This window comes from Pipistrellus hanaki, assembly GCF_964339955.1.
Source record: "Pipistrellus hanaki genome assembly, chromosome: 13".
Lineage (NCBI taxonomy): Eukaryota > Metazoa > Chordata > Mammalia > Chiroptera > Vespertilionidae > Pipistrellus > Pipistrellus hanaki.
The window spans coordinates 55,644,447-55,714,274 of record NC_140515.1 but is presented as its reverse complement, the minus strand read 5'-3'; the positions used below and the strand labels follow the sequence as shown (position 1 = coordinate 55,714,274).

Sequence of the window (69,828 nt, the reverse complement as noted above, 5' to 3'; positions counted from 1 at the left end):
TTCTAGTTTATAACTCAGGGGCAGGGTGTGGTTGGTCTAGGGTGGTCCCCAGCAATCACTGAAAGAATTCTTACTATCTCATTTCATAGCCCAAAGGACAGCAGCGTGAGGCTCTGAGGTCCACCTAACAATGTGGTACCTGAGGGGAGGGGCGGGGAGGAAGCACTGCTGATGATGCTTCTTGACCAGCTTTGGCCTGAGGTGCAGACAGCTGCACCAGCGTCCATCTGCCAGGCCCCTGGAGATTAAGACTTGTTCTTCTGTCATCCAAACTGCGGCTCGCCAGCCACATGCGGCTCTTTGGCCCCTTGAGTGTGGCTCTTCCACAAAATACCACGGCCTGGGCGAGTCTATGTTGAAGAAGTGGCGTTAGAAGAAGTTTAAGTTTAAAAAATGTGGCTCTCCAAAGAAATGTCAATCGTTGCACTGTTGATGTTTGGCTCTGTGGACTAATGAGTTTGCCGACCGCTGTCCAAGGGTATCGAGCCGTGGCGGTTGTCAAGAAATCAAATGCTGGCCTCACCTGGAATTCTCTGAAAGGCAAGAAGTCCTGCCACACCGCTGTGGGCAGGACTGCGGGCTGGAACATCCCCGTGGGTCTGCTGGTCAACCAGACAGGCTCCTGCAAATTTGGTAAGGAGTGCGGAGGGAGGAGGGCGGGCCACCCCGGGGTGGGCGTGGCAGGTTCCACGGGAGCCTCAGGGAAGGAGCCGGTGGGGATTTGCAGGCCCACAGCCTCTATGGGTGTCAGCAATTTCTCCAGTGGCCGCCTCGCAGTCCTGATGCGTTGAATGGTTCTCTGCACATCTGCCCCGCCCACCCCACTCCGAGGTAACACACTGGCCTCTCAGTCCGTTTCTCTGCACATGGCCAAGTGCAGTCCCCAGCTCGAGGTTGTGGCCATGGGACCCTCTGTGGGTCCCATCATAGACTCGTCCCCAGCCCCAGGCAGGTTTCCTGCCAATGCCTGCAGTCTGAAGGCTGTCCCAACTTCCGGTGGGCCCTGGATTGGTGGTGACACGTCACTGCTTGTGACAGCGGCCGTGCCCTCTCTGTCCCGGGCAATAGAATGAGGCTGACCCGGGCGGCATCCCCTGCGAGGTGAAGGCGTGGGCGTGAAGTCAGGTAGGAAGAGCTGACGTCCCGGGTGCCTTCCCGCAGATGAGTTCTTCAGTCAGAGCTGTGCCCCCGGGGCCGACCCGAGCTCCAACCTCTGTGCTTTGTGCGTTGGCGACGACGGGGGCCAGAACAAGTGTGCCCCCAACAGCAACGAGAGATACTTCGGCTACGCTGGGGCTTTCCGGTGAGTGCCCCCAGGAGAGAGGCCTGTGCCTCATCCTCCAGCGTCTGGGCACTGCGTTCTAAGGGGCCAGACATGGCCTGTCACAGCAGAGACAGGGGCTACCGTGGGGTCTGCTGATGGGCTTTCCCCCCCCCCACACACACACACACACACTCACCACCCCGGAAGTGCAGGCTGGCACTGGGCTGCGTGGCCTCAGCTCTGCAGGGCTCCTCCTTGTGGCCTGGAGCCAACGTCAACCTCGGTGGCCCTCAGTGGCCTCATCCTCAAAGCCAAATGGGTAGAGCCCGGGGGATCTTACATCCTATCTACAGTTCGGGTTTGTGGGAAAGGGTCATCTTTCATAGCCACCACTCTCTCCCCCACGCTAGGTCCTCAGGTTTCCCATTTCACTTTTCTCTTTGATTTCGGCCTGAGAGATGGCAAAGAGCAAAAGCAGCATTGCAGCGCTATTCTCCACTAGTGACGTGGAAAATAACAAAAAAAATAGGTTTTCAGAATGATAACCAATTAGTTGTTTATTGATGATCCACAACCCACCGTTTGTAATCCCATTCATGAGGATTCTCAGTGGCGCTTACTATATTAGGGGTTTGGAGGGCACAGAGTCCTTCTCTCCATTCTCCAATAATATATTTCACCAGCAGGTGGCATCACGCATCTGCGAGCCACACGGGGCAATAGGTGGTCTTGGAACATTTTAGTATAAATTCAGTAGCCTTCTCTCCAAGGACGGGAGGACATAAAAGTATCGTTTACTGTATTGTCTCCATACCCTCCGGTGTCATTGCATTGGTCTCCATATCTCCTGACATTTCTCCAAATCGGCAGTGCTCTCTGGCTGCTTAAGAGAGAAGCGCCAGAGCTGATTGTTAGCTCTGCATCAGCTGCCACATGTTGGCGAGTGTGGGCCTCACTGTAGGGCATTGCCCTGTGGGGCATCTAAGTATCAGATCCTACGGGCCTCTTCTTTGAGGTGATCGGATTTTGCTTGGGAGCCTGGGAGAGGTACGCGGCTCCGAATGAACCTTCCAAGACATAGTTCTCACTCCACTCCTCGATTTCAGCGTTGGGCCTCTGACCTCAACTGGGTTTGGTTCTCTAGTCCATAACGTTGTTCAGGTTCAATGTCCCTGTGAACAAACCTTCTCCTGCCAGGGTGAGGAGGAGCTGCCAGGGTGAGGAGGGCAGGCTCTCTCCGCTCCTGTTCTCAGTCGCGTTCAATGGTGTTTCTAGTTGTTGAGTCTTTCTGGAGTTCGCCGTGCACACCAGCTTTTTTTCCTGGGCTTCTACCACGTCCAACTTAGGTGACAGCTGTTTACTGCTCTGCTGGGTCAACTACTGCTCAGCCGCTTGCTCTCTAACTCCCAACTGTTCTCATGATCTTCTCTCTTTCTCTCCTTGTGCTCCTCTCTCTCCTGTAAGCTTAAAACTTTAAAAAGAATCTCTCAAATATCATTTTATTGGAACTTTAGGAAGTGGGAAGCTACACATATGTGTTCAATCAAAACACAAAATTCCTGGAAATACTTGTCTTTATCTTGTCTGTGTTTACTTCAGTGTTTCAGACTTGGAAATGTATATAGCAAATATTTATGAAAACTGATAGTTTCTCTTCTCCGGCAATGAGTTTCTTTTCTGGACCCTGGTAGGTGCATGGCGGAGAATGCGGGGGACGTTGCATTTGTGAAAGATGCCACTGTCCTGGAGAACACTGATGGTAAGCAGTTTCCCTTTCCCCTTTGGAGCATCACAGCGCCTCCTACTGGTCATATTTGCAACTGGGAAGATGTACAGGTTTTTAGACTTTTGATTAACTTTGAAATTTTGTACTATGGTATGCAACATGGTAATGTCTATAGGTGTCACATTGATTTTTAACCCCCCAATTCTTTCTGTCTATCCCCCCCCCCCTCTCTTTTACACACACACACACACACACACCACCAATGCTCAGTAGCAAATGTCTCCTGGCTTTGTGTAGACATCCACAGAAACACACCATCTGCCTGTTCCAGCCTATGGAAACTGAATGTTGATAATACTAAAACATACACACACACACGTGCGCGCGCACACACACACACACACACACACACAAAAAAAAAAAGAAAGAAAGAAAGAAAGAAAGAAAGAAAAGGAAAAAAAAAACCACATTGCAAATAAAATTTCCCTTCATACAAGGAAACAAGGCCCTTCATTCAGCCCCATATGAGTCACTGTCTGGAAATTCCTTGGGAGTAAATGGGAACAAAATCATAGGCAGATGCAGATACCAGAAGAGAATCTATCAGATGATGTTGAATAATCACTCTCCTGACCTTGAGATGAAAAGCATAATGACCATTTTCCAGACTGCACCCCATCTCCTCAGTCCCACTCAGCTTCCCACCCTTCCCGCTCAGCAGGTGCCCTGCCATTTCGCCCCCTGAGAAAGAGCTGCCCAGCTTTCTGCCCTCCTCCTTCTCAGACATCAACAGTCACAGCCACTCCTTCCTCCTCACATCCCCTGGGAGAGGGGTCAAGGCCGGACATGTAAACTTGGAATGACCCAGCATCAAATGGACCAAGACAAGAGCACGGATGGAGTGTTTTCTTGAGGGGGATGGCAAGAGAGTAGCAGAGGCCTGAACAATGAACCCACATTTGCATGTACACAAGACATGCATGAGATTCTATTTAGAATTTATGAACCATTCATCTAAGTGGTCTCCAGGGATCAGATGTCAGATTTAATTTTAAACTGTAGGGTTTTACAACTGTGTTTTATTGGAACTGACTAAATGCATTTGAGAAACCCTTAGACGAGCATTTGAATATGAAAGGAAAGAGGAAACAATTTGTTCTTGAACAAAAACCAGCTGTTCTTTTTCTGGGACTCACTGGAAAATATGGCACAGATAGGTGGTTTTCTTCTTAGAAACTAAAAAATTAAATTATTAAATTAAATTAAATTAAAAATTTAACAGCTTTGCCCGGCCAGCATGGCTCAGTGGTTGAGTGTTGACCTTTGAACCAGCAGATCACAGTTCGATTCCCAGTCAGGTCATATGCCCGGTTGCAGACTCTATCCCCAGTAGGGGACATGCAGGAGGCAGCCAATTGATAATTCTCTCTCATTATTGATGTTTCTATCTCTCTCTCCCTACCTCTCTGAAATCAATAGACAATATTTTAAAACAATATTTAACAGCTTTATTGACATACAATTCACATACTATAAACCCACCCGTTCAGAGTGGACAGGTCAGTGGTCTCCAGTGCAGTCACTTCCGCCCTCTCTCTCAGAGCTGGCAGCACCCATCCACGTTCTGGCTCCCTAGATTGGCTTATTCTGGACATTTCACATAGATCTCATCCTACAATATGTGGCCTTTTGTGACCGGCTACTTTCAAGGCTCACCCATGTTGTGATGTGTACCCGTACTTCCCGCCTTTTCATGGCTGATACACAGCATTAATACATGTTTGACAACGCTTTCTTCTCTCCCCTTCACATCACCACAACCCCAGCGGGTACATTTCAAGAGGCCAGTGGATGGTGACACCCACCTAGAAGCCCCCTTGGACTGATGCCACCTTGTTCTTTCCCCAGGAAAGGGCACTGAAGATTGGGCTAAGAATTTGAGGCTGGAGGACTTTGAGCTCCTGTGCCTCGATGGCACCCGCAAGCCTGTGACTGAGGCGAGGAGCTGCTTCCTGGCCCAAGCCCCAAATCATGCTGTGGTATCTCGCAGAGAGAAGGTGGAACACGTGGAGCAGGTGCTGCTCAGCCAGCAGGTAGGCACCCCCAGGGCCCCTGCCCTCTCCCAGCCGCATGGGCTCTGTCAGGTGGGGTAACCGCAGAGCTGGGTCCACCCGCCCATGCCAAGCCCCTCTCTCCAGTCCCCCTGCCCGAAGCTGGTGGGGACAGTATTTGCTTCAGGCCACGGGGCTGCCCAGAGTCTCAGTGAGAACTGTCCCGGGACCTCTGGGACCGATCTAACTTCTGCCCTCAGTCTCCTGCCCCTGGCCTTGAGCTCACTGCCCGCCCGGCTCAGTCCCTTCTTCAGTTCTTCAGGCAAAGCGGTGGCTGCTGAGCCTTCCTCCCACAATTGGTAGAGTGGCTTACTCGACGCTCCCCGAGTCTGGGCCAACTGAGCAATGTCTAGACCAGGCCACTGCATTTGTCATCTCCAAAAACGGCTCACCCAGAACTTGGGTAGCTTTAAGGCCGTCTCTGAGAGTGGTGTGAAGGAAATCCTACCACGTCCTTAGAGTCTGCCATCTCTATTAGAACTCCTAGTTTTTGTATTAAAACATGGTGCCTAGCCGGTGTGGCTCAGTGGTTGGGTGTTGACCTATGAACCAAGAGGTCATGGTTTGATTCCGGGTCAGGGCACATGGCCAGGTTGCAGTCTCGATCCCCAGTGGGAGGTGTGCAGGAGGCAGCCAATCAATGATTCTCTCTCATTGTTGATGTTTGTATCTCACTCTCTCCCTCTCCCTTTCTCTCTGAAATCAGTAAAAATACAAAAACAAACAAACAAACAAACAACAACAAAAAAAAAAACCCATCGCATCTCCAGGTGCGCTTTAAAGATAGGGGCCCTGAAATGGTGCCCAGAGGCACAATGAGAGGCACTATGGAGCCCTCATGGTGCTGGTCAGAGGTCTGCGGTGGATGAGGTGCTCGGTGTCCCAGCTCAGCCCCGTGGGAGGTCTGGGCGTGGAGGAGAAACTGTGGCCCAGGGAGGCCAAGTGCCCTGCCACAGCAATGCCCTGGGGGGGGGCAATGATGTCCAGTGCAGACTGCCTCTCTGGGAGAGCTGGCCGGTTAGAATGCTGCCAGATCCCCCAAACCCTCAGCTGTCACTTAGTCACCCCTCACAAGTTCTAGGAAAAGAGGCCACAGATCAGGAAGGAAGGAGAGATGGCGGGAGGCGAGATCAGAGAGGCCGAAGGCCTGGGAGCTGCCCTGGGTGCATCTGTCGCCTGGGGCCTGGGCAGCAGGAAGACGTGGGACAGGGGACACGTGGGCCAAGGCAGTGGACGAATCCAGAATTCGGCTCCTTTTGGCCATCTTTGTCCCAGGCCTGATCCTGGCGGGAAGGGTGCTCTTGGTCTCCCTCATGCAGATACTCACGCAGCTCCTCACGTGCTGTCTGCCCTTTGACACAGGCTAAGTTTGGAAGAAATGGACCTGACTGTCCAGGCACGTTTTGCTTGTTCCAGTCGGAAACCAAAAACCTTCTGTTCAATGACAACACCGAGTGTCTGGCCAAACTTCAAGGCAAAACGACGTATGAGAAATATTTGGGAGAGGAGTACGTCACGGCCGTTGGGAACCTGAGACAGTGCTCCAGCTCCCGTAAGTGGGCCCTCGGGGGCACCTCCCAGAAACCAGCGTGGGGGAAGGACCCTCGGAGGGGAGATGGGTATACAAACGTTAAGGCAATGGAATGTCTCCGTGCGTCAGGAAATCACAATCTCATCCATGAGGTGAAAGAAATGGAGTCTAAAATAAAGCAGGCAATGATATGCTAAATTTTATCATTCTGAGAGTGCCATGCAGTTTTAGAAACTGAGCATGTTATTCAGAAAAATGAAATGGGTGTGTATGTATGTATATATGTATGTATATAATACATATGTATGTATATAGACACATATGTATTGAGAAAGGACAAATTCTGGTGTCTAGACAGTTACCACAAATACCAACAATAGAGAATACAAATGCTCAAAATAACATTTAGCCAGAAATATGTGCTGACAATAACCCAATCCTTTAAAGACATTAAGAAGACACCGCAGAGCACTGTGAGGCTCTGGGGAATGGTTCTGAGACTCTGTGGCCCCAGGTCATCCAGAATCAGAGGCATCTGATGGGGTGGGTGGGGGTGGGGGTCCATGGGTGGGGATAGGACCAAGAATCTCTGTATCAGTGACTCTCAACTTGAGAAATTTTGCCCTTGAGGGGACACTTGGTAATGCCTGGAGGTATTTTTAATTCTCATAACTGAGGGGCCGCTGCTGGTACCTGTGGGTAGAAGCCAGGGATGCTAAGAGCATAGGACAACCCTCACCACAGAAGTCCCGGCTGCAAATCTGGTGCCAAGGAGGAGACCCTGCTCTCTAACAGCCGAGGTCGGGGAACTGTGCTGCAGGTGTTTCTAGGCAGCATTCAGAGAAACACAGCAAGAGGGCCGTTCATGCAAGCAGCGGGCTCACAGTGGCATAGTCTGCACCCCCCCCCCCCCCCGAGGGCAGGGCCTGTCTGTCCAGGCTGAACCTCGGCACTTAGCACAGTGACTCATGAATGAGTGCATGAGTGACTGAGTAGTTCATACAGAGGATGCACATCCCTGCAGTCAGGGAACCGTCTATGTCGGTTAGAGACAAGGTGGTGGTGGGGGGGGAGTCATGTCAATCAGGCCAGAGCAGGGAATGGCCCAGGCTCATGAGGCCTCAGCTGCCACGGGCTGCCTTGGGCCGTGGGGAAATGTGAGCAGAGCAAGCATGACTGACAGGGGTGGGAAAGGGCGGGAGAAAGCCTCTGTTTTAGCACCTGCCTTGACTGATGTCTTGATGACAAATCAGTGTCTGAATTTCCTGCCTTGTTGTGTCCACAGCACTTCTGGAAGCCTGTGCTTTCCTGAGGAGGTAAAACCCAAGACAGTGGCTCAGTCCCGCAGAGAGCCTCGGCTCAAGCAGCCCTCGCTGCCCCCGCCCCCTCCCCGGCCCAACCCCTGACCCCCGGGGCCTCTTCTTCCTTCCCCAGGGGCAGTGTGCTAGTCACACCTATTTCCGCAATTCGCTGTGGTCTCCTTCGCAAACAATAAAACCAGAAATGCTGTTGATTTCCATTCCTTATTAAGCATCGTTCATCTTTTTTGGGATTTTGTGCTGAGCCTCAGGCACCGAGCCTCCTCTCTCCTGCAGCTTTGGGTGTGAGGCCAGATGGCCTGGGATCTCAGGCCAGACCAGAAGCTGTCCTCCCCACGGACGTGTGGCTGGACATTGACTCGGCCGTCTCAGTGTGTGTGTGCAGGCGTGAGAGTGTGTGCACGTGTGTGCGCGTGTGTGCGCGTGTGAGTGGAGTGAGTACATGTGTGTGTCTCTAGAGCAGGGAGAGAGAGTAGCGAATAGGAATCCAGGGTTCAGCGGAAGAAGCTGGTTATCAAGAAGACTGGTGAGTATCTGGTATTCTAAGGAAATAGCAGCAGATATAGTAAATGTACAAGTCTAGGCATCATGGGAAAGGTGGGATACTTCTAACCCTTGGCCTTGCTGGCCCTCCTTCTCCGGTTAATCTCTAGCCACTAATCCTCCCACCCCTTCCCCCAGCCAACCTCTTCAAACTGGTCTGAGCGGCCGGCCGCCTTCACTGTCCTCCGTGGGGTGGGCGGGCCGCTCCTGCCTTCTCTCTTCACCTCGCTGTGCTTCTATTTTAACCTGTTCCCTCTCCTGCCTGCTCTGGAAAAGGCCTCCCCTGCCCCCAGCCCAGCCCAGCCCAGGCGCCTTTCCATCTCCCCTCTGAGCGCTTCTCTGTTTCTGATCCTGTTGACCACCAGCTCCTTCTTCTTTCTTTTAAAGAATATTTTTATTGATTTCAGAGAGGAAGGGGGAGAGAGAGAAACATCAGTGATGAGAGAGAATCATTGATTGGCTGCTTTCTGCACACCCCCTCCTGGGGTGGAGCCTGAAACCCGGGCATGTGCCCTGCTGGGAACTGAACTGCGATCTCATGGTTCATAGGTCAACTGTCAACTCTGAGCCACCCGCTCCTTCTTGAAACCCTGTTCCCTCGGCTTCCATGCCTCCTCCTACCTCGCCTCCTTTTCTGCATTTTGGGGGTCCTGTAAGTGTGCCCTCCATGACTTTCTTCTCCAGAGTTTTGTTCTGACCCCCTGTCCTGGTGCCACAGAGGGAATTAGGGGAGAGCCAAATGTTTGGGTTTTGGCTACAGAGTCCCCTCACTGGGGGCGTGGGGTCCAGTGGGTCCAGGAAGCTGCTCCCTCAGGTTAGTCACCAGGTCGGCCACCCTCAGACAGACTGCCAGGGCAGGTTTGCATGGTGGGAGGTGTAGGGAGGGAGGGAGGAAAGGGAGGCAGTGATCAGTACGTGGCAGTAGCTTGGACGTGGTTGTGAACTGTCCTGGGGAGGGAAGGCTGAGCCCATGGGATTCCAAGGAAGATCCTGAGCCATGGGCAGCACAGGAGATCTGTGCTGGGGCGTGCTATTTGAATTTTAAAGGAGAAAGAGGACATGGAGACTCTTGGGTAAGGCAGGGAGAGATGGAGAAGAAGGGGAAATGCATTTCCTCAGCTTCAGCTTCCCCAGGATCAACAGTGAAAGTTCCCAGCCATTGGAGGGCCCAGCCTGTGGGCGTGGTTTAGCAGGAGAGGGGTTGCTCAGAAAGGCTGCTGAGATCTGTGTCAAAGCCCAGGGGTGTGTGTGTGGAGGGGAGGGGGTACTAGACACCACATTCCCAGTGACAGCTCTCAGTTGAGTTCATATTCCTGCGAAGGTTGGAAATGTGGGTGCGGAGCCCTTAAGCCACTCAGATGCTTCTGTCTCCAGCCACTCCCTGCCCAGGCCAGGAAGTTCAAAGCCCTGACCCCCCCACCAGGCCTTCCCGGCAGCCTTTCCTTCTCACGCTAAGCTGAGTGCAGGCTGCGCTCTCGCATCTGCAACCCCAAGTTCCTTACCGACTGCAAGGGGAGCGCGTGCCTGCATTCCACGCAGTAGCAGTCCGCTCCCATCTCCTCTCCTTCTCTGCCCGGGCAGGGCCATAGACACCCCAGACCACCCACACCTTCCCCCTGCAGCTCCCCTGCCAGGGGTGGTTCTGGGAGGTTCTGCCTCCTCCATCGGAGGAGGGACCACCGACAGAGCCAGGAATGTAATCTGACCTTCTGGATGTTGGCCCTTCGGCCTCCCAAGCCCAGAATGAAATGCGCTCTGGGCCGATGTTCTGCTCCAGGCCCTTTGTCTGCGATGTTGAATTTTCTAGAGGCTGGCTGTGCTGCTTTAATGCGAAGTTCAGAAACAAACAAAACCAAAATCCAATAAACAGCCTGAACTTCCTGTTTCCTCCTCTCTGAGTCGGGAGAGAGCCTGAGGGGGCCATTTCCTGGTCATACCCCATCCTCTACTGCCAGAGAGTGGGGGCAGGAAGACCAGGCAAAACAGATATGACCTCCAGGCGAGACCACTCGTGTCCCAGCAGGCTTTGCTCCAAGGGAAGCAAACACAGGGCGGGATCAGCCTCTCTCTCACTGCCCTTCTCGCCACCTCCGCCTCCAGGGAGGGTGGCCTACCCTGCTGTACAGAACCGAGAACATGGGGTAGAGGCGCCCCCTCTTTTCTGAGTCTGACCTGGTCAGGGAGGATGACACCTTCCTCATCCTCCCTGAGGTGGAATTGACCTTCCATACAGGTCAAGAGCCTTCAGACAAACTGACCCACTGAGAATCCCACACAGGACGCCCATGCAGGACCGGGGAGGGTGGTGGAGCTGGGGAAAGGTGTTAGGAGAAGCGGCTGCAAAGCCCTTCGGGGTGGCTGGTCCAAGAGCAGCCAGAGGGCAGCCCTGCCAGCCCATAGAGGCCTCTGGGCGAAGTCCAAAGGAGGCGCCCCTTTCCCGGGTGTGCACAGCCCCTCCCAGGGATGGCGGCCTGCTGAGCTTGTGGGTTGGATTTCGGTCCCTGGATGCCCCTCATCTGGATGCCGTAGGCAGGGCTCCACCTGCACAGCTGCACGGCCACCACAGAGACACACACTGACTGGCGACAGGGTAGCCCGGCCCCTCCTATGCTCTCCCAATGACTTCTGCATATTTCACAACTTCTCTCACATCGGTGCCACTTCCCCATCCACAGAACCACGCGGCGGCTTCACCACAGGGCTCCCTGGGGAGTCATTCACGTTCATCTCAGACACCCCCCGTCAGGCCCCACAGCTTTCTATTTAAAAGAGGAAATGTGGGTGCGGAGCACTGCTGGAGGAGGGGAGAGGGAGAGAGAGAGACAGACAGAAACATCAGTGATGAGAGAGAATCATTGATCGGCTGCCTCCTGCATGCCACACAGTGGGAATCCAGCCCTCAACCCAGGCATGTGTCACACATAGGTCAACACTCAACCACTGAGCCACACTGGCTGGGCCATGACTTTACCTTGAACCACCAATAACTCGCCCTGGCCCAGCAATGACTTCATGCCCGGGCTCCAGGCCATGTCTCTAGGACTGGTTTGGGTGCATGTCCTTATCATTCTTCTATCTGTCTAACGGGAACTCCAAGTGGTATGGGCATAACAATGCTGAAACCTCTGATGGTGGGTAGGATCGAGAACATGAGTAAATGTGTTGATGTTTCTGGGACTCAGAGTAACTGAGAGAAGGAAGGAGGATGGAAGTATGTAATGGGGAAAGCAAGGCAGAACCTATGGGCTGGACTGCTGTAGGAATATTAGTGTAGACTCATGATCCGAGTACAATTTTTTTATTTTGTTTTGGTAATGCAGGTCAACTAATGAGAAGAATGAAATTCTTCTTTGGAGGGTAAAATTTTGCTTAATTGGAGTTCAAAATGAGTATTCTTGATTATTAAAATTGATTGCAAATGTTCATTGATTAATATTGATCTGTGGATGCCCCTCATCTGGATGCCGTTGTATGAATGAAATTGTACATGTTTCATTCTTGAAGATGACTTTTCTGATAGGTGCTGCCCAATACTGATATCAGTCTGCAAGCATATGATTTTAATTATGCATATGACTTAATTTTATTGCCTGAAAGAAATTTACTGCATTGCCTTTCCAGTGGTCGGCAAACTCATTAGTCAACAGAGCCAAATATCAATAGTACAACGATTAAAATTTCTTTTGAGAGCCACATTTTTAAAACTTAAACTTCTCCTAAAACCACTTCTTCAAAATAGACTCGCCCAGGCCGTGATATTTTGTGGAAGAGCCACATGTGGCTCGCAAGTCATAGTTTGCCAACCACGGCATTAGGCCCTTCTCTCGCGATGTTTACCTCTGAGCTGCCATGCCATTTGATGGCACACGGCTTCCAACTGGAGACTAGATGGATGCGCTTCAGGTGCACAAACTGACTTTGAGATATGGCAATCTCTATAGGCCTTGCACTGAGGTCTGCAAAACACCGGGCCAGTAGTTTGAGCTCTGAACTTTTATTGAACCGGAAGTGTGGCCTGACATTTCTTGTGACTCAAGCATTAGTTGTCAAGTCGCTTTAATGCCACATCTGTTTCACACGTAGGTGCGATTTTGCCTTGTTATCTTTGGTTGAGTTGATTAAGAAACATAATACATTTCGCAGAAAAATCTAATTTTTCAGAGCCATTCAGTGTCCTGCAAGGTAGATAAGGACAGTCCTTCTTGCTAAAAAAAAAAAAAAGTCAATCCTGGCCCTGACCTCTAAAATATCATAATAAAATGGCTTCCCAGTGCTAAGCCACCAAACTGCTGTATGGTGGGGTGAGTCAGGACATTAAATTTTTATTTCTGGAAAAAAAATTCCACAGAACTGATGGTGGGTAAGGCCATGAGAGCCAATGAAGTTCATGTTGGTACTAATGGTTTGATTCCCACCATGAACTGACATACTTTCCACAAAGTACCACTAATGAAAAATCACAGACTTTAAACACCTTCCATTTTCAAAAGCTTTGTAAATGTGTCCACCTAAGTCTTTTTCTGCTTAGCACCTATTTTAACCACCATCAGTTGTAACTACATCTTTGAGGACTTCACTTCAGATTGTTCTGAATTAGTATTTTTTCAATTTCTTTGAAAATAGTTTTGCCCATAGTTACTGCATGCAGACTGTTTATGGAGGCCAATTCTCCACTCCAGACTCACCATTTGACTCAATTGACAGCATCTGTAACATCTGTCGACCCATCAAAAGCAAAGGAAAACCCCTCAAAATCACTTGCATCATTTTTTTTAAAGAACAACTATTGGTTTTGTTCTCAATGTCCTCAACTCTTCAAGCAACTGTCATCAGTGGAAAGCTTAACAGACTTACAGGAGTTTTTCTTCTCTGGACACATTTTTAAAAATTGCTTCCGTCAAACATAATTCCACCAATTCAGCAGAATTACATGGCTTTCCTTGCTTGGCCATTCAGAAACTTACTCTGCTTACAGCCTGGTGCCAGGCAAAAGGAGCTGGTAACAGAAGTCCTTACAGTATGAGAACAAGGCTATTTATATAACCTCTAAAACCATCAAAAACAACACCATGTTTTACTTGTGAGTACCTGTGGTCAACACAAAACAACGTGTGGAGACGGCCCGAGCAGGTCTGTGAGGTGCTGGCTAGTTGGATCTCGGGCCCAGAGACACAGCATGTGGGCCGCTCCTACAGCAACTGGCGTGCTGGGCCTTGCCCTGGTCCCGGAGGGGCTGCCCTCCCATCTACAGGCATTTGGTGGGGTCTGAGGCGAAGAGTGCTCTCCTTTGCCAGCTGAAAACAAACAGCTTCTGATGGTCTTTACTGGCAGGATTAGGAAAGAAAAAAAAAGAGGAAAAATAAGTCAACTGCGCACCAGGTCCAGGGGTGAAATGCTGATTTGGCCCAGCAATGAAACCACAGCTGAAACAGCCCTGCAACTAGAGCCCCACCTGGTTACGTTCACAGCGGTCCCGGGCATTCTCCAAGATCCACCCGCTCTGCACAAACCAGCTCAGCCGTTAGGATGGGGATGCCCTCCTGGATCTTCCCGGTCCCCGCGGGAGTTCCTCTGCACGTGCAGTCTTGTTTGATCGCATTTTGTCAGGAAGAGGCAGTCCCAATGGCTTCCCCCGCATGGCTGCCCTCACTCCACAGAGAATCAGTGCAGGGATTCTGTCCGTTGCTGAGGGTGTTTGTTCTGTAACTGGGGACAGAGCTATTACATGGGTTCAGGGCCCTCTGGACTCACCGTGAGACAGACCTGAGCTAAAACTCCAACCACCATCCGATCGCCAGCAGCCTTGAGAGGGCAGGGCCTTACCCCAGCTGTCTGAGGCTCGGGGAGGCCAGATGGCTTATGTTAAGTCCCACAGGAAGACACCCCCACCCTTTCCCAGCCCCCCTCCCCCCCCCCCCCCCCAGCATGGCCTCCAGGGAAGTGGCTCAAGGCCAAAGCCCAGGGCAACATCAAGGGGCTCAGAGCCTAAAATTTGGATCAAAGATTTTCTTCTGTTAGATGTGCCAGAGATAGTTCTTGGGAGAAGTTTGTTTTTCTCAGTGTCTATAAATGGGCCGCTGAGGGGAGCAGCGGTCAGAGGACCCGCCTTCCCCCAATCCTTCTGACGGTCATAAAAAACCCAGTGCGATGACATTCAGGAACTCACGGGGCCCTGCAAACATGTGAGGAAGTCCTGGGTGTGTGCTATGGGCAGGAGTGGAAAGAGAACTGATGTCAGAGAGTGACAAGCCCGGACTGTGCCATTTAAGCCTCAGTTTCCCCTTTTCTAAAATGAGGCAGATGCCGAGACTGGTTTGGCTCAATGGATAGAGCGTCGGCTTGGGGACTGAAGGGTCCCGGGTTCGATTCCGGTTAGGGGCATGTGCCTTGGTTGCGGACATGTCCCCAGTAGGGGATGTGCAGGAGGCAGCTGATCGATGACTCTCTCTCATCGATGTTTCTCACTCTCTCTACCTCTTCCTTCCTCTCTGTAAAAAATAAAAATAAATAAATAAATAAATAAATAAAATAATAAAATAAAATGAGGCAGATGACGCTCGGTTTCCTCTGAAAGACTGGTCTGTGGTGCCGATGAAATGTCTGAGAAGGCACTTTGCAGAGGCGAAGCTCTACTGAAATTCAGGCGGGGTGGGGGGTGGGGGGGAGGCTCAGGCCAGGAAAGGGTGAGCAGTTCTACCGGTAGGACCGGAGATAATGTGGGCTCATGTGACTGCATCACATTGGGGGGGGGGGGGGGGGGGAGAGACAAGATTATTTGTTGTATAATGAAAATGAAAATTTAACTGGGCATCCTGTATTTTTTTTTTTCAACTTCAAATGTTACTGCTTTTTCCGTTCACAATATTAATCCTGTTTCCTGTTTCCAAATGTGTTCCATTTGTGTCCAGTAATAAATAGAATTGAAGTGAATAGAGGGTTGTTCAGGGGATTTCAATTATCCTCCCAAATCAGAATGACCTGGACCTGGTAGGAACTTTTTTTTTTTTGCATCAGGAAATAATTTATAGTCAGAACGGAAACACTGCCAGCTTATCCTGAATACATTAGCCACCTTATCTTTTCACTGGTTGCTAGTTTTCCAATGCGGTAGCTTCTAGAGAAGCGTGTGTTATTGTTTTGTTTTTATTTGTTTGGGTTAATCCTCACTCAAGGATATTTTTTCGACTGATTTTTAGAAAGAGTGGAGGAGAGAGAGAAAGACAGAGAGAAACATCAATGTGAGAGAAGCACATCGGTTGATTGCCTCCTGCATCTGCCCTGACCAGGGCCAGGGCCAGAGAGGAGCCTGCAACCAAGGTACCTGCCCTTGATCAGCATCCAACCAGGGACCCTTTGGTCCCCAGTCCAACGCTCTATCCACCGAGCCAAACCGGCAAGGGCCACGTGCTATTTTTAGCTTTAGGATAACAGCCTGACATGGGAGGAAGATCTCACTGAATTATTAACATTCTCACTACTTATGGGTGTGGGCTGTTGCGATTGAAACATCCATCATGAAGTTCTGATTTTTAGTAACCATTTCACCCTCAGTCACTGTAAGAGAGTAGATCCCCCTTATCCTCTGTACACTCTATGTTTTCATTCTGGAAATTCCGACAGGATTTGTTCTTTGAGTTCATTGCTGCATCTGTAAACATCTGCAAATAATGTCATTTCCTCTGAATCCTGTCCTGCGTGTGATAGAAGTGGGTGGAGAGGCCAGACCCACTTGTCTAAATGTGTGGAACTGTCTCTGTCCCTTTCCTTCTCCTCTTCTTTAGCATCATAACCCTCTTTTATATCTGCTGGGACACTGTCTTCCGAGGTCTCCCTTTTGACATCTCATGGTGTTTTTATTTTGGAGTTAATGTCATTCTGGAGGAACCTTGTGCTCATCTGCTTGGGCTGCCATATGGGATACTGTGGACTGGGTGTCCTAAACCAGTGGTCGGCAAACTGCAGCTCGAGAGCCACCTGCGGCTCTTTGGCCCCTTGAGTTTTTAGCAAAGGCCAGCTTAGGAGTACCCTAATTAAGTTAATAACAATGTACCTACCTATATAGTTTAAGTTTAAAAATTTTGACTCTCAAAAGAAATTTCAATCGTTGTACTGTTGATATTTGGCTCTGTTGACGAATGAGTTTGCCGACCACTGTCTTAAATAATAGAAATTGATTTCTCACAGACCTTGAGGCTTGGAAGTCCAAGGTCAGGGTGCCAGAATGACCAGGTTCTGGTGCCAGTACTCTTCCTGGCTTGTAGATATCCACCTTCTCACTGTCACTTCACATGGTGGGAGAGTATTAGGCAGCTTTCTGGTGTCTCTTCCTATGAGGGCACTAATTCCATCTCGAGGGCCCCACCCTCATAAACTTATCTAACTGTAATGACCTCTTAAAGTTCTTACTCCCAAATAACATCACATTGGGGGTTAGGGCTGTAAAATATAAATCGGGTGGGGGGCAAAGTTCATCCATAGCCCCCCACTAAGATATGAAAGAACCAGTGCTTGCTATCAATGGTGTTCCTATGGGGTCTCCCCAAGTGTCACCTCCTCTTTCTCCCTCCTCAGTGGTGGAGGTGAAAGGTTGTGGTCCATGGGCATCTGCATTTCCTCTGCCATCTCACCTTGGTCCGTGTAACGAAAACACAGGCGCTGGATTTCCCCAGGCAATCACTTCTGATGTTTTAGTCACAGGCTGCTGAGGCCTGAGGTGTATGTTTCACCGAAAAGGACAAAACACATACCGCGTTAAATATTTCTAAACCTAATAGTACACTTACTATTGTGAAAGTGGAAAGAAGCAGTGGAAACATGGGAGGCTCACAGGTTGGTGATGCCTGGGTGCCTGGTGGGAGAGCAGCCAAGAAAACCTAGGGAATTCCCACAGAACATGTCCCTTCACCCCTATCCAGAGCCTCCAGAGAGCCATTCTTTCAATGCTCTGTGAAAAAAATGCCTTCTATAGAAATGGGTTGCTTCTCATTTGAAATGCGGTCCAATTGGTTTTAAAAGTACATATTCACTTCATGTGCTCTTGCCCAGTATTTGGAAATTTGGTATGCTGGACATAGCACAAGCTCTGGAGCAAATGACACCAAGGCTTGGGTCCCAGCCCTGCCACTCTGTAGCTGTGTGATCTGAGAGATATTTCATAGCCTCCATTTCCTCCTCAGAGAAATGAGACTATTTCCACCCACACCATGGCTGGGAAGTGAGGTGTGAAGGAGCTCACCTTTATAAAGAGCCTAGCCCAGCACCTGAGACAAATCCAATGCTCACTTCCTCCCTTTCTCCCCATATGGATTTCATAGACACACGAGTAAAATAATGAGGAAGCTCTCTGGTGTCTCTTCCTCTGAGGGCACTAATCCCATCTCGAGGGCCCCACCCTCATAACCTCATCTAACCCTAATGATCTCCCAATGCCCCTATGCACAGGGTTAGGGCCTCAACATATAAATTGGGATGGGGAGGTAGGGAGCGCACAATTCATCCATAGCCAAAACATATACAAAGCCAGGCACCCAGGACACAAAAGCGATGTTTATTTGTCCAGCTTGATGGAAGCCGGTTTACAGTTTAGTGGAGCAGTCACACTCGTCCCCTGGCATATCTTGTACAGGGTCCTCCGTGGGCGGAAGTGGGCAGCAGCAAGGGCAGAGGTGCCTCTGGAACGCCCTGTCGAGGAGCACGTAGAGGAGCAGGCTCACACAGCAGTGGGTGCTGGCGATGATGCCCGTCACCTGGACGCTCCTGTCCAGGAGGTAGCGGCTCCCGCAGTCCCGCAGGGAGAAGGAGTCCTTGAACGTAGATAGGAACAGCGCCATGTTGTAGGGTCCCCACATCAGAAGGAAAGCAACCACGACGGCGAAAACCAGCCGGAAAAGGTCAGGCTTCCTCAGCGTTTTTCCCAGCCGCACAAGGCAAACGATAAAAACCAGAAGTGGGACCAGAAGGCCCGCCACAGTCACCTTCAAGGTCAGAAAGGGCTGCCAGGCCATCCCCTGGCCCGGCAGGAAGGGAAGCCTGCTGCAGGGGCACCTGGCCCCCAGGCTGTCCCCCTGAGCCATGCACAGCAGGACCTCGGGCAGCGCCAGCAGAGCAGCCGCCAGCCAGGCCAGGCCACTGGCCAGGACACCGCAGGCCTTCCGCTTGGCTGCCGGGGACAAGCGTCTCACGTCGAAACACACCAGGTAGCTCTGCAGAGTCAGGAGGGCGTTGAACAGCGCCTGGCTGTGCAGGCCCACGGAGGACAGGGCCACGAGAACTGTGCACGTGGGGTGGCCCAGGGTGCCCCCGTGGGAGGCGGCGTGAGCCTGGATGGGCAAGGTGAGCAAGGAGCACAGATTGGACGCGGCCAAGTTCAGGAAGTAGATGTGCTCCACCTGGCGGAGCCGGTGGCATTTGGCCAGGACGGACACCATCAAGATGTTGCTCAGGAGGCCCAGCAGGAACACGGCGGTGAAGAGCTGAGGCAGCAGCTGGGCCGAGAGGACGGCGGGGTCATACGGGGGGCATTGCTCGGCACCGTCCCTTTCGAGGGTCTCATTGTCAGGCAGAGGGTCGTAGATGATGATGACGTCGTAGTCATCGTCCGTGTAGTTAGCCATCGCCGGCTGCCCTGCACGGAGAAAGCGGAGATGGTGTTATCGCAGACAGCTGCCCGGCCCTGGGGGAAACAGCAAACAGGTGAGGGGCCGCGCAGCACGCTTTGAGCCAGAGGACGTCTGCCGCCTAGGGGAAAGAAAACAGACGTTTCTCCACCCGCCCCTCCTTCCCGCGTGGGCTGCTGCACCCGAGACTGACACCCCCGGGCAAACGCAGGTAAGGACACGTCTTCTAAGAACGTCATTCATTCTCTGGGCAGAAACAGGAGCCCGCCTGCAGGCCGTGTGTAAGACAGAGAGAGACAGGAGCTCCCGTGCGGGAGAACCCAGAGCCAGGGTCCCAGCCCCCGTCTGAGAAGCTGGCTCACCCCCAGGCAGCTTCCTGTGACAGGCTGGGAGCTCCGAGTTCCTCTCTCGGAGGACCGAAGCAAATGCCTGCAAAAGCGAAAGCATCCTAGGCCCCACATGGCCTCGCTGGTGACATACACAGATGACTTACCCTTGGCCGAGCCCGCAGGGCCGGGCCTGGGACTGGAGACACGGGCTTCCTGCCAGCCCCGCGGGCGGCCCTGACCCCTAGGGGCAGGAGAAGCCACCGCGTCTCCCTGATCGCTCTGCCTCCAGGAGGGGCTCCTCTGGGAGGAGCTGAAGGAAAGCCCACGGAAGGCTCCCCGGACCCCCAGGCTGTGACTCAGCCTTCGAAGAAAACCAGGAAGTTGTCGAGTCCTCCACCTCCCCCTGGACCCGCCTCTGATTCCCCGGGCCTCCTGGCCGCCCCAGATAAGGGAACTGGGCTCGGCTGCTCGCGTGCGATACGGAGGGAGGGCTAGGAAGGCCTGTCTGGCATGTGTCACTGAGCGGGGACCAGCTGCAGCCAAGTGTCCCAGCGGCGCCTGCAGCGGCTCCTTAGCATCTGCACAGCCCGCACCTGGCATCCATCCGGGGCTTCCGGAACTTGTAGTGAGAACCCCAGGGACTGCGCTGGGTGTTTCTAGTCACTTTTGACTGAGGGGGTGGGGTCTCAAGAGAGGATTTCCCTCGCAGTGGCAGCCACAGGGATGTATCCCTCCGGAAGGGGGTGCAGACGTGGGGTGGGGTGTCAGTGCAGGGAGCGTGGGCTGCTCTGAGCACCGACAGCCCCATGGAGTTAGGCGAGCCGTGAGGAGCTGACCCTGCGCCCCGAGGGAGAACCCAGCGCAGGAACATTCCAAGGTGAGGACGCGGAGGCAGAGAATGTCAGGATGAAGCGCTCAACCCCAGACGGGGCAGGGGGGAGGTGAGGCTTGTGGCCAGGAGAGAGGAAGGTGGTGGGCGGTCGGCGCGGAGGAAGGGAGGGCGGGGAGGGCTGGGAAGAAAGCTGAACTGGGAAGAGGAACTTGATTGAAAGGGCTGAGCAGTCTGTCTGAACGCCCAGGTCCAGTGTTGGTACCTGTGATCGGCCTCCGCGGGGGGGACCCTTAGCATCTACGTTGCTGATCAGATGGCATCCTGTTAACGCCACGGAGGTGTTCGGGGTAGCATTCCACCCAGAACGTGGACCTGTTAACACAGAAATAAGGAAAGCATTAGAAGAAAGGAAAAACAAACACCAGAAGGACCCAGACGAACATGTGACCGAGCATTAAATTTAACTCAAAGGGCGATGCAGGGTGCTCCTCCCTAAGCAGGGGTGGGTGGCTGGTGGGAACCGGGGCTGTGACTGTTTCCCAGCCAGTCCTCCTGCCGGCCCCCCCTCTCACCCTCCTCCCCAATGGGCTCCTCTGAGGGAGGGTCACTGTGCCCTGGGAAGCTCTGGTCAGTGGTGGCAGCTGTGGCCCTGGGACCAGCAGAGGTCACTCTTCCTTCAGGGGCTCTACCTCCTGTGGCCAGGCTATTTGAAAGCACACCAGCCCCCCACCTGCCCCCCACCTATTCCCCACCTGCCTCCCACCTGCCCCCCACCTCCCCAGAACCTGGAGTGAGTAGGTGATGGCAGCTCTTGATACTCTATTGCCTGATGCCGACTGGTTGATCGCAGGCCAGGGGATGAGGGTCAAGTCCAATGTTGAGACTTGGAAAACCTCATGAATACACACTATGCATGTGATATAGTTAAGTGGAGGGAAATTGCAGGCAGGCACCTCGAATGTATCACGGGATTATGAGAAATTGGAAGTTTCCCAAGAAAAACCACTGTGTGTACATTCAGGAACATCCTACTTCCTGGAATTAGCATGGCCTTCGCTTTCAGTATTGTTTTGTTTTGGCTTGATTTCTAGCATTCTGCTTGTCCACTGGTCCGTTCCCTAACCTCCCTGGAAGCCCCAGTAAAACCAACCCACCAACCCACTTCTCCCCTCCATGCTTTGTTTGAGTGAGTATTTCTAAGACCAGCTAGGTAACACCATTTAGCCACGAAGACAAGATCCATCGCTAACTTACGGTCTCCTGTCTCAACTAGCTTCCAGACACGTTTCTAGGGAAACAAAGGAAAGCCCTGACTGGTTTGGCTTTGGATAGAACATCGCCTGCAGACTAAAGGGTCCCAGGTTCGATTCCAGTCAAGGCCATGTACCTTGGTTGCGGGCACATCCCCAGTAGGGGGTGTGCAGGAGGCAGTTGATCAATGTTTCTCTCTCATCGATGTTTTTAACGCTCTATCCCTCTCCCTTCCTCTCTGTAAAAAATCAATAAAATATATTTTTAGAAAAGAAAAACACATACTGAGTAAAAACTCCCATATCCTGAAGGGTTTCTAGGACTTTTCAGATTCTAAGACAAAGTGCTGACTTAGGGCAATACAACAAGCCCACAAGAATGGAATGGACCCTTGTCCAATGAATCGGTTCTGCTATTAATATTTTGCTCCCTTTTTAAAGGATCTTGATTCCTTATAAAATGTTTAATCAAATCATGATTTAATCAAACCAGTCAGGTTTTAACTGTGGTTTGTGAAGCCTACCAACTATCTCTCATGATGATCCATTTCCTTGGATATTTGCGGTCTCCATGTGAGTTCAAATTTATTGGGGATTATTTTCTCTGCATCAGCTTTGCGTGGCCTGAAGGGGGAACACTCCCTTCTGGGGGGAGTTTTGCATTTGTTTCAGCCAGAAGCACCTGGGGCATCACTGGCCTGAGATGAGTTTTCTTGGTCTGCTGTTGTGGTCTCCTGTGTTGAGGGTGTTGTGGAATGGAACCTCGTATTTGCACGAGGCACGGATTTTGGATTCCCAGAGGAGACTCTTCCCTCTACTGCTTAGAGCCTAGGCAAGGACTGGTCCGCTGTCTCATTGTCTTCTGCCTGTGGGTGCATTTCTTCTAGTCCACCTTTCCCTAGCTTTATGCCAGGCCATCTCGGTTCCAGCTCCCCATCTCATGTAGCCCCAGGCTTCGCTGTCTTCCCCATGTTGGAGTCACAGTTCGTGGCCTTTGAATGCATGTGGCCTTTGATTTGTCTACACCAGTGGTGAGCAACAGGATAAATACCCACTGAGTAGTGTTTCAATGAGCGTTTGTTGAAAAGTAACATTCGTTTATTCATTTCACAGGTATTTTGTGCCTACTGTCCTGTAACCCTTCCTTTCCCCCTCTCTGTACACTCTCCGTTATCCTGCTTTATGTCCAGAGAGACTGAACTTATTACTAGTAATAGCAGATCCCCTTCAGCCTATGATTTTCCGCCGGGTTTGGCCAATGGGAGTTTCAGGTAGGAGATTGGAGGCTCTCTCCTGGTTGGATGTCCTTGTTGGTGGGGCAGTTCTTGCCAGACAGCACCCTCCTCTTGGCCTGTGGTGGGAAAGGCGGCCACGCTCACCAGCACTGAGTCCTGCAGTATGTGCTGAGTTCCCTGTCCCCGTCTCAAGCTTTGTAAAGAGCCCTCCAACCAGACTCCCTCAGCTGCCCCACTGGAGTGTGCCACATGTTTCCTAGCAAGACTGTGGACACATCTCCCGAGTGCCAGGAGCTTTGCCCAGGGAGAAAATGATGAGCAAACTAAACCCATTCCCTGCCCTCATGGCATTGACGTGACCATCTAGAGCAGTGGTTCTCAACCTTCCTAATGCCTCGACCCTTTAATACAGTTCCTCATTTTGTGGTGACCCCCAACCATAACATTATTCTTGTTGCTACTTCATTATGTAATCCATACTGTAATTTTGCTACTGCCATGAATTGTAATGTAAATATCTGTGTTTTCCAATGGTCTTAGGTGACCCTGCTAGCGGTTCTCAACCTGGTAAGTTAAAGTCCAAGAAGAAAATATTACAGGATAGTAGTCACATAATAAGCTCAAGAACCACAGGCTGAGAACCACTGATCTAGAGGGATATGGTCAGATACATAACTGATTATAACCCAGGGAGTCACGTGATAGGCTGGGAAGCACATGGGCGCTGTGGGGCAGTCAGCAGGGGCACGTGCCCAGCCCAGAGGGCTCAGGGGAGGTGTCCCAGGATAGCTGTCATCTAAGCTGAAAGCCTGAGTGGGAGTTAGCCAGGCTAGGAGTGCATAGGTCTCTTCTCCTTCCTTTTCCTCCCGATGTCTTCCTTTTTCAGATCCTGGAGGGACCATTTACTTGTATCGCAGAGATGGGACAAGGGAAGTGAAAGGAACACAAACCAGGGTGGAGATACTTTATTGGTCACTGGCGCCTGTGACTGAGTATTGGAGGAAAAGAAAGTTGGAGCCAGGCACTTGGCTATTTGAGACCGCGCTCGCAGGAATGCAGACCTCTCAGCCAGGGCGTTGCAGGCAGAGGTCCTGTTGATCTTAAGGGCTCCCAGGAGACAGCCTGAAAGGGACCCAGCGGAGGCGGGACCCAGCAGAGGGGCAAGCTGACCGCAAGGGAGCTCCAGCGGAGGCCTCAGCTGATCTCAGAGGAGCTCTGGCGCTGGGCTGGCCCTGCAGCGCTGTCCCAACTGAGGGACGGGGCATAGCCTGGCAGGCAGGTCCCAGCAGCTGACGGTGGTTCCCCGTGACGTTTGCAGCTGCCCCAGCCCCAGCAGCTGGGCGAGTGGGTGCATTGACCCTGAAGAGGGCATCAGGGCAAAACCCACAGTGCCTACTGCACATGCTGAGGGTGCCGGGTTTCCTGCACATTTTATTTACCCTAAGAAAAGAAACAGAAACTGAAGTGTCAAAACTACCCTGTCATAAGACCATGCTGTGGTTGTGTAGGAGTCACATGCCTGTTGGCCACTTATCCCTCTTAAAAAAAAAAAAAAAAAAAAAAATATATATATATATATATATATATATATATATATATATATATATATTTTTTTTTTTTTTTTTTTTTTTTTCCAGAGAGTAAGAGAGGGATAGAGAGTTAGAAACATTGATCAGCTTCCTTCTGCACACCTCCTATTAGGGATGTGCCCACAACCAAGGTACATGCCCTTGACCAGAATCAAACCTGGGACCTTTCAGCCAAACCAGTTAGGGCTCCACTAATCCCTCTTGATGACTCACTGGGTCATCGGGGCTCGCAGAGTGTGAGAACTGAAACTTCCCCGCCCCCACGCCACCCTCCAGTTTTCCTTTCTCCTCTTTCTCCTGCTTATTTCACCGGCCACGCTCTACTTTGGAGTAAGCATTCCAAACTCAAAGGCTAACATGGACCAAATAAACAAGGTTTAAGTTCATGTGGGCCACAAAAAACCAAAAGCTTCCATTTTCACAGAAACGTAGGTTTTTTTCAATACAGACATGCTGAATGCAAAGGGCTGAATAAATGAGTAATCGTTAACATAAAATAATAGAACATTTTAATCAAAATTAATACTTTTTCTTGAACTTTAACTTACCGACACTGAATAACTGCACAAATTAATAAGCGTGACACAAATAAAACTATTTTTTTTTTGTTCTCCAAAAGCGAAATATTTCCGTTGCCCACACCAAACAAGTCAGTCCAAGACTAATGGCATGGCAATCGGCTGCTAAAATATTCGCTGCTGCCAAAAGTGGTTTGGCTCAGTGGTAGAGCGTCGGTCTGCGGACTGAAAGGTCCCAGGTTCGATTCCGGTCAGGGGCATGTACGTTGGTTGATTGCACATCCCTGGTAGGGGGTGTGCAAGAGGCAGTTGGTTGACGTTTCTCTCTCATCGACGTTTCTAGTTCTCTATCTCTCTCCCTTCCTCTCTGTAAAAAATCAATAAAATATATTGAAAAAAATAAAAAAATATTCGCTGCTAGTATTAGTGGAGAGAAATGGTGCGCCTGTGCATAAGGCGTGTAAGGAAAATGAATGGAACACAATTATAATAATCAGTCATTAGCAAACCTTGTAGTTTGTTATTGATAATTATGTACAACAGGATATTGCAAAAATTAAGTTACGAAAAAATAAGTTATGAAATGTTATTAAGACATTTGTTACATACCATTATATTGGCTGGACCACAAAAATATTTGTTATGGGCTGCGAGTTTGACATGCTTGCTTTGGAGGGTCGGAAAGATTGAACAGTCTCTGGTTCAATATGAACCATATTTTGAAGAGATAAGAAATCTTTTCTTATAAACAGAAGTAAAAGGTAATCAACCAAGTAGCATTCTCACTTAAAAAACATTCCCTTTAACAAAATTAAATCATTTCGGATTTTAACTGTGCAAGACGGGGCTGGGCCTGATCCTCAGCCTGGGTGGGTACTGTGGGCCCTCCTGGGGTCAGGGCCCAGGGGCCTGAAAGCTGTGCTCCCTCCCTGTCCAGTGCTCCCCCAGGGAGGGTCCCTGAGCGAGCGCCCCCCCCACCCCCCCTCCACCCCCGCCCCAGCCTTTCCTATAGACTCCAAGGATATGGTTTGAGCTGGCTGCTCTCTGTGCCCCAGAGTCTGAGGTACCCATCTCAAAAGATTCAGCCATATCCTCTGAAAAGGGTCCTTGGAATGGGTCCCTCCTCTCAGCAACCAGGGCCTCCGATCCACAAGGGCAGGTCCTGTCCCTCCAGAGAGCCCAGAACTTCGGGACAAAATTGTGCTTTCTTAGGGGCAACAGGGAAATACGGTTGTCTGTCCCTTTGCTGAGAGTCAGTGCAGGGGGAGACCACGCAGGCGCTGGGAGGTTGTCTTGCTTTTCGGATTGCATCACAGGCCCCGCGGATGTTTTCTCCTCTCTTATCTTGTTTGGCATCCCCAGGATGTTGACACTTCCTCTTCCTCCCTGAGCTCTCACCCCGGCAGGACTCTGCCTGTCCCACACACCTTCTCCTCCTTCTTGCCTGCACTCCTCGGGGTTCTGTCCTGAGCCATGTGTCCACTGCTGGACCCCCAGATGTGCCCCTCCACCCAGGTGCCCTGCTGGGCCAAGGTCAGCACATCCAGCTTCTCCCAACATTGCCAGCAGCATGAACTTCTAACTCAACTCTCCTGAACACTGAACTCACCCATCATCTCATATCGGGGCCCCAGCCCTGACCTCCCTTCCTCCCTCAATCCAAGTCCTAATGAGTCATTCCCCTGGTAGCTTGCTTTCTTTCCAAAAAATACTATAGTATATATATTTGTTATTGATTTCAGAGAGGGAAGCAGAGGGAGAGACAGATAGAAATATCAATGATGAGAGAGTCTCATTGATTCACTGCCTCCTGCACGCCCCACACTGGGGATGGAACCCAAAACCCAAGCATGTGCCTAACCAGGAATCAAACTATGACCTCCTGGTCCGTACATTGACACTCAACCACTGAGCTATGCTGGCTGGGCTCCCCTAGAAGCGTTCAAATTTGTTAGCTGCTTGCCACTCAGAGCTCTTAACCTTGACAGAGGCCTCCGTTGTGTCCCCAGAGGAGCACGGTCAAAACTCTGCCTGGGATCTCTGCCTCCCTCTACTTGTGCCTCCTCCTGTACATTCTCCACATGCTGGGGTCGATCAGATGGCCGAGGTACACATTCCCTTCTCCATGCCCCTTGGGCCCACACTCCTTAGCACAATGAGCAAGGCCATCCCTACATGCCCTCTACTCACCAGCTTCCTGTCCCATCTGTTTATATTCCCTTCTCACTCTCTTATGAAACTACTCACCATTCCATGAAGTTGCCTCCTCCTGTAACTGCTTGTTTCTGTTAGGGTCCCCGAAGAAGATACGCATGAGGCAGACAGTGATCAAGAATTAATATTTATTAGGTCATCTGGATACCAGATGGGCTGAGCACCCCGGATCGGGGAATCACAGATTTTAACAGACTCTGGGCAACGTTTTCCGTGTGGAATTCTCTGGGCGGGTCCGGATCCTGGGCAAGTCCTGAAGGGAAAGTTAACGGTCTTTGCAAATACAATGTGGTTTAAGCGAAAGGGAATGTCGCTTGTTAAATGGTCTAAATATCAGTTTCCCAAGGGAAGGGTTACCCATTCGATTATTTGATCAGGCCTAACATTCCAGCCTTTTTGTTTTATGGAATAGGGATGGAGGTTATTTCTTCCATAGTCATTTCCTGCTGAGAGGGGATGTCGAGATAATAAGGGGATGGACTTTGATTGTAGTTGGCTGGAACACTGTGTAGATGCCTCCTGGTTTGAGTGAGGGGTTGCAGCAGCATGATTTCCCCGAGAGACTGGTTGGTGAAGGCATGAAGACGGTCCTGAAGGAAAGATGGAAAACGGTGCAGAATACATGGGCCAAAAACGAGGATGAGGAATAGGAATGTTAATGGTCCTATGAAGGAAGATAGATACCAATTTATGTTTTTTAGCCAGTAGTCCCATAAATTTGCAAAATATGATGGAGCACTGGTTAAGCCAGTCCTGACACCTCCTGAGATACTGAGGGTTATGAGGAGATGGATTATCTGGAGGCAGGTAAAGACTAGTTATTGGGGGGCTACGTCTATGTTAGATGAGAGAGAGACCATAGTACAGGTTCCTGTCTAGTTGCTCATCCCTGTTTTGCGTAGAACTCTGACTCCGGCTAAGAAAGGATATAAAAAAAATGTCTAGCACATGCCAAATCATAAATTACAGTTGGTATTTCAGTAGGATGCCAGGTGGAGTTTTATATGATACCCAAGGTTGAGGAAACCTGTTGAGTGACTTGGGAGGTAAAAGCTGGCCCTGAGGCATCCATGACTGAGGGGAAAGTCATGGAAGAGATAAGGCATTTATGGGCTAAGGTATTGGCTCAGCAGTGCAGAGTGAGAGTGAAACCAAGCTAGGCGACTGTGGTTCAGGACAACTGAGCTTTATGAGGGGATGTGTGGTGGCTCCAGTGGGACACAGAGGTAGAATGAGAAAAGAGTGATAAAGGGGTGTCTACTAAGATGCTGTGTAGAGTGAAGTTTCTAATGGCTGTGAGACTAATCTGTCAAGCCCCATAATAAAACAGATGATGTTTTGTGGGAAGGAGAAGGATCTGATGGGAAGAGCAGGATTGAAAGAGGGTCGAGACCAAAGTGGTGGGTGGATGATGATAGAGTACTTTGGAAAGTCAAATCACCTATGGCCATGCCAAGAATCCAGAACATTTAATGAGTTTGGAGGAAGCTTCAGCAATCTTGCCAGAAATCCCTAACAGCCCACCACAGGCCTGTGTCTTCCTGGCTGAGGCTGAGGCAGGGTTTCTCAACCACAGCACGGCTGACTTGTGAGCCTGGACACGTTTGTTGTGGGGGAGTGCCCTGTGCATTGAGAGTATTGAGAAGCATCCCTGGCCTCTTCCCCAAGTCGTGACAACCAAAATGTCTCCAGATATGGCCAGGTGGCTCCCGAGGAAACTCGTCCTCTGGATGAGATCCACTACCCCAGAAGAATCAACTGTGGGCATGGGAGAAAAGAGCAAATATTTCAGCAAGGGCATGCCCAAACAGAAAATGAATTCTATGCATCTTGAAATTGCCTGAGCAATCCCGGGGTTGCATTGAACAGGCTGGCACAGATGAAATGGGAGTGGGTTCTAAGCAGATGCGGCTACGAATGAGGAAGTATGTTTGGTTATAACATGGTCTCTTTTGTGCTTCTGAGTCGGGGCCTGATATAAACATGAGACGTCAGAAGGCTGCCCCGTGGTCTCAGGCTCCAGCCAAGCCTTTGTCCCTGCCAGGAAGCCAGTCTCACTGCCCAGTGCGGACATCCTCCATGGCACTGGGAGCGGGCCTCACCCCAGGCATGTTGTGGTTGTCTGTTTACCTATGGGCTCTGTGTTTAGACTCTTACATCATTCCCTGAACACAGGAACTGGGGCCTGTGGAAACCCTAGCACCAGCTCAGTAACTTCTTCGTAGGTATTGGGTGAATACAGATGTATCTAAAATGCAAGCCCCCTGAACTCATGACACTTTCCACTGCACTCTGTTATTTACTCTGTCCCGGTGAAAGACGGGAGAGGAAGTTTGATGGGGGAGGAAGATAAGAGGGTGGGAGGCAATGCCACATTTGTTGTTGTTGCTGTTGTAATTAATAGAAGGCCATTTCCGGAAGGACAGGCAAACACGTTGTAAAAGCAATGCCTGGTGTCTTTGTCAGGTTGGTCTGCCATCACTAATTACGATAGACTGGGTGGCAAACAACAGGCATTTGTTGCTCTCAGTCCTGGATCCTGGAAGTCCCAAGATCTAGGTGCCAGCAGATCTGGTGTTTGGTGAGAGTCTGCCTGCTGGTTTGCATTTGGCCGTCTTCTCTGTGTTCTCACATGCGAAGGGCAGATAGAGAGAAAGAGCAGGTCCTGTGTCTCATTCATAAGGGCGCTAATCCCACTGGTGAGGGCTCCACCCTTAGGACCGAATCACCTCTCAAAGACCCGCCTCCTAATACCATCACCTTGGGAGGTTAGGGCTTCAACATAGGAATTTAGGGGCCACACACATTTAGTCCACAACAGCTGGTGAGCAAATACCTGCCTATCTGTGTGGGAAAACCTGTCCACTCGATGGACAAAGAAAGGGCTGTTAAAAGTGCGGGGTGGAGAAATGCTCCTTGCTGGGTGGGTGGGAGCAGTGGCGGCTTCTCTGTGCACTGGGGGAGGTGCTCTAGGTGCTGGGCAGAGAGGCACTCACCTAGCTAAGAAGGGGAGCGCTGGGGGATTCTTGCTGCTGATCACAGGAGAGAAGGAATGGCTGAGCATCTGGTCTCGGGAAAGACATGACCCGGGACAGCTGTGTGTTGGGTCATCTCTCCCAGGTGGTCATGAGTCTTCTCTCCAGGGCGCTGCAAGCCACTGTGGGACTCGGTCATGGACATGATTTCTGGGAGCAAGAAGCTGACTGGCTTACCTGGGTCTCATGGTAGGCAGGTGGCCTCTCTCATTTGTGTCACTGCAGTGACCCTTGAATGATCATCAGAGGCTGATGGGGACTCTGTAACTGATCTGACCGACAGCCCAGAACCCACTGATCAATGTTCCCATCACAGTGATGGTGACAGAGCGCCCCCTGGCCCCTGTCCAGGTGATGTGGAGCAAGGTCCTCACCCACAGAGGGAGGAATCATTCCTGCAGCTGACTAACTGCAAGTTCAAAGAAAATACGGAGCACAGAGATTGTTCTTTGTATCTATGAGTTAGTTTCTATCTTGTTTGTTCGCTTGTTTTGGTTTTTTTGGATCCTACCTGTAAGTGAAATGATATGGTATTAGAGGCCTGATGCCCGAAATTTGTGCATGGGTAGGGTCCCTAGGCCTGGCTGGTGATATGGCCGATCTGTGGGGCAACTGACGGGGTGATCGTGGCCTCCTACTGGCACCCACCTTGGCTGGCCTGCGGCCTGTGGGCTGGGGGCAGCTCCTGCATTGAATGTCTGCCCCCTGGTGGTCAGTGCACATCATAGCAACCAGTTGTTCCACCGGTTGTTCTGCTATTTGGTCAATTTGCATAATAGGCTTTTATTATATAGGCTTTGTCTTTCTCTTTCCAATCTATTTCACTTAGCTCAATGCCCTCTACATCCACCCATGTTGTCACAAATGATAAGACTTTATTCTTTTTTATGGCTGAGTAATATTCCATTCCACATCTTCTTTATCCATTCAGGGGGGTTGGAGGGCTGGGTGAAAAAGGGCAAGGGATTAAGAAGTACAAATAGGCAATTACAAAATAGTCAAGGGGATATAAAATACAATTTATGAAATATAATCAATAATATTGTAATAACCATGTGTGGTCTCAGAAGGGTACTAGACTTAGAAGCAGGCTCAATTCATATGTTATTTAAATGTCTAACCCTACCTGAAACTCATATAATATTGCATATCAACTGTAAGTGAAAAGTTAACTGCAGAATTATCATTGCCTTCTCTAGGCTGACACAGACTTCGGAGTTTTGCAGCTCTGTGGGGATAATGTTCTACTGGAGAGCTAAAGGAATGGTTAAAGGAAAAGGGGGGAAATTTCACCAACATAAGTGAAATCTGTACTCACTTGTGGAACATCTCACACAGCAGCCCCCTTTCTGCATGAGAAACAGTCTCTGGAAGTTGAAGCTGCAAGCTCAACATGGATGCCAGACACCCCACTTTTATTTACTTTTCTCTTGGAAGGGATGAGTCAAAGCATAATCCCAAACCAGCAACGACCTCGGAATACTCAGGGCCTCCTGTAGATATTTTATGCTGCCACTTAAGTCTAGATTCCTAGGCTTTAAAAACCAGCTTGCTGAAGACAGTGCTAATGTTCTGTTACGAAAATCTGGAGCTGAATCCAGACTCTCCCTGGTCTTTGTGTCCCCCACTTGCAGCAGTGGGTTCGGGGTGGGGGCTCAGAGTGTCTTCCTGGGACCGCATCCCTGGCTCCAGCATGCGCAGCAGGACAGGCTTTCGGCAGAGTTTTCAAACTTGGCCATAGTTAGAATCACCAGGAACTTCTAAAAGTCAAAAAACCCACAGGCCGCATTGTAGACCCCTCCAATGAGAATCTCTGGGGGTGGAGTCAGCTGTTACTATTTGTAAAGCTCCCCAGAAACTACCGTGTGCACCCTTGATTCAGCACGTCCCCCCACCCCCCTGAATCCCAGACCCACCTCCCTGCTCCCACCCGCCCTACTCAATGGCTCCCTGCTGGCCGCCCATGCGCGTTGGGGAAGCACCATGACTGAAAACACATCACTGCACTGGCCGGCCCAGACCTGCTATTGTACATCAGAATCTCTGGGGCTGGGGGTGGGCTCGCTCTTCCTCTCTAAAGTGAGGGGGTCGGACTGGCTGATCTTTGCAACCCTCCTGGTTTCAAATTCTATGACACCGTAAGTGATCAAATGGGGGTGATATCAATAAGGGAGAGAGGAGGGTGTGGATGTAAAACAAACCCACCTACAAACACTTGGCACCTGCAAGGAAAATGTGGGAGGGGCTCGTGGCGTTTTATGGGCTGTGAGAAAGCTTTGCCACAAGACGTTTTGGGACCTTGTTGCAAGATGGTGAGTTCAGCGATCTGCAGAGATTGGCAGGGGCAGTTGGGACTTCTATCTCACCGCAGGCATCAACATGTGTCCTCCACCCACACTCCCCTTGTTCTTCAGAAACAAGAGTGCCAGCAGACAAGCTTTAAACCTCTAATGGGGAAAAGGCTCCGTCTTCATTCTCTGTGGCCCAGGCGGTTGGAGGATGCCCTTGTTGATGGCTAAAGTGGCCACAAGGGGGCAGTATAGCACAGCGTTCTTCATGAAGGCCTTTCCATTGAATCACGTTTGAAAAAGACTTCTTTCTACACATCCACTTAACAAACCTAGTGACCACCTTCGGAAAAAGAAGCAAAAATAAATCCCTGAAACATGACAGAATTGCAATGACACCTAACTTATAATCAAATTAAAGAGTAAAAATATGGAGCCGAACGTAAATAAGCGTTGTAAAAATGCCCGAAGGAAATGATGAAGGAAAATCTGGCACAATCATGACCTATGTACCTTAACATATTAACGTTTGGCGATGTTTTGGAAAAATACAAGCAAGATTCCCGCCGTGGATTTTATTCAAATTCGAAGGAGCTATGGAAATGCATTTCAGTTTTGCCTCCTGGCCAGGATGGTTAGGGAAGCCGGTGCATGGCCACTGTAAGCCCACAGGTTAGACTAGTAGGGAGGGCAGTTAGATAGCACAGGATATGCTCTGCTTTCATCTCCACTTCTAGCCTCTGGGGAATCTCGTGGCAAGTCGAATACCTTCATCAGGAAGGTTACCCCTTGGAAGTCGATGTTCATGTTTCGGAGTCTTGTTCCCTCCAATAGCAAATAAATGGTTTGTAATCGTAGCAGTGGAAATGCCAATGCATTTTAACTTAGAGCTGTTTAAACTTGAGAACCATTGGAGTACAAGTGTAAACAGAATTGCAATTTATGAATTTGTACCTTATTCCTCCCCTTATTCCTCCCTGCTAAGGACTTTATGCATCGCATGTACATAGTGCCCTCCTTGTGTGGAGGAGCAGGGTCCCTTCCCCCAGGGTTGTGGTCGGCAAACTGCAGCTCGAGAGCCACATGCGGCTCTTTGGCCCCTTGAGTGTGGCTCTTCCACAAAATACCACGGCCTGGGAGAGTCTATGTTGAAGAAGTGTCATTAGAAGAAGCTTAAGTTTAAAAAATTTGGTTCTCCAAAGAAATTTCAATCGTTGTCCTGATGCTATTTGGCTCTGTTGACTAATGAGTTTGAAAACCACGGCCCCAGGGGATGGTGAATGGAGTCAGAACTCCGGAGAAGAGTAGGCAGTGGAGGGTCCAGGCCGAGGAGAAGTGAGGAAATGGGCGGAAGGAGCTCATGGGGGAGGCCCTGGTAAGGCTGCAGACACCCCGGGCAGCTATTTCTTCATGTTCATTCTGGAGTCCCTTATTAAGATGGAAAGGAGTTAAGAAGTGATGTATATCGGCCCTAAAAGTTGACACCTTCCAACCTGCCCAAACAGCTGCCTGCATCGTCTGGGGCAGATCCCCTTTGTCCCTGACCCCGTCCTCTACACTACCTTCAGCCCCCGGTCGGCCTTCCTGGGCTCCTGCCTCCTCTAGGCTCAGGAGATGGAAGGCGGCCCTTCAATGCTTTTGGGGGAAGTTGTCTTAAGAGCCAGCTCCAGCCGAAACCGGTTTTGCTCAGTGGATAGAGCATCGGCCTGCAGATTGAGAGGTCCCGGGTTCAATTCCGGTCAAGGGCATGTGCCTTGGTTGTGGGCACATTCCCAGTGGGGGGTGTGCAGGCGGCAGCTGATCGATGTTTCTCTCTCATCGATGTTTCTAACTCTCTGTCTCTCTCCCTTCCTCTCTATAAAAAAATCAATAAAATATATTTTTTTAAAAAAAGAGCCAACTCCAGCTGTCCTTATCTTTTTTAGTGTTTCACCCACAACCAAGTAGGATGGCAGCTGGCTCTGCTGCCACCTGCTGGAAGGTGGCAGCACAGCAGCCTGCAAACCTGGACACCAGCATGTTCCCAACGATGAATGTGCGCAGACGTCACCGTCACCTCTACCTGGCGCACCTGTGCTCTGACGCATGCACAGAGGTCCACACGGGCATCGTTGTCATCACCGCAGCCAGGTGCTTGAGAGAGATGGTAAATGAACAAAAAGCAGCCTTTATAGCAACCAACCTCCACCCCCCGCATCCCACTGCCTTCAACTCAGGACTGCAGGCCCATGAGGCCATGGCGTTATCTACTGCCCTCATTGGTAAACACAGCTGCCGAGTGCTTCAACACACATGGGGTGCCTTTTTAAAAACATCAACAGCAATGTGTCAACTCTTTTGAGTCACAGAATTAAATTGGGAATTGAATGATTTCCAAGGTCAGTTGCTCAGAAACTCCACCCTGGAGGCAGCATCTTTAAATATAAATTATTCTGGAAGTTTGATCCAGGTACCAGGTCAACTTTTTATTCAAACTATTTTTAAAAAACACAATTCTCAATACATGATGAAATTCTCCCAGTTACTTACAAAATGCCATCACAGTTTAAGTGCTAGTCTCTAAATGAACTCTGCACTGAAGGAACAAGAATATAATTTATTATTTTAGAGGGTGGTTTTATTAGATACATATTTTCTTCCAAGCAATTGGTAACTTTCTATATGCATACGAAGACCATATATCTCTATCTATCTCTATGTCTATCTATCTATCATCTATCTATCTATCTATCTATCTATCTATCTTTCTAGATGATTGATAGATATAGATAGATGATAGATAGATACAAAGATACCAGAATGTCTGAATCAGGCCAGAGGCTGGAGTCATATGCTACTTATGCTCCCCTAACCGCCTTAAGAGGGAAAGATCAGGTACTTCGGTCACTTCCTGCCAACAACCACAACCCACAAGGTTCAAGTTTTGAGTTTGAGAAAAACCATTAACACCTCCTATTTTTCTGACACCTTTATCTCCCAGATGATTCTCACTCCTGTAAGTTTCCTCTCCTGATGTTTACTGCTGTGGTCCTAGCTACCTCAATTCAAAACATTCTCAGGCATATGCTAAGTAAGGAAAGTAGCAACTGCAGAGAGGGGGGAAAAATCCCATAGTTCTCCCTTCCAAATGGGTAACTCCCTTAGTGTTTGGGCAGGATTTGTGTGGAGGAGGCATCATTGAAGAAGAGTAAAGTCCCCACACTCAGCCCGAAACACTGAGGTTGGTCGATTGTACTTTTTGTGGCTATAGAGCTGGGGGCAGCCTGTTCTCCGCTCCGCCTGTTGATAGGGTTAAATCCGGAACACGATGCTTAGACAGTGCGGGTGGGGGTGGGGGTGGGGGTGGGGGAGGAAGGCGGGGCTGTGGCAGGCAGACTCTTAGTCATTTGGGTTTCCCTCACCTCTGTGCTCCATGCTTATAAAGCTCTGGGTTGTCAGGAACTATGTGGGTCCCTGTCTGAGCTGGCAGTGTTCCTGGGCCTCAGGCACATGCATTCACACACATGTTGCTTCACAGCCTCTGGGAGATGCCTGGAGGCTGAGCTGGGGCAGGAAGGATGCTCTGAGAGCTGATGCATCAAGGAGAGACAGCCAGGGTCTGTCCACACCAGGCTGCATACAAGCTCACAACACCCACCCACCCCCTCTCCCGCCTCCCCCTCCTGCTTTTCACCTAAACTTCCCTAGAAGCCACTTTTAGGGCATCTCGAGTCAGCACATTGAAACCTAGGGTCTCTCTGTGCCCCTTACCCCCCACCCCAATCTGCCCAGCTCTTACCCTAAATGCTGAGCACAAACTCCCCACCACCCAATCCCTTCCTGTGCCGTGATCCAAGCAGAGGCCTCATGACCCTGACCTGCGTGTTGCCGGTCTCCCTGCCCGAAATGCTCACCTTCCCAGGTCCTCCTCAGGGCACGGGGTGAACCTCTGCAATGCTGGCCAAGGCCACTCCAACCCACACCTTCCTCCCAGCCAGTTGCACAGCTTCCCTCTCCTCCACAAGCAGCAGGGCCCCCTCCCTTCCTCTCAGCTCCACCAGGCCACGGCTCTCAGCTGGTCCTGAGTGCCCGGGGAGCTTACTGCCCACCTTGAAGGGGAGGTCACGCGAGGAGACGGCCTTTCATAACTGACCACGTCCAAGTCTCTCGTCCCCAAGGCGAGACGAGGACTGTTTTACACACACTTACAACCCGTACGTTGCCTTGAGCAGGCAGGAAACTATGTCTTGGTTTGTTTTGTTGTTCCTGGACAGGTAACCAAACTCAAGCATCAGCAATTCCCGGGGGACAGTTTTTACAATGAACTTTTGCAGGGAGGGGAGCGTTCGTCCATTGCTGAGGTCCGGGGAGGGCAGGTGACAAGGTGGCTGTTTCATCCACTTGTAGGGGTTCTAGAATGGAAGGGCAGATGCCAAATAGAAGGGTGGATCTTTGGCCTTCGAGGACGGCCGCTTCCTCTCTGAGATAACTGCCCCCACCCCCAGCCCGGGGGCAGAAAACCGAGTGCAGGTCACAAGCCAACAGAGATGTCCTGCTCCCCTGTGGAGCGCGTGTAGACGGACCCCCCACGCTCGGGGGCCTCCCCCTGGAAGATGGGGCAGCGTTTGCAGAGGTGGCGGGCGATGTGCTTGCGGAAGAAGGCCGACAGGTGGCTTCTGAACTTCTCCCCGACGAAGGCGTAGATGATGGGGTTGATGCAGCAGTGCGTCATGCCCAGGGTCTCCGTCACCTGCATGGCCTGGTCCAGCCTATTGGAGCTGCTGCAGTTGTTGAGGCCGAAGAACTCCTGGAAGGTGTTCAGGAGCAGGACGAGGTTGTAGGGGGCCCAGAAGAGGAAGTAGACGATCATGATCACAAAGATGAGCCGCACGGCCTTGTGCCTCTTCTTCTCATTGCGACAGCGCAGCAGGGTCTTCAGGATTCCCGAGTAGCAGACGACCATGACCAGCAGGGGCAGGACCAGGCCCAGGAGCACCATCTTCAAGGTCTGGAAGTTCTTCCAGAAATGATACTGGCTGGTGGGGTAGTGAGGGCTGCATGTGCAGCGAGCGCCCTCTTGTTGGGATCTGGTGAAGATGATTCCTGGGATAGAGGCGAACACGGCCACCACCCAGGTGATCCCACTGGTCACCACCCCAAACGTGACCGTCCTGGCTTTTAACGCAAACACCGCGTGGACGATCGCCAGGTACCTGTCAAGGGTCAAGAGGATGATGAAGAAGATTCCGGAGAAGAAGCCGATGAAATAGAGGCCCGTCAGGAGCCGGCACATGGTGTTCCCGAAGACCCACTGGCCGGCTGCGTAGTGAGCCCAGAAGGGGAGGGTGAGGAGGAAGAGCAGGTCGGAGACCGCCAGGTTGAGCAGGTAGATGTCAGTCATGCTCTTCAGCTTTTTGCATTTGACCAGGATGAGGACGACCAGCAGGTTGCCCACGAAGCCGAAGATGAACACCAGCGCGTAGAGCGGGGGCAGCAGCCCGGCGGCCACCTGCCTCACGTCGGTTTTCAGGCAGGGCTCGGACACGCTGTAGTCGATGTAATCGGTGGTGGCAAACACTTGGTCCATCGTGCTCAGCCCCGTGAGCACAGAAGCAGGGATCTCTGGTAAAGCCCCAGAAGGCAGCGAGGGGTCCACCATGACTGCGAACGTTTTTACACACGAATGGGTCCCTGAAATGGATACATAGATTTCTACATTTAATTGAGCTTTTTTTTTTTTGTGTGTGTGTGTGTGTGTGTGTTTGTGTGTGTTTTTTGTTTTGTTTTTTTGTTTTTGCCACAGAATGAACTCTTAAAATAAAGAGAAGGCTCGCCGCTAGTTTCCTTGCTTCCTCGCTCTGTTGGGGAAACTCAGAAAAGGGCCATCTTGCCATATAAAATCTGATAGTTCCACAGCCGCATGCAGTGGGAGAAACTTGAATAACAGTTTCAAGAAATGGAGCCAGGCCCTCGCCGGTTTTGCTCAGTGGCTAGAGCGTCGGGCTGCGGACTGAAGGGTCCCAGGTTCCATTCCGGTCAAGGGCATGTACCTTGGTTGCAGGGACATCCCCAGTAGGGGGTGTGCAGGAGGCAGCTGGTCGATGTTTCTCTCTCATCAATATTTCAAACTCTCTATTCCTTCCCCTTCCTCTTCGTAAAAAATCAATAAAATATATATATTTTTTAAAAAGAAAAAGAAAAAAAAGAAGCGTGGTCAGGCACCCTCAGTCCAGCACTGCCTGGCAATCTATGCCAAAGCTGCCATTCCCTGGAGCGGGCTTCCGTGAGCATCACCTCGGGTGTGCTCTGATAATTAAGTTTCCCAGGGTACCATGCATGCCAACCACTAAGCTTCACAAGGCAACTAACCCTCAAGGTGAACCAGTGAGGCAGATCCCATTACCGCTCTCATGTGGCAGAGGAGACTCTCAGAGTCCATAGAGCAGTGTTTCCCAAACTTCTCTCATGATGAGAATCACCTGGTGGAGTTGTTAAACTACAGATTCCTGAATCCCAACTAAGAGGTGCTAAACTAGAATGTTTGGGAGCATATAGGTAAAATTGTATACTTAACTTAGTGCTCTGTACAATTTTACCTATATGCTCCCCAAAATTCTAGTTTAGCACCTCTTAGTTGGGATTCAGGAATCTGTAGTTTAACAACTCCACCAGGTGATTCTCATCATGAGAGAAGTTTGGGAAACACTGCCATAGAGGATGAGTGACTTAACCAAAGACACACAGCTGGGGAGCAACTGATTCTGAACACAGGCAACCTACGCTCACCCACCATGTCATCCTGTCTCTCCCTCCTTGGTGAGAGAACCAACGGGCAGGCCCATCAGCCTAGTGCCCCTCTCTCTCTCTGTGGTCAGAACGAAATGGGCTTGCAGAGGCCGGGACCCCGAGAGGGTCCTGAGGCCAACGGCCAATTGTAACATCCAGACCACTGTCGCCTTTCCTCCGAAGTTTGCGTTTATAGTTCCTGAGTTGTGATGAGTAAGGAATGGCCAAGTGGACAATGTCTCATCCGCCACCACCCTTCCTGTGTGAGCTCAGTTCCTTCGCAACCCTTCGGCTCGTCCCAGCTACCCACGTTCCACTCCTGGCCTGCGACTTCTCTCCAATCCTGGGCAGCCGGGGAAGACCATCTGAGCCAGAAAAAGGAGCACACACGAACATGCGCTGTGAGACTCATATGTTAAAGGGAGACTTTGATATTTGTGATGATATTAATTCGGGGCAATTCTCAGCCTCCCTCTTTTCTGTGGGGGGGGGGGGGGGGAAACACCAAAAGAACCAGATTGAGATGCAACTTCTGGTGGGGCGCATGCTCGGAGGGCATCCTGCCGGGGGGTTTTGTCCTGATCAGAAGATAACCTCTCCCCAGACTCTGCCAAGAATCCCCTCTCTGACAAAGCTTCCTTTTGAAAGGTCAGGGCTTTCAAAGAAATAATACCGTTTCCTTTAGAATTTCTCATTCATAATCGTGTTTCGTATCTTCGATGTTATCATCGTCTGAAACTCATTCTAAAGTCTGAGCCCTTCCTGATGGTCAAGATGATAGTTTAAGATAGTCCTTTGAGCACCTGGTGCCTGTCTAATGCCTCCTCAGGGTTTCCTGTAGACGCTTGTACTCATCACAGAAGCTGAGCTAACTCATAGGCAAAGTGCCTGAGAGGTGACTTACCGGGAAGTTTCTGGTGGGGACGGATGTCTTAGCTCCTCTGACCAGCTGAGCCGTGCAAATCAAGCATATAGCGGCTGATGTGCAGGAAGCTTAAGCAGCTTCTACTTAAAGGGGGGGGGGGGGGGGGCGGAGTTGTCAAGCCTACGTATGTTGCAGGGCAAAAAAAAAAATCAGTAAACAGTTCTCCTTTTTCTTTTCCTTTTTTAATTGAGCTTTAAATAGGCTGAAGGGTAGATTTCGGGTCTGTCACGTGGGCTTCCCTAGTTACAAGATTCTCTTTACACCCTGCTCATCCAACTACACAGAGGCTGTTAGGAAGCAGAAAGAACCGGAACATCTCGGAACTGGAAGAGTCACATGTATCTAGTGCAAAGCCCTCGCTTTACAGAAAAACAAAAACAAAGACCCCTGCTGTCCAAGGGGCAAATGAGATGTGCAAGGCCTCAGGGCTTCTCAGAATGAGGCCCCAAGGCCCAGATCCCATCCTCTTCCTTGGAATTGAGAGGGGAATCCTTCGTAATAACCGGTGCTCCCCTTCACCCATCCTTCTCCCCACCGCCTGCCTACTGCAACTGACACGTTCACTCAGCACCCTGTGCGATTGTTCTCTGTAAACGAAAACAGCTGGTACCTAAAGCATTTGAACTGCAGGCTCCCCTGTGAGCAAGCCACGCTGCCCACCTTTCTCTCGGGAGTCTGGTGGGGCCGTCAGTACGAGTTTCCACTCCACCTCTTCACTGTCTTGCAGCCCTCCAGCCCCGCGGGCATCGGTGCAGGCCCTGTGCCAGGGATAGCGGTGGCAGAGTTCCCACTCCCAGGATACGGTCTGTCTGGAGCTGTGAGAACTTGTCAGCATGAAATGGGCAACAAATGCCGGGAGAATAGGGTCGAATTCAGGACTAGATGACAATAGTAGGCAGTCACGTCAAGCTTTCTCGGTGGTTGGTGACTTATCTAAAAACCTCAGTTGTTGCCTGCCTGGCTTGGCTCAGTGATGGAACATTGACCTATGAACCAGGAGATTATGCCAGATTGTGGGCTTGTTCCCAATGGCAGGGTGTGCAGGAGGCAGCCAATTAATGATTCTCTCTCATCATTGACGTTTCTCTCTCTCTCGCCCTCTTCCTTCCTCTCTGAAATCAATAAAGATAGATGGATAGATAGATAGATAGATAGACAGACAGATAGATAGGTGATAGATAGATGATAGATAGATACCCTGTTTCCCCGAAAATAAGACAGTGTCTTATATTAATTTTTGCTCCCAAAGATGCGCTAGGTCTTATTTTCAGGGGATGTCTTATTTTTCCATGAAGAAGAATATGGTACACATTTATTGTTAAATGAAAATAAAGGAAATTTATTACCTGTATACGGTACTGTAGTACGGTAGTTGTCAACACAAACCAGACAAACTGTAAATCCTACAGTATCAAGAATTTATTCATTTATTCAATGATAATCATGTCATCATTTTCTGGAACATCATCATAACAATCCAATTCCTGAATTTCCTGGTGAATTTCTTGTGACTCCATTTCTTTCAGAATCAGTGGACCAAATCTCTCATGTTTAGCCGGGGGGGAGGGCTTATTTTTGGGGGGATGCCTATTTCACTCAGAAGGAAACCTGTAAGTAGGTCTTATTTTCGGAGGATGTCTTATTTTCGGGGAAACACGGTAAGTGGTTCCCTGGGTTCCTTGTCTATAGCTGCTTAGTATCAGCAAATGAGAAGCTGAAGGAGTGAAGCTGACCCTGGTGCCTGGAGCCCAGGGGAAGCGGGAAAGCACAGGGATAGCCCCGCCCCCCGTGGGCATAGATGTTTGTGTGACCACAGAGCCTAAGGCCAGTCACCCTCACCAGGACAGGGAGCCATAAAGAAAATGTCCCGGTTCATCCTGTGGGTCATTCAAGAGGCAACGACTCGGAAACGCACCCTGCAGTCCTGTTGCTGGATGTCAGCCCCAGCGTCGCTATTTACTGTGTGACCTGAGCAAGTTACGGAAACGCTCCTTAGGTCTGTGGTCAAGATCGAGTGATACACAGACCCACTGACACAGAGAAGGAGCTACTGGCTGCCAAAGGGGCGAGGTGGGGGAGGCGAATTTAAAAAGGAAGGGAAGCCGAAGCCGGTTTGGCTCAGTGGTAGAGCGTCAGTCTGTGGACTGAAGGGTCCCAAGTTCGATTCCGGTCAAGGGCATGTACGTTGGTTGCGGGCACATCCCTGGTGGGAGGTGTGCAAGAGGCAGCTGGTCGATGTTTCTCTCTCATCGACGTTTCTGACTCTCTATCTCTCTCCCTTTCTCTCTGTAAAAAAATCAATAAAACATATTTTAAAATAAAAATAAATAAAATAAAATAAAAAAGGGAGGGAAAATGCTAGGCTTAGGAAAATAACGTTAACGTCCATCACTTAGATTGTGCTTATTCTGTGCCGGCGCAGGGTGGGGCGGGGTGTGGAGTGATGGGATGAGTGTAGAGTAGACGCTGTTGTAGATGCTGTCCGCTGGGGGTTGGTTAAGCAGTGAAATAGGAAGCGTGCTTTAGAAAGAGTTCACAAAAACGGTAGCAAATACATGGGAGTAAAATGGCACCAAAAGCAGGGGCAGCTTTGGTTCTGGCGTTTCCTGGTGATACATGGCGGGGGACTCTCAGGTGCTGCTGGACAAACCTTACGTTTCTGTAGGAGACAGTGGTTGTTTCCCACTCTCCCATGTGGAGCTGGGGCTTTGCCCTGTGTTGGTCCCGGGGGTGGCTGAGCCCCTGACGGCGTGCTCACCCCCAGAGGGCAGCATGGAGCAAGGAGCAGGCTCCCTCGCCCACACTGTGGTGCCCATTCACCCCGTGCTCTCCACCAAGAACTTCCTCTCCGGGCTCCCGTTTCCTCAAATGTCCAGTGAAGGCTTAGGCCTGGGGGTCCGGAAGGCAGCCCCCCGCTTAAACAGTGAAGGACTCCTGGCCACGTTGGTTTGGAAAACACACATCAGATGGGAATAGGGCGGAGACGAGGAATCCAGCTTAGCAGGTGCCTGACCCCCTCTCGCTTCTGGGTCCAGAGGTGAGTTGAGGTCAGCTCCCGCAATAAGGGTCCGTCCATGGACTCCCACGGGAGGGAGAACCAGTGGGAAGGAACGTCTTCAGCATTCCCTCAGTGAAACACTCCTCTGGATACAATGACAACCAACGAGCAGCGGATCCTGTGCCTTCGCTTCCCAGTCTCTGCTTCCCTTTTCACTCGGTCCCTCCCACTCTCCAGGGCTCCCGTCCTCAGAGGCGTGGCACCCAGACTTCCCACCAGAATCGGTCTTTTGGCTGCTCTGGCACTCGCCTGGATGCCCGTATTGGAGGGTGTCTCAGGCCGGTCCTTAAACCGCTGCTCCACATCTGGTCATTGCCCCCAACTCCCAAGGGTTGCTTCCCGCTCCGTACGCAGGCCATCTCTGGACCCTGTGCTCAGAGCATCGTCCACAGGTAGGGAGAACATCCGGATGGTCTTCTCCATGGGGTTCCAAGGGCCACCTGTTTGAGCACAGGCAGCTCAAACCTGCCACACAGCAGCTCACATGGACACACCTGGGGCTCGAATGGACTGTAGTCAATGTCAGTCAACACTGAGATCGGCTGCAAAAATAGCGAATGCATCCTTTAGTTTGTTAAACAAATGTCTAATTATAAAGCCAACACATGCTCATTGTATGAAGTTGGGAAAAACAGAAAAATAGAAAGGGAGTGGGGGGGTAGGGGGGAATTAGGCATATCCTCACAATCTCAAAACAGTCCCTCTCAACATACGATGTGTTTTAACCCAAACCTCTTACGTGTGCTTTCTGGTTAATTGCCCTCCCATGTGTACCCGTTCCGGGGGCTGCTCTTTTTCTTGTCAGACTAACGACGACTTGATAGGCATTTGCTCACATGATTAAATGTCTCGTATTGTTCTTCAACTGTTATTTTTATTGAGGTGGAGCTTCCATAGGCCAGTGGTCGGCAAACTCATTAGTCAACAGAGCCAAATAGCAACAGTACAAACTATTGACATTTCTTTGGAGAGCCACATTTTTTAAACTTAAACTTCTTCGAACGCCACTTCTTCAAAATACACTCGCCCAGGCCTTGGTCTTTCGTTGGAGAGCCGCACTCAGGGGGCCAAAGAGCCGCATGTGGCTCGTGAGCTGCCGTTTGCTGACCACGGCTCTTGAACCTTCCCAGGATGACCCACACACCACATCCCCGATGCCCTGTTAAACCATCAAGCCACCTAGGCACGTGCAGACTGTCCACCTCACCCCTTGGTTTCGACAAGGTGGAAATCCCTTAACGCCCAAGAAAAGTCTGCTCTTGAATTTTGGGTTTGTTGTTTTTTAAAAAAAAAAATCACTGCCCAGACAGGGGGCGGATGCGACCTTAGGTGCAGTGACAGAGGTCTAATGTACCGTTTAAGGAGCACAGTGGGCTCCCTGTGATCTACTCTATATTCAACTCTGTGCATAACAGGATACTAATTAGGTGGGACTTTGCCCATCGCCCCAGAACTGGCAGCTGTACCCTGAGGCTGAGGGCGAGGAGGTGTTAAGTACCCCTCAGTTCTAAGAAAACCACTGACACCTGGTCACACACCTTCCCCAGGGCTGAGTGACAGAACCAGTCCTGGGCACCGCCCCACCCCCCTCCCCCCACCATGTCTACCCGCTCACTCCTGTCCCTGTAAGGAGAAAACTGGTGGCAGAAAAGGGTCATAGAAGTGGGTGGGATTGATGGGGAGGCGGACCCAACCAAGGAGGTGGGTCCCAGAGAATCATAGGAGGAATGCGGTGGTCAGAAGGAGAGGCCAGCCCCGCATTTTTAGGTGTTTTTTTTAGTGACAAGAATGTGTACTAACTGGCTCCTATGGAAAGCCCCAGTCCTGGAAGCCATCAACAGACTCCACAGCCTTCACTCACCTTAAGGCCACGGACCCTTTTCCTTCTATGGAAGCGATGGGCCCCACATTCTTCAAGGGGCAACCACTAAGGCAGCAGGCCAGCTGAGCAAGGGCAGGGGGCGCTGGAGAGAGGTGGCGGGAAGACAGGGCGTGGCACTGGGGCAGCAAGTACATCCCCAGGATGTGAGAGCACACGGGTCAAGTTCAAACCTGCTGCCAAGGCAGCAGCCTCTGAAGAAGTTTCCAACCTCAGTCACTCACCACACCCAGGGCCGGCCGCTGAGTTCCGGGCTGCCTTGCAGAGGCCGGGCACCAGCCCGGACCCTCTTCTCTCCCGCAGGCTGCCCCTGGCGGCCTCGGCTGCTGGGAAGCTCCGAGGCCACGGCAGTGTGTCAGGGAAGCTTTAGGAATGGGAAGAAGCCAAGGGGACAGGTGGGGTCTGCCTGGCCTTTTCCCAGGAGGCTGCAGGCCCTCCCTGAGGCGTGCTCAAAGGCCCCCAACTGCCCACACCAGGAGGACAGGGCGCTCTGACTTCTGTCGTCAGGGATTCGATGTGCCTGTCCTTTAACCTCCTGTAACCTGTCTCCGGCGTCCTTCCTGTGCCCCGACGCCACTAAGAGTTTCAAGATGCCATCCTGAGGAATGCTGGCCTTCCCTGGCATCCGCTGAGCTCAAACAGCCCCCTCGCATGCTCTTCCCGGGAGAGAGGAGCCCAGAGGTGCCCACGTCTGGAAATGGCACTTTCCTTGGCGCTGAGAAATCCCGCCGTAGCGGTTGTTACTGCGACGTAGGTCTATGCTGTCAGGCACTTTCTCCTCGGGGCTCCCAGAAGATGTTCACCTCTGCGGGTTCCTGTGCTCTGCAGTGGGCATTGTGATTTCTACGTCACCCCGCTCTCTGCCCTTCCCCCGTCAGCAGTGAGGTCCCAGGGCACAGACACTGCCTGGCCGGTGGGGCTCAGTGGATTGAATGCTGACCTAGTCAGGGCACATGCCCAGGTTGTGGGCTCCATCCCCAGTGTGGGAGGCAGCCAGTCGATGTTTCTGTCTCACCCATGTTTCTCTCTCTCCATCTCCCTTCCTCTCTTTCTAAAATCAATAAAAACGTATTTTAAAAAATAAAGTCAGCCGGAACCGGTTTGGCTCAGTGGATAGAGCGTCGGCCTGCGTACTGAAGGGTCCCGGGTTTGATTCCGGTCAAGGGTACATTGGTTGTGGGCACATCCCCAGTGGGGAGTGTGCAGGAGGCAGCTGGTCGATATTTCTCTCTCATCGATGTTTCTGGCTTTCTGTCCCTCTCCCTTCCTCTCTGTAAAAAAATCAATAAAATATATATATTTTTAAAAAATTAATAAATAGCCGAGACCAGTTTGGCTCAATAGATAGAGCATCAGCTTGGGGACTGAAAGGTCCCGGGTTCAATTCCGGTCAAGGGCATGTACCTTGGTTTCGGGCATATCCCCAGTAGGGGGTGTGCAAGAGGCAGCTGATTGATGACTATCATCGATGTTTCTAACTCTCTATCTCTCTCCCTTCCTCTCTGTACAAAATCAATAAAATATATTTTAAAAATAAAATAAAAAAATAAAAATAAAAAATTAATAAATAAATAAAGTCAAAAGGGCACAGGCATTAATATCCGACCTCATCGATCCTCGGTGTGCTTGTCACATTGCATTTCTCTTAGGAAGCCTCTATGTATCATATGTGTTCATTAGCTTCTGTGCTTCTGAGCAAACAAACACACAACTCAGGGGCTTAACACAGACCTCTTGTTATGGGGACGTGTGGCTGCCGTGTGGCCGCCGTGTGGCTGCTGTGTGGCCGGGGACCAGGCTCTGCTCTCTGTGTCTTCTGGCCTGGCCCCCGGGACGCCCGGGCGGAAGGAGTCCTGGTCTGGGACGGCCTGTCAGTGGCTGAGGCTCAGCCCAACCACTGTTAACAACGGCCCGTGTCCCTTCGCTCACTTCCCACTGGCCGGGCCACCTGTGGGGGGCTGGGGTGTCACCCAGCAGGGACAGTCTTGAGTAATCACACAGGGAAGGAGGGAAACGTTGCGATCATGCCACCACAGCACAACAAAACAGGCAGTTAAAAAAAAAAAAAGCTTTATTTATTTTTTTTATTGTGGTAAGAACCCTTAAGTAACACGAGACCTACCCTCTTAACAGATTTTTTAGTGTACAATACAGAATTGTTATTTATAGGCACGGTGTTGTAAAGCAGACATTTAGAGCTTACTCGTCTTGTATAACTGAAATTTTATACATGTTGCTAAATGGGTAAAACAAAAAAAAAAAATGTGATATATACAGAGTGGGATGTTATTCAGTCTCAGAAGAGAAGAAAACCCTGTAACACGGGCGAACGGGAAGACCTTATTTTAAGTTGAATGTGGCAGGCACAGAAGGACGAGCACTGCCTGATGCCACTCACAGGAGCTATTTAAGGGAGTCAAACTCAGAGATGAAGGGAGGGCGCAGTGGTTGCCAGAGTTGGGGGGAAGGAGGAAATGGGGAGTTTTTAACCAACAGGGTTTTTTAAAACAATATAGTTAGAGCATTGACTCATTTTCAGAGTCATAACAAGACTTAACATTTCATCATCAAAACAGAATTGAATGCATTCATTGGGATGATACAAATGCCGGAGGGAGAAAGAAGTTCCCCCCGCCCACCGGTTCTCCCCCCACCCCCTCCCACCTCTTCTCTGTGATCCTTCTCTAGTCAGGAAACAAGAAAGTAAAACCACAAGTCGCTTCCAGGTCCCGAGAGCCAGGTTCCGAAAGCCCGTGTTTCTTGCATCAGGTCAGACGTGTACCGGGTACCGCGGACACACATGCTTAACCTGGCTCACCTTTGCTGACTTAGGTGAACGAACCCCCTTCTCTACGAAGAAGGTCTAAAGCTTTGCCTAGGGGTCAGCTTGATTTAGGAATTCCCACCGGCCAAAGGGGACAATCCAAGCATCAATACGACATTGACAAAGGCTGGAAGCATTCAAATGTGATTAAATCTACGCCTTCCTTGACTAACTGATGCAAAACAAGATGCCTGGCAGCACGTCAGATAATGAAGGCTGGGCTGGGCTGGGCTGGGCTGGGCTGCCGGTGAGGGGAGCGCTGGGACCGGCGGCTGCTATTGAGGTCGGATGCCCAGAGATCGCAGACCGCAGACCCCCTGCCCTACAGCTGTGTCTGCTGAGCTGCAATCCAAGACTTTAAGCTCAAAATCAGAATTGTCTCCATGACGAACTCAGTACTCTCAGGCTTGGCACGATAACACTTCTTTAAATGTAGGTTAGCACATTCACAAGTCGCCATTTTCATCTTTCAACTTTTTTTTTTTTTTTTTTAATCTGAGCTCTACCCCTGTATCCAGAAAGGAAGCTCATCTGGTATAACTGAAATTTCACACATCCTCATTTTAAGAGAGGAAAACTTTTCTTTGTTTGGTTTTTGTTTTGTTCATGTCTTTGTTTTTCTTTTTAATTTATCTTTATTGTTGAAAACATTACAGATGTCCGCTTTGTTGTTTTCTTCCCCGTTGACCCCCTCCTCCCCACACCCGCTCCCCCCAAGCCTTTGCCACACTACTGCCTGGGCCCATGGGTTATGCATAGAAACATAAATTTCCCAGTTAATCACCCTCCACCTCCACCTCCATCCCCACCCCCACCCCCATCCCCATCCATCCCCATGGAAAACATTGGTATTCTGCCCTCCCACCACCCACCCAAAGTCATCTTCATTGAAGCCCCCTGCCTGCTGGTCCGGAGACACAGACACATGGCTGATGTGTGATTGGCAGTGCGGGGCCCCTCCTCCGTCCGAGGACACAGCCCGGCCCTCCCACCCACTGTCTTCCCTCTTGCCGGCCCACCGGGGGTCCTTGCTGCTCAGTTGTCTTCAGGCTCTCCCCAGATTTACTCTCCTGGACCTCCACAGACTGGCCTATGGAGTAGGCTCTCCCTCCAGGCAGGGGGTGTGAGAAAGGCTTTGGGGAAACAGGGCCAGGGAGGCCAGAAGGCCTGGAGAGGCAGAGGCAGCAGAAGCTGCACCGTCAGGTCTGCGAGGTGAGGCCTTGGGAGGAGCTGAGGGTCCTTCCTGGCCTCCCCCGCAGCTGATGCTGGAAACACTCCTGGGGTGGTCTCACTCTGGGGTGGTCTCACTCTTGCTACGGCCCTGCACTCCTGATGGGGGAACTCACTGGTCCCCACCCTTTTTCGTAATCATTGCCTCCCACCCTCCCCTTTCCCTGGCAAAACCAAGCGAGGGCTTTATTTTCCATCTCATTAGAGAAGATGGAAACAAACATTTTGTGTACATTTTTATATAGGGCCATGTGGCCCGAGAAACATGGGGGCAGTGGGACCATAGGTTGAACAGATTTCAAAGGTAGGGTGCAGGGTTGGTATAGGCAAAACAGAGTAAAGTGAGGATGTGTCACGCACTTACACAGAAGAGGATCATGGGACCCAAGCAAAGCTGTCAGAAAGTGAGTCCAGTCCCCAAGCTCAGGGCCTGGGAAGCCTTCAGAGTCAAACAGGTGGGCGGTGAGGCTCAGGGCCACTCCTTGCCTGGTTGAACAAGCAAACCCCTTCTCTGCATCTCTACCCAGGCCCAGCCATGCTCACGCCTCTCTCCCCCTGCACGTGGCCGCGCCCACTCACCCGGTTCCTTCACCCACAGTTGTCTCACTGGGCACTTGATTAAGGAGACTGATAGAATCAGAGCGAGTGGAGAAAATGGTGAAGGCGGGGGCAAGAGCATAAGCATTGGCAATGAAGCATTTTCTAGGAACTGAGACGAGTTGGCTGCAGTCAATCTCTACCCACGGCGCTTCTGGAATATGCCCTGAGTACACATTGGCTGTACAAGGAGTGACATGGGTCTTTCTTGGTACCTGCAACCCTGAGTTCCTGGGCATTGACCTTAGAGGCCTGCAGGTCTGTATAGTTCAAAACCCTTGAGGCTTATTATCATAGACAGATAGGTATCTCCCTTTAACAAGCAGATCGCCGCTCATTTACAAACCCACTGAGACGTCCTGCTCTCCCGTGGAGGGGGTGTAGGTGGAGCTCACCCGATCGGTGGTCTCCCGGTAGAAAACTGGGCATTGTTTGCAGAGGTGCTTGGCCACGTGCTTCCGGAAGAACACAGAGAGATAGCGTCTGAACTTCTCCCCGACAAAGGCGTAGATGATGGGGTTGATGCAGCAGTGCGTCATGCCCAGGGTCTCCGTCACCTGCATGGCCTGGTCCAGCTGGCTGGTGCTCTTGCAGGTACTCAGGTCGAAGAACTCCTGGAAGGTGTCCAGGAGCAGGACGAGGTTGTAGGGGGCCCAGAAGAGGAAGTAGACGATCATGATCACGAAGATGAGCCGCACGGCCTTGTGCCTCTTCTTCTCGTTGCGACAGCGCAGCAGGGTCTTCAGGATTCCCGAGTAGCAGACGACCATGACCAGCAGGGGCAGGACCAGGCCCAGGAGCGTCCTCATTATCGTATGGAAATTCTTCCACCCGACTGGGAAGTAAGGGCCGCAGGAGTACAGAGACTCCTCAGCTTGGGATTTGGTGAAGATGATTCCTGGGAGAGAGGCGAACACGGCCACCACCCAGGTGACCCCACTGGTCACCACCCCGAACGTGACCGTCCTGGCTCTTAACGCAAACACCGCGTGGACGATCGCCAGGTACCTGTCAACGGTCAAGAGGATGATGAAGAAGATGCCTCCAAAGTAGCCAACGTGGTACATCCCTGTGAAGACTTTACACATCACGTTCCCCAGGGCCCACCAGTTCGCAGCCGCATGGATCCATACGGGGAACGTGAGGAGGAAGAGCAGGTCGGAGATGGCCAGGTTGAGCAGGTAGATGTCAGTCATGCTCTTCAGCTTTTTGCAGTTGATCAGGATGAGGACGACCAGCAGGTTGCCCACGAAGCCGAAGATGAACACCAGCGAGTAGAGCGGGGGCAGGAACCTGCCTGCGAACTGTTTCACGCCGTCCTTCACGCAGGGCACACCTTCGTCCCCGTAGTCAAAGACGGTGGTGGTTTCCGCCCCGTTCCCCCGGATGCTTGTTGTCAGCAGAGAGTGAGCTGTGGGCAGTATGTTGTGGCCCAACTCGATCAGCGTGTCGTTGCCTGCCATCCTCCTCCGTCCTGCAAGCAGAGAACAAGATGGTAACACACAACACAATGGCTCCAGTTCTCAGTCTGAAAAGTATCCTGGCTCCTTAAGTCGAGTCCAGTCTTTGTCTTTGCTTCTAAGCCATCTCCTGGAAAGCATGCGTGCTGGTGTACCACTTCCCTTTATTCCCAGGAGAGAAGCTAGTCATCTTCCCCAACCGCCCTTGGCCAGCCCCGTTGGCCACCCCAGAGAGCCCGGCTCTCATTATAAGGCAAGTGTGCTGCACGCTTGCTTTCCCTCCCTCCTCTGCAGATGGCCCATTCCTGGATGATGGTCTAGGACAGTGGTCGGCAGACTCATTAGTGTCAACAGAGCCAAATCTCAACAGTACAAACGATTGAAATTTCTTTGGAGAGCCAATTTTTTTAAACTTAAACTTCTTCTAAGGCCACTTCTTCAAAATAGACTTGCTCAGGCCATGGTATTTTGTGGTGGAGCCACCCTCAAGGGGCCAAAGAGCCGCAGGTGGCTTGCAAGCCGCAGTTTGCCGACCACGGATCTAGGAGACTCTGTTTGAAGGTTCCTGCAAACACTCTTCTGTGATAAGAGAGGTGCAAGAGAAACCTCAGCCTGACCTTCTGCTCTTTAGCTTGTGCTTGAGATCAAGACTGAAGGACCCAGAGAACTGGAGCAAATCGAAGCAGAGTCTGAACATTCCCCAGTCCCAAACCCACCCTTATTACTTGAGAAAAGTGAGCCGTGATGAGTTGCCTTTTCTGTGACCTGCAGCCAAAAGTATTCTAACTGATAATCTTCTCAACTTTCTGCCTTCATCATTTTTGCCAAAATGACTCTTGCTAAGGTTGCCATGACAACCCGATATTTAAATCCCCTGGCTTCATTTCAGATTCATCTTCATTGAGCCGTCCATCCTTCTGATAACTCCCTCCAAGTAAAACAGGTTAGCTCCCCTCTCAACCACTTCCTATGAATTTTCTTCATTGGTGTCTCCTCCCCCTGCCCACACTGTAAGAGTCCCCAGGCACCATTCTTGGCTCTCACCTCTTTACCTTTTTCCTCTTCATTCTCGCTCCAAAGTTCTTCCTGAATTGTGTCACCTAATCCCAGGGTTCTAAATCCCCTGAAGGCTAATGCTTCCCAAAGCTCTGTCTTCCAGACTCACCTTTTAACTACTATACGTCAGAGTGGAATTTTCCACTCACTGTCTACTGTGTATCTCCCCTTGGACTTAATTCATTTATCTATTGAGCGCCTCTTAGGAGCCATGCTCTGTCTTAGGCATTAGAGCTACAACAGTGGGCAAGGTGGGTGCCATACAGGCACCTCAAATTCCACATAGCCCACACTGCACAGCCCTGGAAACTTGCTTCAACCTGTGGGTTCTTCTTTGGCTATTGTGCTTCACTACCCTTGCCAAGAAGCAGAAGTGGGCATTCTTAGGAACCAGGTCCTGGGAGTCAAACAGACCTCGATTAGAATTGTGCCTCCAACTAACAAGTTGTGTAACTTGGGGCTAATTACTTCTTCAACTATCAGTTTCTTTATGTATAAAATATGAGCGAGGCTGGGCTGCCGTGAAGATGACTGGAGACAAGGGCTTAGAGCAGCAGCTGGTGTGGAGGCACGCTCTGTATTGTTATTATGATGCCACATGACTTCTCCCTCATACGCACCTCTGAGATCCATCCCTCTGAGCCTCTTTCCACGACCACTTCCTTGCCTCGGATGCTTCTCACACTTGGCTTTGTTGTGGTCTCTCTCATTCGCTCAAGGTTATTCCTGGCCATGCTCCCTTCACTCTGTCTTGCCTCAAACGGAAACTGGATCGTGCCCTTCTCGGCCCCAGGCTATGTATGTGATGGGACTTCAAAGGTAATGCCCAGACTACTCATCACACTCTTTCTCAACTCACTTCTCAGCGTCACCTCTAACCCCTCCTCAAATTCCAGGCCCTCTGCTCCAGGCATAGCCCTCTTCTCTCCATGAGCCCAAACTCGTCATTTCCTTCAGGCTTCCACGGTTTTGCACATTCTTGCCCTTCTGCCTAAAATGGCTGGTGAGCTCCCATTCATCCTCCACTACCTCCTGCGCAAATTCCCCTTCTCTGTAAAGCCTCCTCCTTCTTTTTTTTAAAATCATCTCATAACACAGTGCATGCCTCTAAGTAAGCATGTATCACCCTATCTTCTACACACTGTGAGCTCCTTGAGGTCAAGAACGAGATCATGTGTTTACCTCCAGCTCTTATGATGGCACCTCGCTAACGGAGGCACCGATAGAAAGTATAACATTAAACATCATTAGGCTTGATTCTCAAGAATATTTTTTTTTTCTGGCAGTGACTTTGGATTTGTTTGTATCTACATACACATCTTTTTATACGTTATGCCTCCCTTAATTCCTCCTATGATTGGTACATTTCACAGATCTTGCATTTCATAGCACTGAGCCAGATTCTTGACATCTGCAGCACCTGACCAACATCTCTGATCACGTGCATCCACCCAAAGAATGAAAACTGTAATCACTTGCAGCCTGCTAGTCCTCTGTGAAGCTCCAGGTTCTATGGTAAATACTTTGCATGCATTCATTAATTTATTCATTGCAACAAATGTGTGAGATAACGGTGCATTTTAACAAGTGAAGAAATGCTAGCATGGACTGATTAGATGGCTTTCCCAAGCCCACAAAGCAAGCAGTGGCTGAGCTGGGATTGGGACCCTCGGGGGCTGTCACCCCATCTCCGGGCTCTGAGAGCAGAGATGGGTGTAGAACAGGTAACAGATTTTCTAGGTATTTTCCCATGCCTTTAGAATCCACACTCACCCACACCAACATGTCCCACCCATGAATGTGCAAGCATTCCCTACCCCTCACCCCGTATCCCCCCACACTCCCACCAGAACACAAGCTCCATGAGCGTAGAGATCTTTGGCTTTGCAATGAAGTATCGCAGTGTCCCAGAACCCAACCCAGCACATAGTTGCTTCTAAATAAATATCCGTGGTCTAAGTGATTAACAGAACTAGCGGGCTGCAAGTGACTGAGACACAGAATGCTCCACTGGGGACAAGGTGCCCAGGTAATCCAGTGCAAGACCTCGTAAAAATGAGCATACCAGGGAACCAAGCCCCTCAGTGCAGCAAGCTCTTAGCGGTTCTGTATTTAAGCAGGGTTTTAGTTTCCTCTTTTGTATGGGAAAGTGTGGACTGAAGCAGTGGTCCTCAATACCGGCTCCCGTATCACACAGGAAGCCTGGCAGTTAGAAATATCTAGCCCAGACCTTCACTCTGATGATCCAGATCAGGGTGAGGAGATACGAGGGGGTGACTTGCCTCCACCCCTTCCTCTGTGCGTTCTCTGCACTTTGCTGTGTACCTGCACTGGCCTCTCCAAGGCCAGCCGCCTGTCACCTCTCTCCTGTCACTCCAGCACCCTTAGCTCCTACCGCAGCGGACACTTAGGGAGGTGGCTGAAATGCACCTAAATGTCTAAGGGTCCCTGTCAAGTGTCAGGATATGTCACCCAGAGCCGATGAAAAGCTGCCTCTCAGAAAAGTAAGCCCCTCACTTCGGCCTCTGGGGGCCTCCTGGTGTAAGGCAAGAGGCACATTTTGGTTTGGAGCCTGGACTAGAGGGAGAGAAAATTCTGGATAGAAAGTTCCAGCTCTTCAAAGCCCTGGGGAGCTGGGAGGGACCGGGGGAGAGGAGCAGTAGGGAAATGCCTGACTATCCTCACTCTCTTGGTTGTTCTTTTTCAGCGCGCTCTCTGAGTCACCTGGGCCCTGAGGGCTGGTCTCACCCTGCTTTTCGCTTCCTCGTTGTCACCATGGTCTCTCTCAACATTCCTGGGAGCAGACACCACCCTGCACCCTCTCTTTCCACCTTCCTCACACCCAAGTTCCTGGGCTGTGCAGCCCCTCAGAGTGCTCCCAGCCCCTGCATCTCCAGAGCTGAGACGCTCTGAGCCTATGATCCACAAAGGGACGGAAAATGCACGACTCACCAGGGGATGGCTTCTTCCAAGTGGCACTGGGTGGTCAGGTTTCTCAGCAACTGAACCCAGCAGATCTGGAGGTAGGAACTTGGTGTGCAGAAGTAGGAAATAAAGTTTCCTGCACAAGGAGAAGGCGGGGATACAAGAGTAAGGGTAAAGATTTGAAGAAAAAAGAGAAGAGTCATGAGTTTCTGTGGCAGCCAGGAACACTGTCCGCTAGGTTGAGGTCTCCAGGGTAGGATTGATTTTGAAATCTTGCTTATGCAACCTTGAGAGTAAACCAGACACACCCTGTGCATCTGCTCCTGTGTCTAACGACTCAGGGCCTCTTTATCTTGTGGGTCTCTATCTCTAGAAATCTTTTACTGTCTCGTGCCTGTGTTAATTTGCATGACACGAGCAAAAGAGAACTTCATGAGGACACAGCCTAGCTGGGGGCTGTTGGTGATGGTGGAGGGAATATAGTGAGGTTTTGTGTGACAGAGGGCTCTGGTTTCAGTGGCAGCACGGATTTAAGATCAGGTTAGACATTTCCTTAACGAGAGCCTTCTAATGAAAGGAAATGCTCAGTGGTCTTTTGTGTCAGAGATGTGCTTAGTAAGAAGGGCCTCAGGGATAGGTTTGACTACTCTGAAAGAAGTTTGGTTAAAAGAAAACATCACTGAGATTCCAGGGAAAAGGTGGAGGAGGAAGCACCAGCAATCGTTCTCCCTGCCTAGACAGCAGTCTTCCTGGGAGAGTCAGTCTGATTGAACTTTTTGAGAACCTTTGAGTCTGTTGATAACTTTCAGGAGTAGACTTGCATGGTCAGTCGCAGTTAGCTTTGGTCAATCTCAGCTCCTAACCCAGGCTCCAGGTGGCCTTGCACATGTTCCCCGTGACCTTGGCACACACTTGCAGGAGCCAGGGTGGGCAAAAATTGGACTCTGCTCTCCAGATAGGAGGGAATCTGTGCTCAGATCACTGGCTGCTGATCTGGTCTCAGAGGTGCAAAGAAGCAGTCATTGCTGTTGTATTTCTCCCCATTGCTAGAAGCCCATCCTCCTCTGGCTGAAGTGACTTTTAGGAGATTTAAAGGGCCAGTGCCCTTTATTTTTCTCTCCATTTTCTCTTTTTCCCCTTTTGGAAGCCAGACGTTAAAGACCAGGACATTTGAAAGCAACTGCATTTCTGGGGAAAATTAGAAAGTGACCATACATACCTAAGGAAAGGCACAGGCTCAGAAAAGACCCAAGAAGACCTTACTGTCACACCTCAGGCTGATCCCTGGCACAGACACAAATTACAACAATTTAAAAATATAACAAAAACCATCAAACTCTGGAGAAGAATTATCGCATTATTAGAATCAAATGCCCAGTTTTCAACAATAGCAAAATCATAAGTGAAATATGGTAGCAACCCTACTTGGGTAAAAACTGCTGTTTGAATTTTAACCCTGCTATTCTGGCTTCTGCACTTGCCTAAACATAGGGTAGTTACCTCAGCTTCCAGGTGGAGGCCTGGAGGCTAAGGCATTTTTCCTGTGCCTGGGACCAGAACTATAGGAGATTGAGTCCCACTGACTCAGTAGCTTCAGAGGTAGAAACTGTAGATAACCTTTAGAGATTAACCGCTGAGCTCTGCTTCTGTATTATCAGCTATTGCAAGAAAGGGCCACATTCAAATGTCCAGCAGGATGTGGCTGGGAACAACCCTAAAAAAAAAAAAAAAAAAAAGACCAAAAAATAATCTGGAGCTAAAAAATATAATAACTGAAATAAAAATTAACTACAGGGATTCAAAAACAGATTTGAGCAGGCAGAAGAATCAACACACTTGTAGATAGGACAATGGAAACAGAAGAAAAAAAATGTTGGGAAAAGTGAATGGAGGTTAAGGAACCTGTGGGAGTTCCAAGGGGAAAGAGAGAGAGAAAGAGGCAGAGAGAATATTTGAATAAATAATGGCTGAAATTTTCCCAAACTGAAGAAAAACATGAATATAAACATTCAAGAAACTCATAAGCTTCAAATAAGATAAATTCAAAAAGACTCACACCATGACACGTTATAATCAAACTTTTAAGAGACAAAGACACACAGATAATCTTGAAGCAGCAAGGATAAACAACTCGTTACATACAGAGGATCCTCATTAAGATTAGTGGCAGATTCCTCATCAGACATGAAGTGATATATCTGGCAAAATTGTCCAAGAGTGAGGGGAAAATTAGGGCATTCCAAAATACATAAAAACTGATAGAACTTGTTACCAATAGACCTGCCCTGCAAGAGATGCTCAGGGTAGTGAGGTGTCCAGTGACTAGCAGCAGTGGGGCTTTTAGGGCTATATTTGAAGAGTTATAGAATAAACAATATTCTGGAGTTGAGTTGAACGTCAAAGGATGCAGCCATTACTAGGACATTGGCAACTCAGGAGAAGAGCAGGAGCAGAAAGTACCCTAAACTTTGGTTTCTATTTTAATCTCCTGCCAGTGCCTACAAGTGACTGAACCCACTAGGCTGAGGGGTAAATGGGTAAAAGGGATAAATGATATAACCCATAAATGTTGCTTCCTGGGGCTCAGAGTGGATCTGGGAAAGAACTGTAAATAACCACACAACTATCAGGCCAAACGTTTTTGTTTTTGTTTTTGTTTTTTGTCCATTTGTTCTCACCTGGTCCAGGTAGCTAGTCAGAAAATTGGGAACCTGGGTAAGTATACCTTAGAATTCTTCACACACGTGGAAGGAATTAGGAAAGATGCTTTCCTTAAGTTGAGACTCCCATACCTACCTGTGGCACATAGTTTCTGAAATTCTCAATCTGGAAGAGGAGGATAGCCCTTTGAGCAGACTTTGGGGAAAGCATGTCACTAGCTTCCTGTTTCTGGTTTGCCTGCTGACCAAGCAGGATCACATGAACGTCATGGCCGTGATCAACTCAGGATGGCCGGGGACAGGGATGAGGAGACACTCAATTCTTCCATAAATTAATGAAATAAAAATAGTTCTTGCTTCTCCAAAGAGGTGGGAAGAACCAGACCTACACTGGCCATGGGGAGTTTAAAATTCTTATTTATTTATTTAGTTGGATCACTGAAGCTGAAGGTTAGGTTTGTTCTAAGAATCTTCTGCCCTTCCATGAATGATAGTACTCAATCAAATAAAAACACGGTGAAGAGCATGGTTGGAGAGAATTGCTGCCCCAGCAAGAAGACAGGCAAGGTTCACAACGGCCTGACGGTACTTCTATGCCCCCTTGTAACAACAACAAAAAATGGATTTGTTTGTTGACACCGTTAGAAGATAAATTCTTACTTTTTTTTTTTTTTAATACAGATGCTTTTGATGACTGTGGTTTCTATGGTTTGCATGCTTCCTGTGACCTACTAAAATAGATTAGTGAGTTCTAGGATTTTGCAATTTCAATTTTGGTTTAAAACAATGATTTGGACTAATATGATGCCCCTAGAAAAAGCATAGTAATAAAAAAAAAGTAATACTACAAAAATAATACAAATTGTTACCACTGTTATTATAGCATGTGATAAAGTAACATAACAGGGCATATAGTCATAGCAAGAAAACCCAGAAAATGCAAACGATTTTTGAAAAGGAAGTGCTAAGTAACAGAGATCAGGTATGAATGTCTCCAAGTTCATCACCATCTCCAAGTGAACCCCAAATAGACAAGAATAAGTAATGAAAAATAAAAATGTTATCAACAATGGTTATTTATATCTTTATTAACTTGCAGTGTTTCCCAAAGTGTGGTACGAGTACCCAGGGGTACGGAAGAGTTTGGTGGGGATATGCACTGCATGGTGCTTAGCTGCGCCTAATTCTACATTCTCATGAGTACAAGGGGTACTCAGCGTTACAAAAATTATAGAAGGGGTACACATATGTCAAAAGTTTGGGAAACACTGATTAGAGTATAGTGGTAGCAGATTGGATGTTTCTATACTTTCAGGCCCAATGAACTTTGGGAAAATAGAGGTGAAATCAGGATTTTTAATACATTCACAAGTGACGTAGGGGATGCCACTGGAACCCTGTACTAGGAAGATAATCTTGTGCTCTTCTATAGCCCAGATGTTTGAAACTTTTCTGTAACTAGACTTGGATCTTAGTTTAGATGCCTCAGATATGACAGCAGTGGGCTGGAGCTATTTTGGGGAATGAGAAGCTAGATTCATCTTAGCACCATTACATACTATTCCTTTCCCTTCTCCCACCCAAGGCATGGTGGGTAGGAGGAGGATGGGGTGAGTGCCTGCAGGATGCGGTTTCATACATGGCATAGGGGGACCATAGATACTGACATCATCTACCATTTGAATGTGGTTTCTGAGGTGTCCCAGGAAGGGGCAGGATGCTGTAGCCAACTGCAAGCAACCCAAAGAGTGCTCTTTATTTGGGTACAGCTGGCATGAGAAGAAACCCACAAAGCTAGATGTGGCAGAGATTGTAATTGGAGGACATGACTGTGTCCTTGTACTTGGTGGACAGTGGGTGATGGAAAATGATGGAAGTGTGGCTAGTTGGACATGTACCCAACTGCTGCTGGCTTTGCAGAAACCATAAATATTTGGTGGTGGGGAAGGGGAAAATTTAGGAAGAACAATTCCCTTGTAATGTTGTGGGCAACCCACGAATGACGACCACCAGTCAGCCAAATTGGAATGTAGGAAGCCTTAATTACGAACTCGAGTCGGGGCTCACGTCTCAACTGACACAGCAGCGAGCAATGAGAGCCCCGACCCACTCTAAGCACGCTACTTTTATCCCCATCTTAGGGATGCCTGGCAGATTATGATTGGCTAGAAGTTTTAACAAAGGATGTTCAGTTATAAGTTATAGAAAAATTCCACCAGTACAGTAACATTTAAAGTTTATACAACACCTGGGGTGGGGGTTTATTTTCAGCTTAAGCAGTCTCTGTTTCACCTGGTTTGGTCTGTTTGTTCTGCCTTGTGGCTACTGGAAACAGGACATGCCTGCCTGGGGATTGAGCCTTGCAACAGAACTATTTTATGACTAACAGTTATGCTACATTCTTTGTTGTGGGTCTGGTTGCTCATTCCTTCCCTGGCCTGGAGTCCTGCCTCGACAGGGTCTTGCTAGCCATCTGGAGCCCCTCCTCCACCAGGTCTTGCCGGCCACAACAGTAATGCAATTGGAGGAAGTGGGGGAAAGAAAGGTTTAGGAAGAACAATTCCTTTGTAATGAAACTTAGGCATATTATAATGCAAATATAATGTATATGTTCTAAAGTAGTTTATGCTAAAAGCCAAAGATTGGTTGTTGTTGTTTTTTACAAAATCAACAAAGTTGACAAACTTCTACCTACACTAAGAAAACAAGAAAAGATATAAGTAACTAAACTTGGATATAAGTGGGGATATTACCACTGACTTTACAGAAATTAAAAAGATAAGAGAATACTACAAACAATATCTAGCAACAAATTAAATAACATAAATGAAATGGCAAATTCCTAGAAACAAATAAATTACCAAAAATGGACTCAAGAAGAAATAGAAAATCTGAAAAAAAAATCTGTAAAAGATAAAGAGATTGAATCGGAAATTAAAAACTTCCCAACGGGAAAACAACCAGGACTAGGTGACTTTATTGGTGAGTTCTACCAAATATTTAAAGAAAATTTAACATCAGTCCTTTTCAAACTCATCCTAAAGAAAGAAGAGAAGGGAACATTTTCTAACTCATTCTATGAAACCAGTGTGAAGGAAAAGAGCCACATGCTAACCTGACAAGCTCAGGAGAGGCACGCGTGGCAGTCTTGCAAACTCAGAGACCTAATGGTTTGAAAATTAAATATCTAACTACAAACAGGTTATAGTGGGTTGTCATGTCCTAGACCAATTTCATCTGACAAAGATCAACTTAGATCTTCTTTACATTTGCCTTCCTGCCTCTAAGATAACATATCTATGAGATGTCTGGGTAACTTGTAATTTCCCTTTTTCTGGAGCCCCTAGGGCACAACCAAATGTGGTGGGCCCTCAGATTCCTTCGTTATTATGTTAATTGTTCCAGCACTCACCTAAATATGCGTCCATCATTTTACTTTTTATCTAATCCCATGGGTTTCCCACCACTTTGCTTTCTTCTGCCTCCTTAGTCCATCACCAATGAATTTCATGTAACCCACCTATGTCCCTCCTTTGATTGCAATATATAAATAGAAATGTAACCCGCCATTCTTCGGAGCATTACCTCAATCCATTGAGGTCCTGCTTCCCAGCATAAGTCGACAGTTTGGCCCAAATAAACTCACTAAAATTCTTTACAGGTTTCAATGGTTTTTTTCGTTAACACCAGCATCACCATGATAGAAAATCCAGACAAAGACACCATAAGAGAACTGCAGAACAATATTCCTTATAAATCCAGATGCAAAACTCTCAACAAAATGCTAACAAACTGAATTGAACAGCATATTAAAAGGATTATATACTATAGCTAAGTGAAATTTATTTAAAGAATTCAAGGGTGGTTCAATATACAAAAATTAACCAATGTAATTATGCAACAGTAACAGAATGAAGGAAAAAATATGATCATTTCAATTGACACAGAAGCATTTAAAAAAATCCAACACCCTTTCATAACAAAAGCATTTTAAAAAGTAGAAGTGTGAGAAAACTTCCTCAAAATGTTAAAGGACATTTGTGAAACCCCATTGGTAGCACCAGATTCAATGGTAAAAGACGAAAACCTTTTCAGGATTCTATGATCAGGAACAAGATAAAGATGTCACTTTCACCACACTAGTCAGCACTGTACTGGAAGTTTTAGCCAGAGCAATCAGGCAAGGGAAGGAAATACAAGGCATCCATAGAAAACCATCTCTATTCACAGATGATATGATCCTATATGTAGAAAACCCCAAGAATCCACAAAAAAAGCACTAAAACTAATAAATTCAGCAAAGTTGCAGATAACAAAAACAATACACAAAAATTAGTTGTGGTTCTGTCTACAACTGATTGGAAACAATTGGAACAAACAATTGGAAAAGGAAATTAAGAAAATAATTTCAATTTCAATATCATCTAAAAGAATTAAATACTGGGACTAAATTTAATCAAGGAGGTGAAAGACTTGTATACTAAAACTATAAAACATTGTTGAAAGAATAGCACATGTTCATATACTGGAAGACTTAAAATAGTTGAGATGGCAATATTTCCCAAACCTACTAAAGATTTAATGCAATCCCTATCAAAATTCCAATGATCTTTTGTAGAAATAGAAAAGCTGATCCTTGAATTCATATAAAATTTCAAGGGAACCTGAATAGACAAAACAGTCTTAAAAATAATAACAAAAAACAACTTCAGAGTACTTGAACTTCCTGATTTCAAAACTTACTACAAATCTACAGTAAAAATGGACATGTAGATCAATGAAATATTGTAGAATTGAGAGGCCAAAAATAAGCTCATACATCTATTGCCAATTGATTTTCAAAAAGGATGTCAAGACCATTGAATGGGGAAAGAATATTCTCTTGAACAAATGGTTCTGGGACAACTGGATATCCACATGCTGGACCCATTATTCACATCATTTACAAAAATTAACTCAAAATGAATCAATGATGGAAATATAAGAGCTAAAACAATAAAATTCTTAGAAAAAAGATAGAGGTAAATCTTTAAGACTTTTGATTTGAAATAAATTGTTAGGTATGACATCAAAAGCATGATTAACAAGAGGAAAAAAATAAATTGGACTGCATTACATTAAAATTAGAAACCTTGCTGAAACCGGTTAGGCTCAGTGGTAGAGCGTTGGTCTGTGGACTGGAAGGTCCCAGGTTCGATTCCGCTCAAGGGCATGTACCTTGGTTTCAGGCACATCCCCAGTAGGGGCTGATTGATGATTCTCTCTCATTGATGTTTCTAACTCTCTATTCCTCACTCTTCCTCTCTGTAAAAAAATTCAATAAAATATATTATATATATATATATATATATATATATATATATATATATATATATATATATATATAAAGAGGCAGAGGGAGACACAGGTGAAGGCCAAGATGTAGAAAGGAGCTTGTTAGAAGAAGTATGCCTGTGTGACTTGTACTTTTTAAATGGACTATTTGAATATATAGAAATGTTCAAAGAATAATAACAGAATGCTTGTGTACCTACTGCCCAACTTTAACAATCTTATTTTGCCATATTCACTCTATTTTTAAGAAGCAAAACTTTAGAGGCTACAACTGAAATTAACCTGTGTACCTCTCCCAAACCCCATTTATCTTTCTCAATCTTTTCCTTTACACTGTCAACTTTATCATTCTTATGCATGATTTATTTATTTTACTACATTTGTAGTATTGCTTTATTTTTAAAAATCTATGTATTTGTTTAGTGATTTTTTTTTTGGGGGGGGGGGGCGGGCGGGGAAAGAAAGAAAGAAAAAGAGATAGAGAGAAAGAATCGCTTTGTTGTTCCACTTATTTATGCCTTCATTGGCTGTTTCTAGTATGTGCCCTGACCAGGAATCAAACCCAAAACCTTGGCATATCAGGACAATGCTATAACCAACTTAGCTAGTCCACCAGGGTCTGTTTTAAAATAAAAAGTGATATATAATCTGTAACTTCACAATTTTTAAGATTTATTTCACTCGTATTATTGCCTCATTGGGGCAAATTGCTAAAAGTAGGAGTACCCTATCGAAGATTATGTTCACCTTAAACTTCCATGCACAATAGAGAAAATCCCAGGAATCTGATCCTGGTGGTAATGGTTCTGATGCAAAAGGTTTCCATCTGGTGAAATGAAACACCAATTACTTGATGAAAGTTTTCATTGCATGAATAAACCACAATTAAAAAAAAATTTCTCCTGCTGATGGATAAATTAGTTGGTTTCAATTTTTCACTGTTTAAATAATGCAACAACAAGCCCTCTTTAGATACTCTGCAGAATTTCTCTAGGTTAAATGCCAAAGCCATTGTGGTTATTGGGGGTAAGGCTAAAAGGCTAGGTTGGGTCACGGAAGTCATGGATGATGATCTTGAGTGATAAAGTTCAAGAGTCTTAGGCAATGAGGAGGAAAAGGAGGTTTGGAATCCCAAACCTGCCTTAAATGAGTCGGTGCTTTGACAAGGTAAATCTGATGGAGAGGGCAGTATAGACTGAGACCAAAGAAGTCTGCTATGGATGAGCTAGGAGGCCATTACAAGCATTACATGGTGTGGGGTAACTGAAAGGAAGGCACTGGAGGGGAAAGGCTGGGTGGGTATAGATGAGACAGCCAAAGGGAAAATGAATGGGATTGTGTGTGTTACTAATTAGGAGCAGAAGTGACGACATTGGGTTCTTATTCCACATCAGCTTGAGCAGTCTTCAAATTAGGGATGTTAGAGCCTCATACTCAAACTCCCGGGAGCTTGTTAGAAAACCATCGGTCGAGAGAAAAAGAGGTTTTCTGTAATAGAAAGTCCACTAGATCTGCAGTGAACATTGAGTACGGGTTCAGTGCTGCCCCCTAACGATCTGGATGAGAATCCATGCAGCCTTCCTGGGTAGGCAGGCTCTGGAGACAGACAGCATACATTCTGCTTGCAGCTCTTCCAGGCCCACCTGGTGAGATCATACATAAGGCCTCAGAAAATGGGAGCTCCTAGTATTATTTCCTTGTCTGCACCATGACACAATGGACCCAGCATTCCGTGCTTCTAAGAATGCTCTCCAAGGTTGCCCTAGCTGACACTATTTTATCTGCAAGGGACAAGTGCTAAGTCTGATCTAGGAGTTCCTTGGGGGTAACTATGCTGATTTTCAAGACAGAAGACTCAGTTGCAGTGCTGGCCCTTTCTCTCTAGACCTACCATCCCAGCAATTGGATACCCTCTTTGGACCTCATCTTGGAGGTCATAAAATAGGTATATCAGAGATACTAAGAGAACTCCACCCTTCCCTCACCGATAAAAAATGCAGAGGAAGCACTCTTTTGTAAATCCATGTTCATCATTATTCTGCTAAGATCGTGCATTCCAGGGATATTCTCTCATTAGCAATCCTCCCAACCTCAGTGCATCAGAACTCTCTGGTAGGCTTAAGACTGGCTTCTGCAGCCTGGGGTTTCTGATTCCATAGGCCTGGGGTTGGGCAGTGAATTTCTGACAAGTTCCCAGGTGCTGCTGCTGCCTGGGGACCTCGTTCTGAGAACCACGGGCCTGGATGTGAACCTGGTACTGAGAGAACCTCAAAGGAGAGATGCCAATTCAGTGCAATGAACACATCATATTGAGATGGGAGTCCACTGCAAAGAGCACAGGACAGATGCCAGGAAATGACTTTCTGGCCTGTCTCTCACCCTCGATAGCTCTGTGACGGCCTCTCAGCCTCGGTGTTCCTCTCTGAGAAAGGCTCTTTCAGCTTCAACATACCTTTAGTCAAGAATTTACCCAACTCTTCAAGTTGCTTGAATTCTCAGCTGTAACGGTACAGACACTTACTTTTCTCAGAGCTGTTTCCATTGACTAGTACCCCTTCTTCATGGAGTAGTCAGGGAAGAGGGGGAAGCTTCTGGAGTTTCTTTGTAAAAAAAAAAAAAAAAAAATTCAATTTCCATTCCTCTTTTTTTTTTTTTTTTTTTTTTGTAGCTAAAATTTTATCTTCCTCTTTTTGTTTCTTGGCCCCAAGCCCTGCCTTTTCTGAAATGTTTCACTTCCTTCTCTTGTATTTTTAGACCCACTTTCCATCTTTCAACGGGGGTTCTTTTTGCATAGCTCTTCGGGGGCCAGGACCCCTGAGCAAGACCCTTTCTGGAAGAGTCAGGAGGTGGGTCCTCAAATTCTCCGTGTCTTCAAGGCACATGGTTGTAAGAGTTTTTGGTTGGTTGAAGCTTGCACTCCAAGCTGAAGGGCTGGAGTCTTCCTGGGAAGTCACTAATGGGAGTGAAGGCAAAGCCATTTCATTCAGTGATGCTCAGTCAACTCCGATCAAGACGTTTTGCCTCTCCTGGTACCTTCTTTGGTGATCTATTGAACACCTTTGGGAAAATAGAAGCATATTCAGCATAACACAGTATGCTCACCAGATACGTCTCTCCCCTCTTTTTCTTTTCTGATCTCTCAGTATTGTTGGCCAGGAGGTTAATAAATGTTCTCTTACTTAGCAAATGTCTGAATTTCGTTAACCCCGAGGATAGATTAAAAAGTCTTTCAGACCATGAAAAACTGAAGATTGGGAAAAGATAAGGGTGCCTGATTTTACTACTTCTAGTCAACATAGTACTGGAAGCCATAGCCAGAGCAATTGGGCATGGAAAGGAAAAAGAAGACATCAAAACTGGAAAGAAAGAAGTAAAATGACCTCTGTTGCAGATGACATGAGATTGCATGTAGAAAACCGTAAACATTCCACACACAAAAAAGCGCCTGTTAGAACTGCTAAATGAATTCAGCAGAGGGGCAGAATGCAAAATAACACACAAAAATTAAATTTCTATACAGTAAATGAGCAAACCAAAAAGAAAGTTAAGAAAACAACTTTATTTACAAAAGCACACAAAAAAGTAAACTATTATACTTAGGAATAAACTTAACCAAAGAGATACACTGGAACTATAAAACACTTAAAGAGGACAAAAATAAATGGAAACACAAACCATGCTCATGTATTGAAAGACAATATTGTGTTAAGATGCTAATACTAACTAAAGTGATTTGCAGATTCTATGCAATCCTCATAAAAATCCCAATGAATTTTTTTTTGAAGAAATAGACAAATCCACCCTAAAATGCCTATGGAATTTCAACTAGCCAAAATAACCTTGACAGAGAACAAAATTGGAGGTCTCACATTTCTTTTTTTCATTTTTTAAAAATATATTTTATTGATTTTTTACAGAGAGGAAGAGAGAGGGATAGAGAGTTAGAAACATCAATGAGAGAGAATCATCGATCAGCTGCCTCTTGCACATCCCCTAATAGGGATGTGCCCGCAACCAAGGCACATGCTCTTGACCGGAATCAAACCTGGGACCCTTCAGTCTTCAGGCCGACACTCTATCCACTGAGCCAAACCGGTTTTCTGCAGGTCTCACATTTCTTAATTACGCTTAGCATAATGCTCTCCAGTTCCATACATGCTGTTCAAATGGTAAGATTCTTTCTTTTATACTGCAGTGTAGTATTCACTTGTGTATATATACCACAGTTTTTTAATCCAGTCTCTGTTGATGTGCCACTATGAACATAGGGGTGCATATGTCCTTTCTGATTGGTGTTTCTGGTTTCTTGGGATATTTTCCTAGAAGTGGGATTACTGGGTCAAATGGGAGTTCCATTTTTAGTTTTTTGAGGAAACTCCATACTGTGTTTACAGCGGTTCCACCAGCAGTGCATGAGGATTCCTTTTTCTCTGCAATCGTTTGTTGATTTGTTTTTTGTTTTGTTTTGTTTTTGTTTTTTAATATATTTTATTGATTTTTCACAGAAAGGAAGAGAGAGGGATAGAGAGCTAGAAACAACAATGAGAGAGAATCATCGATCAGTTGCCTCCTGCACACCCTCCACCGGGGATGTGCCCGCAACCAAGGTACATGCCCTTGCCCGGAATCGAACCCGGGACCCTTCAGTCTGCAGGCCGACGCTCTATCCACTGAGCCAAACCGGTCCCGGGCGTTTGTGATTTGTTAATGATAACCATTCTGGCAGGTGTGAGATGGTACCTCATTGTCATTGTGATTTGCATCTCTCAGATGATTAGTGACTTTGAGCATGTTTTCATATGTTTCTTGGCCTTCCTTCTGTGTTCTTTCGAAAAGTATCTAAGTTTCTCTCTGTCTTTCCCTCTCTCTTCCACTCTCTCTTTCTAAAATCAATGGAAAATATCCTCAGGTGAGGATTTAAAAAATTAAAAATTAAACTATAAAAAATATTAAAAGAAAACATAGGGGAAAAACTTTATGACATTAGATTGGGCAGTGACTTCTTGGATCTGACACCAATGCACAGGCCACAAAGAAAAAAAATTTGATAAATTGTATTTTCATCAAAATTAAAACTTTTCTTCATCCAGGGATACTATCAACAGAATGAAAAGGCAATCCACTGAATTGAGAAAAAGTATAAATCATATATCAGATAAGAAGTTAGTATCCGAAATCTATAAAGAACTCCCGCAATTCAACGACAAAACCCCTGACAATCCAATTTAAAAATGGGCAAAGGACTCGAATAGCTCTATCCCCAAAGAAGAAAATGCAAAGCCCATGCAAAACTGTCTTACATCACTTATCTTTAGAGAAAAGCAAATCAAAATGCAGATGCCATGCCCCACCCATTTGAATGATATTGTTTTTAAAAACTCCGAAAATAACAAGTGCTGATGAAGTGTGGAGAAATTGGAAAACGTTGCTCTGCTGATGGGAACGTAAAGTGCTGTAGTCATTGTGGAAAACAGCTCCTCAAAGAGTTAAATATAAATTACCTTATGACCCAGCAATTCTACTTCAAGAATTGGAAGCAGGGCTCCCTCCCAAACCGGTGTTTGTACCTCTGCGGTGATAGCAGCATTATTCACAATAGGCAGAGGTAGAAGTAACCCAAGTGCTCATCGGCAGATGAACAGACCGGCACAATGGGGTCTATCCACACTGGAATATTACCCAGCCTTAAAGAGGAAGGACATTCTGACACCTGCTACTCCATGGATGAACCTTTAAGACGTGCTAAGTGAAAAAGCCAGGCACAAAAGGACAAAGATGTGATTCCACGTACATGAGGTTCCTGGAGTAGTCAAACTCATAGATACAGAAAGTGGCGTAGTGGTTGCCAGGGGCTGGGGAAAGGGGGAATGGGAGTTCGTGTTTAATGGATATAGAGTTTCAGTTGAGCAAGATAAAAACAGAGGTGGTGATAGTTGCACAACTGAAACACACACTTAAAATAGTTAAAATGGTAAGTGTTATGTTCTGTATATTTTACCACAATTGAAAAAACATATCTCTTTGACTGAATTTCATCATATCATGGGCTTGTAGAGCTGGGAGTGATCTTTCTGGTAATTGGGGCAAACCGTCCATGTTACAGCTGCAGGGACTGAGCCCTGAGCAATGGCAGGACTTGATCGAGGCTGCGTAACCACGAGGGGCACAGCCACGGTGTGTTATTGCGCTGCACTCAACTCCCGCGTGGCTTCCCCAGCTGGCCGTCTTGCCCTTGACTCTCCTGCCCCCAGTCCCACCCACCACTTATCACACATCCCCTGCAAAACCTCCAGACTTCTCATTTGAGATTGAAGTTCAGATGTGCGCTCCCCTGATTAAAATCTCCAATGCCACTCCCCGTGACCCGTGATGGAATGAAGATTAAATTCTCTAGTGGGGCATAGCAGACCTTCTGAGATCTGGCCCTCTGCCTCCCCACCCTCTCCTCCTACTGCTACCCAACGTGAGCTCCAACCACAGCAAACTCTCTCCAGTTCTCCGAAGGTATCACCCAGCTTCACACTGTCTCCTGCCTGAATGCCTCTCCTTCTCTCTGCTCTCTACAAGACACCATTGCAAGGGTCCTCTCCTCCAGGCAGCCTGATGGATGCCCTGTCCAGGATCGGCTCCGCCCATGTTGATGGCAACACTGTACTGAGTAACACTGCTCCCACCTCCCGCCATTATTGCCTTTGTACCCTGCATTGCTGGACCA

The 69,828-nt window shown here is 48.6% G+C and overlaps 4 protein-coding genes across 7 annotated transcripts in view; 1 reads left to right on the top strand and 3 right to left on the bottom strand.

Moving 5' to 3' along the window:
- LTF (lactotransferrin) overlaps positions 1-8,154 on the top strand; it is a 19,824-nt gene extending 11,670 nt beyond the window's left edge. The window contains exons 12-17 of the mRNA XM_084902043.1: positions 478-633; positions 1,162-1,303; positions 2,956-3,023; positions 4,899-5,083; positions 6,464-6,653; positions 7,918-8,154. Coding sequence (XP_084758169.1) covers positions 478-633; positions 1,162-1,303; positions 2,956-3,023; positions 4,899-5,083; positions 6,464-6,653; positions 7,918-7,952 — 776 coding nt within the window. The 3' untranslated portion in view covers positions 7,953-8,154. The remainder of the gene's footprint in view (positions 1-477; positions 634-1,161; positions 1,304-2,955; positions 3,024-4,898; positions 5,084-6,463; positions 6,654-7,917) is intronic.
- Positions 8,155-18,020: 9,866 nt separating this feature from the next.
- On the bottom strand, positions 18,021-21,333 carry CCRL2 (C-C motif chemokine receptor like 2). Of its 3 annotated transcripts, XM_084902052.1 has the most exons (3): positions 21,057-21,333; positions 20,534-20,643; positions 18,021-19,118 (listed from the first exon to the last, which is right to left on the bottom strand). In XM_084902052.1, the coding sequence occupies exon 3, from the start codon at positions 19,105-19,107 to the stop codon at positions 18,070-18,072; it is 1,038 nt and encodes a 345-aa protein (XP_084758178.1). In that variant the 5' UTR covers positions 19,108-19,118; positions 20,534-20,643; positions 21,057-21,333; the 3' UTR covers positions 18,021-18,069. The 3 variants fall into 3 exon arrangements, with proteins under 3 accessions (XP_084758178.1, XP_084758176.1, XP_084758177.1); XM_084902050.1 differs by lacking the exons at positions 20,534-20,643; positions 21,057-21,333 and adding an exon at positions 19,604-20,184; XM_084902051.1 differs by lacking the exons at positions 20,534-20,643; positions 21,057-21,333 and adding an exon at positions 19,473-19,577.
- A 9,688-nt stretch (positions 21,334-31,021) lies between these two features.
- LOC311631676 (C-C chemokine receptor type 5-like) lies at positions 31,022-40,191 on the bottom strand. Its single transcript, XM_084902053.1, has 2 exons — positions 40,070-40,191; positions 31,022-38,070 (listed from the first exon to the last, which is right to left on the bottom strand). Exon 2 carries the CDS (start codon positions 38,036-38,038, stop codon positions 36,911-36,913), a length of 1,128 nt encoding a protein of 375 aa, XP_084758179.1. The 5' UTR covers positions 38,039-38,070; positions 40,070-40,191; the 3' UTR covers positions 31,022-36,910.
- A 6,890-nt stretch (positions 40,192-47,081) lies between these two features.
- Positions 47,082-55,390, bottom strand: CCR2 (C-C motif chemokine receptor 2). Of its 2 annotated transcripts, none has more exons than XM_084902055.1 (2): positions 55,143-55,390; positions 47,082-51,152 (listed from the first exon to the last, which is right to left on the bottom strand). In XM_084902055.1, the coding sequence occupies exon 2, from the start codon at positions 51,139-51,141 to the stop codon at positions 50,017-50,019; it is 1,125 nt and encodes a 374-aa protein (XP_084758181.1). In that variant the 5' UTR covers positions 51,142-51,152; positions 55,143-55,390; the 3' UTR covers positions 47,082-50,016. The 2 variants fall into 2 exon arrangements, with proteins under 2 accessions (XP_084758181.1, XP_084758180.1); XM_084902054.1 differs by having other exon boundaries at positions 55,147-55,390.
- Positions 55,391-69,828: the final 14,438 nt, after the last annotated feature.

Excerpts from the sequence above, each read along its gene's own strand:
- LOC311631676 (XM_084902053.1), bottom strand. The coding sequence starts at position 38,038 with ATGGTGGACCCCTCGCTGCCTTCTGGGGCTTTACCAGAGATCCCTGCT.
- CCRL2 (XM_084902050.1), bottom strand. The coding sequence starts at position 20,039 with ATGCCAGGTGCGGGCTGTGCAGATGCTAAGGAGCCGCTGCAGGCGCCG. Across the intron at positions 19,119-19,603 it reads CCCTGCGGGCTCGGCCAAGG|GGCAGCCGGCGATGGCTAAC; the intron begins GTAAGTCATCTG and ends TTCTCCGTGCAG.
- CCR2 (XM_084902055.1), bottom strand. The coding sequence starts at position 51,141 with ATGGCAGGCAACGACACGCTGATCGAGTTGGGCCACAACATACTGCCC.